Below are 72089 nucleotides of genomic sequence, written 5' to 3' on the forward strand. Positions count from 1 at the left end.
CACTTCTCTACAACATAAACTTTCAACTAAACAAGGCACAACACTCCTACTTTATTACACTTTTGTGTATATCTAGTCTTCGCTGCTTTTAAAACATAATATTATTTGTATTTCATAATATTACTATCAATAATTGTACAACTTTATTACCAAATTATACTTACTTCGTTATGATTATTGTGTCGAGCGCTGGTGTACTTTATTTATCGCCCAGGAGCGGTGAAGTCTTGCAATAATTGCACGTCATTCGAGCGATAGCTCACGTATATTATTACACTTGCATTAGCAATTAAGATATTTTACTACTCCTAGCAGTCTTAAACATGAATTATTCAATGTGTGTCAATAGAATACTCAAGTTTTTTATAGTAGATAATAATGCTAAGAATTTGAATTTTTAATTTGTAAGACTAAATGTAGCGTAGTTAAATAATGTTGTGTAATTACATGTACATATAACTTGCACAAATGTGCATCTTAAAGTCTTCTAACTATAACGTTATAATTGTTATTCATAGTAATTTTCGTTACCGTAATTTATTTGTCCACCCAAGAAAGCGAACATATAGGTATTATGAACGTAATATAAAGCTAATATATGTACGTAATATTATCGCTATAACGTAATATTATCGCTAAAAGAGAGATTTCTTACAAGCTATCTTTGATATGAACTCCATATATGTATGAAGTAGCAGAGATATTTATAATTCTAGAAATCAAAATGTCACTCATGTTTGCATTTTTGATTAATTTTAAAACTCTTGATTTTTACTGGCATTTAAATTTTTTTTTTTTTTTAATGTCACTAGGTCGGTAAACAAGCGTACGGCTCACCTGATGGTAAGCGATTACCGTAGCTTATAGACGCCTGCAACACCAGAGGCATCGCAAGCGCGTTGCCGACCCAATCCCCAACCCCCCCCCCCCCCCCCCAGGAGCTCTGGTCACCTTACTCACCAACAGGAACACAATACTGCTTGAAAACAGTATTATTTTGCTGTGATCTTCTGTAAGGTCGAGGTACTACCCCAGTCGGGCTGCTCCATATTTTGAGCAGGAAATTCCTGCTGAACTGAATTTAAAATATTATTTCAAAGTTTTTGTTCGACTTCGATCGACTTCGATTCAACCTGCAATATCCCACTGTTGGGCGTAGGCCTCTTTCTTCATGTAGGAGAAGGATCAGAGCTTAATCCACCACGCTGCTCCACTGCGAGTAGGCGGATATATTCCTTACTGACTAAAGATCGCTAACTGGTGTACATGATAACAACCGGGACCGACCGCGCTCTCCGAAATACGGTAAGGAGATCCACAAGGACAGACATCCAAACCGGAAATATATTTGTACAAATACCAATATCCACCCCGAGCGGGAATCGAACCCGCAAACCGATGTTTAGGCGCGTACATGGCGCATGCAACCACTACACCAGACCGGAAGATTGTTAGTTTTTCGTCATATTTTCATTACGTCAATCGTGAAAAATCATTTTGAAAATATTCGTATCTATAAAACCACTACTTAATTTTTTGTGATAATTATGTTTTATAAAATGTACCTGCATCGTATGTAGTTACTCGTATGTATGAATGTATGTACTAAAATCAAATGATCAATATAAATTAAACATCACCGTTATTCTGTTAAATTGCCGAGTCTTAAATCCTTGGAAGCAATTCATTCAATTCTAAATTGTAAACAAAGACGATCGTCCAAAGTCCAAATGAGTGATGCTGTGATGCAAAGTGTACCTATGTCAATATTTTATCGATATTTATTTAAGGTGGTGTTACAAATTATCGCGTGGCAAATTGTTTTGTATAGAATCATCATCATCACATCAGCCTATCGCAGTCCACTGCTGGACCTACGCTTCTCCAAGTTCGAGCCAAGCATCCCGGTTTTCCGCAATCCCCATCCAGCTTTAACCGGCTATATTACGTAGATCGTCGGTCTAGCGGGCTGGACGACATCCTACAATGCGTTTGCAGACGCGGTCTCAACTCCATAACACGTATTCTCACAGGTAACCAGCCCAGTGCCCCTTCAACTTGGTAAATTTTTCAGAGTTTTGTTATACCTAGTAACATTTTAACCGCTATGATGATAATCTATCTTGTCATCCATCGCCATGTCCATCGCCTTTGAGGCTTCTTATTAGAAAAAGAGTTTATCAAAGAGTGAGCTTCTTCACCTCGAGGAAGTTGACAAGCATAAATATATATATATATATATACATTCTTTATAGCACTTTAAAAAAAACATAATTACAAGTCATTTTCACAAAGGATGTTGGCAAGCATCTGCCCCCTGTGATTCCTACGCCCCAATCTGTGTGGTCCGATAATAGATTCGTCGCGTATAGAACAAGCATAACATATCTTTAACATTCAAATGTAACAAATAGTTTTTAAGGGTGACCGGAAAAAATCGACGATAGACAGTCCTTGTAACGACATTGATTTTTATTTGTCTACAAACTTTCTATTCATTTTTTTACATATTGTGATTTCAAAGATCAGCAAATATAAAGTCAGACACTCCTTTAACGAATAGGAAGATAACAAGTTTAATTGATTATCAATTTGTTTTTTGAAGTAAAAGTCGCTTGACTTGTGGAGTAAGCTGGTGAATGCGTGATGAGAGCGTTACGAAAATTGTGATCGGGCGAGGCGAACGGAAGTTGAGAGGTAGATATAAGTTAATGTAAATAGAAAGAGGGAGAGCTACATTTTGTATATTACTGTAGGGACAGCTAAAGAAGTTTGACTTCAGTCATCTGGTATAAAGTACACTCGTTTTTAATTATAAATAAGAACCAGTTTGTAATAATGAGTATAAAAATGTTTATTTGATTTCAAGGACTTTTTTATGTAATGTATTTGATCATTGGCAATTAGAAATCATGTCACTACCTCTCAAAACATAATATATAAGACAGAATTGCGTTTATCAATCTTTGTATAATATATTTATTTTGACTACGCTTATCTGTGTTTTTTTTTTAATTTTTTAATATGTATGTACTTGATATGATTATCTATTTTTATTAGTATAAGTTATTATTATTACACTTGTCTCTGTGATTTCAATTGTCATCACAATAATTGCACACTTCTTAACCATTACTACTTATTCTGTATCCAAAGTTTTTAGAAGGGATCACTTTTTTGTGTTTCTTTCTTTGTTACAAAGTTGCTACAGACAAAAATGTGTACAAAAGATCTCTTTTTTTCTTAGTATTGTTCACTTAAAACTTAAAAGTATTATGATGACTTATTGTTTGCCACGTTAACGTTAAGGTATGTGATTGACATGAAATCATGTACATTCAACACTTATCCATTAATAAAATGAAAAGTAATAACTATAATTTATGTTAAATTCAAACATATATAAGAAAATAATGTCAAATACAACTTACTTGTGTATTGTTCTACTAAAAAGTGCGCAAAGGCTTTATTCGTTTAACATCATTTAATATTTCAATGTTTAAAAAAATTATGTAAGTATGATTACAAATATTTGACCGTTTTAATTGTTTTACAGTTTACATTAAATAAATTTTATTTAAAATTCTAAGAAAATCACCACGACACATTCTATTGACGTATAAAAGCAATATCACACTCAATTAACGTGAAAGAAAACCGACTTCAATTACATCGACAAGTAATACAACGTAGGTAGACGAAAAAATAGTCAAGTAAATACGCGTTATCAAAGATTACTTAAAAAGGTGTAATCAGATCTCGATGACATTTACATGTGACCACATGGTAAGATCAGCCCAGTAAAAAGTTGTGCGGTATAATACAATGTAGGTCGACAAAAAAAATTGTCAAGTAAAAACGCATTATTAGATATAACTCGAAAAGTAGTTGTTAGATCTCAAATAAATTTAAATGAGAACAAATAACACGCATCACCTTTTGATTATTTTTTTTTATCGAAATCGGTCCACTCGGTCAAAAGTTCTGAAGTAACATACTATAAAAAAAATACAATCGAATTGAGAACCTCCTCCTTTTTTGGGCGTCGGTTAAAAACAATATATTTTTGGTCATTCCGTTTTATATCATTGTTTAATTATTGTCTGTCAATACAAACAATTGTTTTATTGCTGTCCCTTCCTATTATGTGACCTATGAGCAAAAAAATCAACACAATAGAGATTCAGCGGTGGAACGGACATCACTTCACATCACTATAACGTATAACCGCATACGCAGCTCGACACTAGCACTGCATACTCGTGTGAAGGACCGTACTGGTTGATCTATATAATTTCATTATTACATAGTAAATAAATATAAATTTTGAAATAAAATGTAATGTACTGTTAGTGCAGTGTAAGTTTTTTAAATACAGTGAGTTTAATATTGTCTAAAAATGTCTACAAATGTGATGGCTCGTCAATGCTTGTGAGTATTTATTATTTTTGTTTAAATATTTTTATTAATGTTATTTTATTTAAAACAAATATACTTTTGAATAACTTTAACATTTATGCAAAAGTTATTAATATAAAAAATTGGATACGGTTGTATACATTTTTTTATATTTTTCGATCTACCGTTTATTTTAAATTAAGTTTTTATTGTCTTTGTTAAGACAAACAAAACGTTTGTTTATGTCTTTGTATTAACAATTAGTATACATATTATTAATGTATGAGCGTAATAACATATTATTAATGAAATTATTTAAATTATTAAAAACAAATATTAATATTTTTTATGTTCGTTTCTAAGCAAATTTATTTATTTTAAAATGTAAACAGTACATATCAACTATTAAATTTAAAAGTACCTAGTTATGTGACGCATGCGCGACCAGTTATTTTGCGCGTGACCCGTACACGTTTCTTTCAATCAGAATAAATTTACATACATATCAAAGTCCATATTTACAAGTTGTATTAAATATCCCACGCGCTTGCGTTATATTTAATAAACAAATAGTAACAATAGTTCGTTTCGCAGTGGTGGCTTTATACATGAACTTCGCCTTTCAACTACATATACCTAAGTCTAATGTACAAACAACTAGTTCAATTGGCATTGTAAAATCTGAGATTAACTTAAAATTTAAACACACAAACAATACAAACCAACTTCATATCATGTGATCATGATTCGTTATTTATTTCATATGTTTACTATGCTCTATTTTTTAATTAACTTTTGACTTCTATAAGTTATCGATATTTTTTTATATAGTTTATAAATAAGTGTGAAGATAAATTTTTCTTTTACAAAAATATAAAATAACACACAACACGTAAGTATTTATTTATTGTACCTAGTGCGTAAATGTAGAAGAACTAAATAGAAAGTAATACGTAACTTAAATACATTTAATTTATTCATATCAAAAAAGTATGAGCGCGTTATTAAACTGGCGTCCTTCCGTTTAGGGTCATAAAAAGATTCATGGATACCATAACCGAAATTATAGGTGAAAAAAATTTAAGGAAAGTTAAAAATCTACAAATTAAAAAAATATATATTCAGAAGACACAAAAAAAAACATCAATTATATACTTATTTATTATTATAGTTAATAATAAAATAAGGTATTTAGTTACCGACCATGCGATCACCAACGCGACAACCCTTCCGTCCAACGACGCTTTTAACCGCGGTGCGATCTTACTAGGAAAACCCTACGACGAACATCCGATTTAAGCCCTAATGAGAGCTCTCAAAATTTTCACGTCTAGGTTTCACTCAATACTCGGTTCCCACAACAATGACGCTAAAAGTCCAAAAGAACCAACACTACACGTTTTGAAAAAAATTGCACAAAATTTTTGTCAAGTTTTAAATATCGAATCTGTGATGTGCATATCCGACAAGTCATTGAACTGTCAAATGTACTTTAGATTTTAAAGAACAATGTTCGAATATTACGGTTTATTTATATCAAAAATAAATTGAAGTGAAATAAAAACCGTTATTTTAACAATTCTTTTTCAAACAGTATTGCAAATAAACATTAAATTTCGAATAGAATGCGGAGGTTTAAGGTAACCTACATTGTTAGCAATAATAGTTTCTAAATATAAAACAAGTTTTAAAAACTTTATTATTATGATACATTCTTTTATTTAATATAGTAATTATTAAAGCATAAAGTGTATCTTTACTTAGTTAATTGAGTTACAGTAGCCAAGTTAGTCTTTCACAATTGGCAAACTTATAGCTTATTCTTAAACAGCAGATCTGGTAAACTTCCAATCACCATCTTTTTTATATATGTACATTTTTTTAATTTACTTTAATACAAACTTTGACCTAACAAAAAAGAACAGGAAATAAAATTATACTATATGGTGCCCTTTTGCAGAACTTATGCGTGTTATTACGATTAATTTTATTTATATACAGATTACATGGGCTGCAATATTATACTTCTTACAAAATAGTTTCAAAAATAGTCTAAAGAATAGCACCAAATTGATTACACAATAAAAAGCAATGGCAGTAATATCATTATGTAGACCTTTTAAGCAAATACTTTTATATTTTAATTCTAAAACTAAACTATTAAAAAGCCAGAATTTCTCGAGCTTTGTGGGACCTATTCGATTGTGAAAATTAGGTACTAAAAAGAAATAAAACATATGATTATGGGAGAGCGAGTCAGTCAAATAGAATTAAGTACTTGAGCGTGTCAGATATAAATAGTAGGTATATACGCTCTACATATTTCTTAAAAAATATTCATCTACCGGCTTACACACCTTACGAAGGTTAGAATTTTGTTTTTCAAAGCGTTGAGTTAAGGAATTTCTTCCACATAATTGTAAGATTTTGGGTCAGTATGGCGAGAACATCCAACCACAATAATCTGGTGCGCTTGGATTTTTTAAACAATCGATTTTTTTACTAATCTGATCGGCTGCTATCTAATTACTAATCGGATCTACTTTACAAGGTACTTGTGTCTACTCCCATTATTGTATTCTGACGCGCTCGAGTTAATCCCAAAATTCCCGGTCGGGCTCCCCTACCATTGTCTATAAAATGCAATAGAAACCGAAATAGAGTAAACTTAAAAGGAACACAAAAATCTGCACTGCAATTTTTGTAACAAAAACTAATTTTGCCGATATGTAATCTTATGTCAAGACTTTAATGTAACTTGTAGTTAATAACCTGACTAATAAAGTATATAATTTAATGCACATTATCTGACTTTTAATTGTTTTACTTATCCTTGAACTTGGCTGCATCAACTTCGTATCCAGTTAGCATTCATTCTGAACCGCATTCTACGTAGCGCATGTCTAAATATAACTCGCTGAACGAAATTCTACCTTATTTCATCATAATAAGTTTGTTATTGGTGGCATTATTTTATTCAACGTTGCGCTTTTAAATTGGCTTCCGAAATAAAAATTGCATAAAACTGGCTCCGAGAATAACGAGTCTTATTTATTAAAGTAAATATGTGCTTCAATTGCTTAATCGCAAATTGTATATAACGGTAATTATTTCTCGTCGAGATAATATTAGTATGAATGATTAGTATTTTTATTTTAGTTATGAGCGAGTGTCGAAAAGTTAGTTGTAAGCGACTTTAACTAACTACAGTAAATGCAAAAAGAAATTACTTGCTTTACAAATCAAGTAAAAGTAATAATACCATATGAATATTCGTACCTACTTATATTTCAATAGACCTTTATTTATTTGTCTTAATAATTTTGATAAGCAGTCCCCTCAAACAACTGGAGATAGAGGACCCAGTTTTGATAACACTAGTATTTCAGTCGCTTTGACTAAAAGATTGGCCATTTCTTTTCTTAGTAATCTGTAAAAATATCATCATCATTACAGCCTATACAGTCCACTGCTGGACAACTACTACTTTGTCGAATAATTTATAAAGCTATATAAACTACACCTTTAACTTCACAGCTGTACGTGTTATAAATTATAATTCTCATCACTCATTGGCCTTAATCCGTCTATTGCAGACGATTTAGACAGTGCCAGAAAGACACTGTGTTTCCTAGGACACTCTTCAGGAAAACGTGTAATAAATTATAATTACAAATACGAACATAAAACCTAGAAATACCACAATACAGTTGGTAAATTAAATCATAACTATTTCTCTTGTGTGTCTCTAACTGTTTCTTTACGTCTCCTACAGTCTTTCCCATCCATCGCGACGGCATCTCTCGACATCGTCAGTGAGGAGGACCGCAACCTCGCCGCAGCGCCGGAATGTCGCTGCTCCAGCAATCGCCGCTAACTACAAGAAATTCAGCGACATTCCTGGACCACTAGCTTTGCCTATTCTGCGACACCATGCTCATGTCCTACCGAGAATCGGTAAGTTGTATAAATAATACTCAATAGAAGTATTAATCAGTATGAAACGATTAAAATGACTTATTATTTCATGAAATACTCAAATCGAGTTTCGAACTAACTTATGTTCGTACTTACAACACTTATTTGAGTTTTAATTGCTGAAATTGAAAAAAATATAAAGAACAAAATATTTTTAATTAAATTATAAAATTAACGCCGAGTTGCACGAAACAAAATTAAAATTTAAGTAGAGATTAAACTAATTACTCACAAGAATTTCATACAATTCTTGCGACTAAATTAGTTTAATCATTACTTAAATTTTAATTTCTTTTCGTGCAACTCGACGTAAGTAACACAAAAATGGCTTTGACCCACAACATATTACGAATAGATACGGAAATTTAATTTAAGTACCAACATAGATATATTCATCACTAATTTCCATGTTACTAATTAAAATTTTAGTACTGATAAATAATAAATATTCTTGGTATTGTTCGTCGACAAACATACAATTAATAATATATCTAACTATACAAAACAAAACCAACAACTGTAATTAATTCTTAAACTACTGTAGTTGATCTAATGACTGCAATTAAGATGCATGTAGTTTGAAGCTAATTGGCATATATCGTCTTATATAATGCTATAAATAGCTTTACTGGAAGTCAAACAAAATGAATAAATGAATGAATAAAAGGTAAAAAAATGCATGAATGGAACTGCTTCGAAAAAATATATAATTTTAATATTGTACCTGTTGCAATACAGGATTATTCGACGAGTATTACTTATTAGTTCTAACATTATAAAAATATAAACTCTATTTTTACCTTAAAAAATTATAGCTAAGTTTAATTAGTTTTTTAACGTATGGTTAAACGGGTAAACGATAGAACATTAAAATATGCTTAAATCATTCGATTATGATTTATTAAATCACGATTAAACTAATCGAAATTGACGATTAAAACTTCGATTAATTTTATTAACATGCGTTTTATTAAATTAATCGAATAATGGTAACACTGTTTGAAACATATGCCTAATATGAATTTAAATAAATCCACTATACATAAATTGACAAATAAACTACAAACTGGTTAAAATTATTGCAATCAAAATATTAAATAAGCTAAAAGTTCATTTTGATTAAAAATTGAAATGAATCTTACTCATTGCCATTTAGTATTACGTTATTTCGATACAATTACGATTTTCGATTATTCCCGAAACAAGAATATAAAGACGCTGCTAAAGAAGTAAATAAATATACACACATATATATATTACCTGCATTCATAGCTTGAACAAAGTATTTTAGATCGTTTACTAGCATTAACTGTTCAATTTCGTTCATTTTGTGTAAAAACTGAATATAATAATGTGTATAAAGTGAGCCTAGAACAAACTATTTTGTCCTAAGGTTAATATACCAGTTTACGAAAGGTAGGATGGTACGGGCTCTGTGATAAAACGGTTTGTTCTAGGACAAATTAGTTTGCCCGAAACCAAATTTACCGGTAGCGTATACGCTTCAGCCTGTAATATCACACTACTCGGCATAGGCCTCTTTCCCCATGTAGGAGAAGGATCAGAGCTTAATCCACCACGCTGCTCCAATGCGGGTTGGCGGATATATACTATGAGTAACGATCGCTATCAGGTGTACATGATAACAACCGGCACCGACGGCTTAACGTGCTCTCCGAGGCACGGTGGGCGGAACCACATGACTGCACAAACACCCAGACCTCGACAAACATCTGTATGGCTAATACAAATGTTTGTCATGAGCGGGGATCGAACCCGCAACCGCCAACGCAACAGGTACAATCCATGGCTGTAACCGTTGCGCCAACGCGGCGCGGTAGCGTATAACTCATATATAATATATGTGTATATTAAAAGTAATATGCGAAAAAGAAAAAGCGACCCACAAATGCCTCGATTTATTTTCAACCTGATATTCTAATAATGAAGAAATACGAATAAATAGGCATACATTTTTATGATTAAAAAAATAATATCGCACGTAAATCTACAATTATTGCCATTTTAGAAATATCATTTTTTTGAGAATATGTTTAAATTAACTATTTTGTAATTATTCAGAACCTTTAACCCATTATATTAGAGTTGAAATTTTTATAATAAAAGTATATTAACACTAATTCTGTCATTATTGAAAAGCTATACTATTTTTTTTATATAAATAAAACATTATATCATAAGTTCGTAGTAGCGATACAGTAGCCTAAATAACAAATTAAATTTTGCATCCATTCAAATACGCTGTATTCAATACAAGATTTACTCTCTCGTAATCTAAAAATAGACTCGTAAACATGAGATTTAGAGAAAGTTGCGCACAATGATTAATATTCTAACTCCTAAAACTGGTTCCATATAGACTTCCTGTACTGTCTAGACACGATGGAGTTCTGTGAATTAAAAGCCGATCGCTATCTAAAAACTTTAAACTTCTAACCAATGATTGCTTTCAGTGAACATTGATTGTAGTTTTAAATGGTTTTTGGTTTATCGTACTAATCGTTAATTATTATTTTTTTAAGTTTGGAATGTAAAAAGAAGTTTTTAACTGTTTTGAATACATACGTACATATTGTTGTCTCAATCTATGTAAATTACGACTGTCAAACACATATACACATATTGTACTGTACCATCTCCAATAAAATATATTTCGAAGTAGGTAACTAACTTTATTACACATTATAAATATTCTATCAACGTTACAGTTTATTTTGCTTTGTATTATCAAAACAATGTACTCTCATATGTAGTTATTTGAAATCGTATTGTTTAAATGAAACATCGTATGAAACAAAGTCGACAACTGTGCAAAAAGGTAACTTATAATATTCTGACGGCTATCCTGAAATTACCATTCTTTATGCTGAAAATCGAAGGTATAAACTACGAGTATAAGTCTCAGTTATATTTGGTCGAACCTTAGCATCCTTGTGTCATTTGTCTACAACTGACTCATTTATAAAAGAGTATTACAAGTATCTGAAGATTATGAACTGTTGGATAACAAATACAGACTTCTCAAAATAAATTTCAAACAGGTTTTCGCACAATGTAATTATATGCACAATGCACATTACCAGAGCACCGACAGCAAAATCAATTTTATTACAATTCCCGTCGTTATCTCCAAGGTATGCTGCATTTTGGGATTTTCTGTTTTAACGTAATCGTTTACGGTTTTTGTTTCAATAGTACATTACAAAATTTTCCCTAAAACTGTATAAAAAGTATAAAGTTTTTAGATTTACATAACGCCAAATAAACGTACGTAAGGAACTTTAACACTTGTGCGTAGGCGCCAACTAGGTTTACCTACTGCCCTAATCCTACAGTTTTCCAGTTGTCGTATTAGGTATTCCTTGTAGACATTGAAATTAACCATGCGTTTTTGAAACCATATATTGTGGATCCACCAATTTTCAATCTGTTTTAAATGCTAAACAGTTTAGTATCACAATTTTTCGTCTATTCTCATAACAATCTTTCTCTTCAACCTTCATGAAAACATTTCAATGTATGGTACAATCACAAAGTATCGAAATATCCCTACAGAATATTCAATTGTTCATTATGCGAAGTTCTCGTATTAAGGTGGGTGCATGACGTCTTCCTACTGATTATTCAATCAAGCGCAACACGGATGAAAACCATTACACCATTATGTGAATATGGTTCCGACACGCATTTGGTTTTAAATTACATTTTACTATATTTATATTTCGAATTGCAGTTTATTTATCATTATAATAAATATATAATAATTATAAATATATAATTTATTTTATGTTCAATGTCGATTGTCAATCGACTACTGTGGAATTATTTTAAGGATCCAGTCAGTCAGTTATAGAATAACATCTATGATAAGTCTCACCACGAATTGATCGACCAACTGCTGTAGAATTGGAGTATTTATTATAAAATTTAATATTAAACGATTTTGCGTAAATGTCACAAATTTATTAAAAGAAATATTAGGTTAAGTTAAAATTGGTTAATATTTTTTTTATCGACTTGAACAACGAAAATGTGCTGTATACGAGATCACTTCGAACGTTTTTTTAAAGGAAATTTAAACACATTTCAAACTCACAAAATGATAAATTGCATATCAAACACATTAATATTATAAGTATATTGAAAGAGCGTGCCCGTCTGCTTTCATCGATTTCGCTCGTCAAAATGAATATTTATTTCGTGCTCTGAGGTTTAATTCAAGTTATTAATAGTAAATAAATAAAAATCTATAACAAACACTCTGTCGTCTGTTCCTAAGGTAAGGTAACTTAATTAGTGTGATACTTAACATAAATACATATTTTTTCTTAATAGTAACAAATTCGTATACAAATAATACATAGGTATATAAATAAATAAATATAACATCCAGGCTCAGGGTAGGAATCGAACCGACAACCCTCGAAACAAAAAGTAAGATCACTGCAAATCTATTGAAGCAGCAAATTAAATCAAAAATTACTCTATTCGAGTAGACTTTAAAAGCACTTTCGATTGTCATTTTACAAATTAAAATTAAATTTGTTTGATTGAATTAACAAGCAGGCGTGCTCAAGTTGTTGCCTATCTCAGGGTAATAATGAAATGAACACTGTGTACGTAAGAAATTCATAAAGTATCGTTGTCTAATTGTATCAATTTATACAATAAAATTCAGTTACATATTGTAAACTTGTTACTGTTTGTTGATATTTCAAGATTATAAATCAAGCATTTAATTTAAGGGTATTGTTATTTGCGTTTCCTGGTTTCTTGAGACTTGTTTTTAAATATTGCACACAGCTTTGGTTTCAGGGCAAAAAAAAATTACCTATTTAAACATCTCTAAAATTGTATCCAAATCAGCTTAATATCAGCAACAATAATTACTACAATAACACCGCAATAATATGATATTAGTGTTAACCATTTGGTAAAGCTTGCTAGAGTATGTGTTCATTTACATGTTAATACAAATTTATGTTTCAATAAATTAATTGCATTTACTCGTATTATCTAACAGATTATATTCTCACGTGTCATTTATTCCTGACTAGGAACTAAATATATTTGAATAAATAAACTTTAGAAACGTATGTGTATCAATGAATTTAAATAAAATGATTATTCAAATTCAAGTATTTTTGTTTTATCATACAGGCGGCACCTTAATACATTTATTATCATCACACGCTATCGTGATCAGACCAAATGCGCGTGCCTACCTAGCCAGTTTAAAAATTGCAACATATCTTTATATAAAGTTTATTCGCATAAACTTAATTTACATATGTTACAAAATATCATAACTAATTTGAAACTAAAAAAAAAAACGTTAGTAGTTAATTATGTATTAACCACGGTTCCATTCTTATTAATTTTGATGCTTATTTTATTGTGTGATGTTTATGGTTACTGCTAAATATCAGTGAGTCATAAAATGATACTTTTATTTCATACTACATAGTAAACAGGCTACTTAATGCAAAAAATAATCCTTCAAATTTGACTGAAATAATACGTAAGATAAGACCTTTTTGTTGTGTTAGGTCAAAATTTTGTTACATACAACATAATCTTAAGCTTTGTTATTTTTAGTAAGTATACGAATTGTATAAATTATTAAATTAAAGTAATGTTATACCAGTGTGTTTACTGGACAAATATTTGTCCAGGCCAGATGTCGGTCTTAGTTGTTTGTATTTGTGTTTTGTCTTACCAAAGCTTTGAGTGTATCGCAGCTGAAGATGTCGGGTGTTTAGAGCTATTATTATGAACTGTAAATTCAATATTGTTGAAGTATCTATTTCCAGAAGAAACACTTCTGAAACACTTACTGAAAAAAGGAGCATTCACCTGTATTCCTATTTGTTGTTTTGACGACGTGACAACGTTTAGAGTAACGTAAAAATCGCTATAATTACATGTTTTGTAATGATATTTTAAAGATGTTCTTCAACCTTTGAGTTACCATCATTTTTTAGCATTTCACGAAACACAGACATATTTCTCGATTGTATAAGCACATAGATAACACAAAATATAATTGACCTTAAAAGTCTATGTACAGTACAACTCAGAACTAATTTATCTACAGGATGTTTCCATCACACGGTGGGCCTGGGGCTGCTGGAAGGTCTGCGTGAACGCTACGGAGACCTGGTCCGCCTCGCTAAAGGCAACAGGTCTCGACCTGTCCTCTACGTCTTCGACCCCGAGCTAATACGAGAGGTATGGCAAATTCATTTATCAAAGCTTATTTAATATTCGCTTTTTTTTACAAGCAATTCGTTTTGCTCAATTTCGAACATGTATTTGTGAACTGAACGAGTAGTTTCATTAAATTTTTTAAATCGGTACACCCAGTAAAAAGTTATAACATAACGAACAATAAAAAAATACAGTTTGAGATCCTCCTCCTTTATAATGTCGGTTAAAGACCATATTCAGTAAAATTCAGTTGTACACTCTTTTATTTTATTATTATTAACAATGTTACAATAATACAATATTTACTTGAAAAACGTAACAAATTAATACGAAGTGAACGTAATAAGAAAGCGTGCGAATTAAAAATACCAAGTGACGTAAAATTAAAATAATTGCTTGAAAGAGACACTTATGCTTAACTTGAACAGCGTTGTAGTCATTGTATTTGCGGAATGGATTTTTTAAATAAAATAATTTTGTTCATTGCAGTGATAAAGAATTTCCATAATTTAAGAAATTTAGAAAAGAAAATTTCTCGAACGTACTCGCGTAAAATATATACACATTTTTTAACCGACTTCCAACAAACGAGGAGGTTCTCAATTCGACTGTATTTTTTTATTTTTATTTTTTATGTATGTCATCAGAACTTTTGACCGGGTGGACCGATTTCAACAATTTTTTTTTAAATCGAAAGCTGGTGTGTGTGTCAATTGGTCCCATTTAAATTTATTTGAGATCTAACAACTACTTTTCAAGTTATATCTAATAATGCGTTTTTACTTGACTATTTTTTCGTCGATCTACGTTGTATTACTCGTCGATGAAATTGAAGTCTGTTTTTTTTTCGTTTGTGAGCAAACACAATTATTTTGTGGTAACATTTATCTATTTAATGAAAATAAATTACGTTATTTAACAACCCTAGCGTAAATCACATAGCTGAGAGAAGATGAGCCAAATGTCACTAAATCTAACCGAATTAATTGGTCTTTCGTAAGAAGACACCGTTTAACCTCATGTTACTTTACCACGAAGTATTTTTCGTACACAGTTCTGGGTACTGTTTGAAATTCTAGTAATTAGAACTAGGACCAACAAAGTCTGGTCAGATTACCCGAGGTTTTTAGAGAATTTGGTTAATAGATAAAAGTACTTCATTGTAGGTATATGTCATAAATTATCTTTTACTAGCCTTTGCTTTCTACTCCGGAGTTTGTATAATAACTCACTGTTAACTAAAACTCGTATAAATTTGCCTATTTTGGAACAAACTACTACGTGTATGATAACACTTTAATGTGCTAGGGAACGCACCCATACTACGTGACCCGTTCAGTGTGGGTCTTTTCAAATACCTCGCTTCGCCACAGGGGCGGAGTGGTCTTAAGTTTTCGTCACGTAGTCAATAATCTCTAGAAAAATCTCACGCTTTTTCTAGCTATATTCAAATATGGCGCTTATTTGATATTAATAAAAACAAACGTGAGCCATAATATATTTTTTTAACTTTCTATTTGCAAAAAATTATTTAAACCATTCTTCTGAATTACTCCGTGAAAACTCGAGGGGGAGGGGGATCTTAGCAAATACTACGGGTGGTCACCAAGGGGGTTAGAAATTGTAAAAACGGATTACGTAGAATGTTTATGTTAACTTATATACATACTAAATGTTTTATATATTATGTACCATGCGACCTAGCTAGATAGATTATTATTTACTCGCGTAAACCCTCATATTGTATTTTTTTTTATTTCTTATCCCTATATATATCCTTATATATAGGAACTTTAATCGAAATTATTTAAATAGTTTTTGAGAACGTAATCATAAATAATATATTAAACATAGACTCGGCAGACGTTGTCCTGCCCGGAAAACAACTATCAAATTTGATTCCTTACATACCAATAGCAACGCCACCGACCGGGTCCAATTGAGATAAAAAACTACCCTATCTCTCATGTTAGACAAAATTACAGATGCTTACAAAATTTGATAAAAATTGATTCAGTAGTTTCGGAGTTACTTACCGATAGTAGCGCCACCTACCGGGACTTATTGAGATAAAAACTACCCTGTCTCCCAAGTCGGATCAAATTACAGATGTTTACAAAATTTGATAAAAATTGGTACAGTAATTTCGGAGTTACATACTGATAGCAGCGCCACCTGCAGAATCCAATTGTGATAAAAACTACCCTATCTCTCAAGTTGAACCAAATTAAAGATGCATACAAAATTGGATAAAAATTGGTTCAGTAATTTCGGAGTTACATACTGATAGCAGCGCGACCTGCCGGATCGAATTGAGATAAAAACTACCCTATCCCCCAAGTCGGACTAAATTAAAGATGCACACAAAATTTGATAAAAATTGGTTCAATAGTTTCCGAATTTATCGCCCAAGTATATCATGACACAATTTTTTTTTATATATAGATACATATAAATATTGTTCGTTCAATAAGACTTACAAAGTAATTTAAACATTTTGACATCTTCATTGTTTCAGTTAAACTTATTTTTTTCAACAAATGACAAAACGCTTTTCAAAATAATTCAGTTATACAAAAAAACAATTACCTAATAATAAAACACCAAGTCCAGTAGACGATAAAAAATTTGAATCAAAGAAATAAACGTAGCGTCTATACGAAATCTCATTTTAGAAAGTTATTCTAAGTGGGTAATGTTTAAAATTCGCAATATCGAGGTCATATTTGACTTACAATTTATACTTATTTTTTATGCAAATTTAAATAGAACTCGTACCAAACCGTAATAGTGTACTTGATTACCATAATCACCACTGGACAACTATCAATTTATCTACATATATTATATAATAGCTTTAGGTAGTGGCTTCACATTCATGGACTACACGATTTTGACATTATGGACATAATAAAAATATTGACTTGTTATTTTTTTTTTCTTAAATTAAGATGTGGTACAGATGTTTACGAATCTCTTAAATCGCGTGTAGGTGTTTTTGTATCTTAAAGATGCGGTACAGATGTTTACAAATCTTAAGTTGTTTAGGTATCGAATTTGACATGTAGATCTGAAATTTTGTATAAATTTGTCAATAATATTTGTACGGTTAACCGATAGTCATCGAATAATTATAAATTATCATATCGATACCTCCGAGGAATAATACGCCAGAAACATCGATAATTTGTTAATAAATCAATTCTAATAAATTTGACAGGTTATATTAACTCCTAGTAAAAGTAGAACAATATTATGATTTATTATTTCACCTTAAAAAGCAGAAAATACCTCAAATTCTCAGAAATGAAATGAGAAAGGTTATGTCAGACTCCTACTGACTAAAAAACCACCACGTGTGAGCAGTCGTCCACCTGGGTGGGGCGAGATGGGGTCGCGCTAGCATTCGCCACCTCGCCCCAGCGGTAGGCCCGGACGAAACCTCCGGGCCCGGCACAATTGTGGGAGTGGCCTCGCTCATAACAAGGCCACCCCTCAGGCATGTGGGGTCGTGTCGTCTGGCCGGCCGAAGTCCCCCGACCATCGGCCGGCGACCCCAACGGGAAGCGGTGGGCAAACCGTCTCCTCCTTGCCCCCGTACGTCTGCGCCGGAGTGGGTCAGCGGAGACGTCATTCTACCTGGCCCGCTCCGCGGCCTCCTTCTGCGTCATCACCTCTTCGCAGACTAAGTCAATATTAGTATTGTCCACAATGCCACTGAAATGTGTGAAATAGCTGGCCTAGCTACGTCATTTTATCTACCTGTCCTTTGTACAAAAGATACTGTTCACACTCAATGGCATACCCTGCTTCACTGCCAAAATTCGTATAAACTTAACATATTATCCGCCAACCCGCATTGGAGCAACGTGGTGAATTAAGCTCTAATTCTTCTCCCTACATAAGGAAAGAGGCCTATATCCAGCAATGGGATATTACAAGCTGAAGTGTAACATATTATTGTCATGAAAAATGATAAAATACGCACAACAGCCAATTACTGTGCACATTACGTCAATAAGCCGTTGTTTTCGAAGCCTTTGACCTAGGTATATGTATTAAGTATTAAGTTTGAAGTAATAAATAATAATCAAATGCCTAGTCGGTTATATGAAACAAAATAGTTACTAAGATCAAAAGCGTAAAAGACATGGATGCAAACTGCTCTAAGAAACGTTAAATAGATTAGACAGGGTAAATTAAAGTTATTTTTAGAAGCGTATTGAATTTCTACATGTATACTAGCGGACTCGGCAAACGTTGTCTTGCCGCTAAACCCTATTTAAAAATAGAGGTTGGTGGTAGAAGGGTGAAAATTTAGAGTTATATGTATTTTTCAACGCCAAATCATAATAAAGTAAAAAATAAATAAGTTATCTAAAAATTAAAAAAAAATGTTTGGGGTAACCCTTGACATTTAGGTGGGTGAAAAATAGATGTTGTTTGATTCTCAGACCTACCCAATACGCACACAAAACTTCATAAGAATCGGTCAAGCCGTTACGGAGGAGTTTAACTACAAACACCGCGATACGAGAAATATTTTTTTTTTTATAGCTTGTCAAAAAATTACAGATACAATATGACCATCACTTAATATTGATTAAAAAATAAATAGAACGCGTAAGAAATTTTTCATCGACACGAAAAAGTAATATAAATTCATCTATTTCTTATTGTCTTACGTATTTCGTTTTAATTAATATGCAAAACAGCTGAAAGTAACAATCAAGCTGATATATATTGTACATGATAATTAAAAAAAACTTAGTTAATGTATTGTTTTTATTAAACTTTTGCAATGAATATACCATGTCAAAATATTTTTTAAGAACGAAGTCCCTTAGTGCGAACTGTTTCTGCCTTGTCACGGCGGAAATTAAATTTTTTTGCCCTAATTTTTTTGTTTAAACATAGATTAGAAGTTAAATAATATCTTAAAAGTAATGTTAATAATTCTATATGTACATTTTTAGTGAAACAAAATTAAGTACCAGACGTATTCACTGTACCATCATGTTTTTTACATGACATACACATGATTATGAAGTCAGACACGACACGCAAATTGAATTTGAATTAATTTCGGTATATTTACGAGGCATTAGTACTTAATATATCCGGTTTAGAGGTTATTTAACTAAATGTTAATGTGTTCATTGAAATTTGATTCTTACGAACAAATCATAATTATGTAATTATTTTTAAATTAAAAAAAATGTTTAATTCAAATTTCGAATACAATTTCACAAATTAACGTAAAAAACTGTTACCAACTTTATTACTTTAGATATAACTGTGGATCTTAGAAAAATATTTTTTAATGAATTTTCTAGTCTTAACATAATTTCGCAAGTATCAAAATCGACTTGATTATTACGTAGAAGCAGCTGTGTTTTAGCCTCAAAGTTACAATATCAAGATTTTTATTTTCTCCTGCTTTTTCAGTTTAAAATTTCGTCTGCTAAATTATTTGATAATTTATAAATATCAGCGTTAATAAATAGAATATAGGTACCGTCTAAACAGTTGGAAGAAATAAACATTTAGTTCGTGAAACATCTTTTGTTAGCGAATATCTGTTCAAAGCCGTCATAATCAAAATAATAAAAAAATGAAGAATTCAACTGACAAAGCTCTGTTTGAAATTAAATATATATAACAGCGCTATGTCAAAGCTATAGAAATCATAAACAATAAATCATGGAACAAAATCAAACTTAATTGCTCCGAAATTCCTACACCATTGAAAAACACAAAACGGAATCATTAAGCGACTTCAAAAAAAGAAGATGTTCTCAATTCGACTGTATTTTTTTAACGTATGTTACATCACACATTTTTTAAATTTTACCGGGTGGACCGATGTTTTTTTTTTTAATCAAATGGTGGTGCGTGTCATGTAAGTAATTTTGAGTTTTCACTAATAATGCGTATTTACTTGACTATTTTTCATTAATCTACGTTTTATTATACATATATCATGGGTTGACAGGTTTCAATAATTCTTTTTTATCCGAAAGCAAGTGCTTGTCATGTGGTCCCATTTGAATTTGATCAAGACATGTTGAGTACTTTATGAGTAATCTTTGATAACGCGTATTTACTTGACTATTTTTAACCGACTTCCAAAAAAGGAGGAGGTTCTCAATTCGACTGTATTTTTTTTTATGTATGTTACATCAAAACTTTTGACCGGGTAGACCGATTTCGACAAATTTTGTTTTAATCGAAAGGTGGTCTGTGCCGATTGGTCCCATTTAAATTTATTTGAGATCTAACAACTACTTTTTGAGTTATATCTAATAATGCGTTTTTACTTGACGCTTTTTTCGTCGACCTACGTTGTATTATACCGCATAACTTTCTACTGGATGTATAATTCTTTATTTGTTGGAAAGGAAATATCCCTAGTTTGGTACCATGATAAGGAAACCAGGATCTGATGATGGAATCCCAGAGAAATCGAGGGAAACTTTCGAAAATCCACAATAACTTTTTACTGGGTGTACCGATTTTGATAACTTTTAATTTAATCGAAAGCTGATGTTTATCATGTGGTTACATATAAATTTTATCGAGATCTGATAACTACTTTTTGAGTAATCTTTGATAACGCGTAGTTGCTTGACTATTTTTTCGTCGATCTACGTTGTATTACTTGTCGATGTAATTGAAGTCGGTTTTTTTTTCGTTTGCGAGCAAACACAATTATTTCATCTACCTACGTTCTAGGAATTACTTCTAAGTAATTGAAGTCGGTTATTTTCGGTTACGAGAAACTTTAAAATCACAACAAATTTTCGTTAATCATTCTTGTTATTAAAATAAATGCCCTACATTAAGTTTTGCGACCAAGTTATTTTTTATCTAGTAAAAGATAAATGAATCATTATTGTACTGTTTTGCGTTATCATTACAACGTACTATCATTTTTATTTCATTAAATTTAAATAAACGTAACCGATTTTACTAGAACTTTACACTTCGGTTAGTAGGCCTGTCTGTTTGGTATAGGCATGTGTTTTTTTTTTTTTGAAAATATTGACGGACATCTATTGTCAAAATGGCCTACATGAAGCCTGATTTTCGGTTTTCAATTAGGTTGTATTTTTTATATGTCAATCGCATCATTTTATAATGGGTGCACGAATAGTTTTGAGATATCTCGAATATTAATAATGTGTGCTATAGAACACAATTACGTAAATAACTAAAAATTCAACGTACCTACCTTTTCAACAACTAATATATACAACTTGTTGAAAATGTATTATCGTTAGCCATAAAATTATTTGCCGAGTTTATATGTTATGGACTTTATTCTTGACAAACTTGTTTATCATAAATTGACGTAATGAGAGGTCATGTTTGTGTACAAAATATAAGATTGATTGTAATAACGGTCTATTAAAATGTATTTATTACTGTGAACTAATCAATAGCGACATTTAAATTTGATCGCCTAGTCCGATTTAATGACATTTTAATGAATGCGTATAAATAGTAAAGAAAAGAGGATTTGTTAAAAATATATATTTTATCGTTGTAGGAATGAATGAGCTTAGATAAATTTATATGCATAAACATGTACAGGTAGGTATATTACATATTTGTAACTTATTAATATTAGAAAAAACACTTTTTGTCTTTTTTTTTCAAAATAAAATGATAAAATTTTAGACTATTCTCAACATCTGCATTCCGAACGTAATCCGATTGTAATCTTAACCGATTAACATTTATTCTATTGTAAAATGACAATGGTTGTAATAATTATAATTATAATAATAATAAATATCTACTGAGGCAAAGACAGATATATAAATAAAGACAATATAAAAGTTATTGTTTACTTTGTGTGTAATTGTTGTTCGTCTGTTGATAAACAGACATTAGCTACAAATTAGTGATACTAAAACATTTACAATTCTAAAAATATCAGAATAGTAAAAGTTCGTCAACCTCATAACAAAAACAACAAACAAAGACGATATCAGTTTAAATAGTTAATGAAACAGTTACCTAATTTAAATATATTTACAAAGATATTGTAAACAATGTTAAAATCATAATACATCAACTGCTACGTGCTAATCGCTACCATCCTAATACTTAAGCTATCTCTCTGATTTACGTTCCATTGTTCGTCTAAAACTGTGATAATTTACACGTGACATACAGCAAATAATCATAGCATTTTTGTGGGATAAAATTCATTATTTAATTGGTTGAAATAGAATTATACATTGTACTGTTTTAATGTTGTTCCTACAATTATTTGGTATAACGGCTTTCAACGTTGACAACAGAATTCTCTATTTTCAACATTGACTACTTAATTATTTTAATTAAGCTTAGTACGAAATTTTATTTTAACCTATAAATATTATTTTTACTTTGACGGTAACATAAATTTAGACATACAAGTTGCACCTCGCGGTTTCACCCGCGTCTTTGATATCCCGTGATCCCGCTAAGAAGAAACCTATGAGTTGAGTTATCCTTTGTGTTATTACACTATCTAGAGCTATCGACGTACTATTTTTATTACAATTAATTTTGTATCTTTCGCGTAAATGTGTAACAAAAGTCCATCGGTCTATCCTCACAAACCGTCTCATTTATAATAGGTACTACCCGATTAGAAATTTTTTCGTCTTCCTTAGAAGGACCGGACCGGGCATGCCTGATCTAGACCGGATAAGGTATGTAACGCAGAAGATATGTCTGGACCTGATCAGGATGAGATTAGATTTCCTGATCGGGTCCAGATCAGGAAATCTCATATCATCCTGATCAGTCGGTTGTAACCGGTCCTTTTAAAAAACACGAATGTATTTTCTTGAAAAAATTGTTTAATAAAAAAAAAGCGAAGTGATATTATAAATATTGTTACGAATACGCAAGGAAACTAGCGCCATCTAGCGGCAACCATTGAAACCACACAAAGACAGCGATAGCATGAAACTCTCTACTCAATACTAGATGGCGTTAGAGGTACTACTGTGGAACTATATAGAAGTATAGTCTCGAAAACCGGGTACATGCGCGAACTTTCCAGAATGGTCTGGGCCTCGCGTCGGCCGATATAAATAGCCGCAGGTAGGCGAGCGAGTGCAGTTCAGTTTGAGCGATCTTCGAGGCGACTTCAAGAGTGAAAACTAGTGATCAAGAGTGGTACCAGTGAAACCTACGACATTGGCTACGACTGAGGACATCGTGAGTGCTTAGTGTTTGAACTTAGTGCTTAGTGTTTAAACCTAGTGCTTTGTGTTGGACCTAGTGCTAGTGAATAAAGTCTTGAAAAGAGTCAGCAGGTCTTTCTCTCCAAATCCTTCGAACCCTAACACGTAACAACTGGTGTCAGAAGTGGGATTTGGAGATGCCATTGACTCCGAGAGAAGACTTTAAGGACGTCAAGGGCGTCAGGACAAGGGCGCAACGAGCTGCGGAGGCCACACCTACTGGGGACCAAGCTCCGCCCACTGGATCCGCCCACCTTACCACGTCCACCAGCGACATCGTAACTTCTACAGACTCTCAAGTGGCTCTTCAATTAGGAAGTTTAATTAAATTAATGGAGCTGCAAAGGGCTGAAATTCGTGCTTTGCAAGAATCACAAGAGCAAACAAGTTTCAAATTGCAAGAATCACAAGAGCAACAAAAGGCTGAAATTCGTGGTGCTTTGCAAGAATTACAAGACCAACAAAAAGAGCTCCAAGAAAAAACGCTTTGGGCTGTAAAAGATGTTAGTGACGCGGTGACTAAGCTTCGAAAAGATGTCGACGTAGTGGAAGAACGAGTTACCGGGTTAGGATTGGATCTTGAAAATGTGAAAACCGGCCTCACTGAACTACAGAAGAGAGTAGTACGCCTTGAAACCATGGGAATCGTGATGTCTAGCGGAACTACCGTAGTGGCGCAAGGACCAAAGGTGAAAGTGCCTCCATACGACGGCACTACTTCGTGGAACGCTTATCGTCGACAATTCCAGGCTGTTGCTATTGCCAACGGATGGACGGAAGAACAATGCCTGACCGCTCTCACTGTTGCGCTCAGAGGGCAGGCTTTATCGGTTCTGGAAGCACTGCCACATACAGGAAACGGGTTCCAAGACTTGATGGAGGCACTTGAATCCCGATACGGGGAGCGACACCTGGAGCACGTATTCCGTGCCCAACTGCGTGACAGAGTCCAACGCTCAGGGGAAGGACTACAACAATGGGCGTTGGAAATTGAGAAACTCGTCAGAAAGGCATACCCAGGAGCAGACACCAAGATGGTAGACACGAATATTGTTCAAGCATTTGTCGACGGAATCAAAGACCTGGAGGTCAGAGCTGCAGTGAGGCTTCGTCACCACACCTCGTTAAAGGAAGCATTGGCGCATGCTTTAGAGGTCGAGGCTGTTCGCCATGACATACGGCAGACCCATAAGATCCGCGAGGTTTCTGAGGAAGTCAAAGAGGCGAAGGCTCCCACGAAGAAAAGCTATGGAGTCATGTGCTACAAGTGCGGCGAGAGGGGCCATCTTCAGCTCAACTGTCCGCAGAAGAAGACCCAGATAGCAAGGATGAAGAGGATCGAGGAACAAATAGAGGAGCTGAAGAAGCAAGGGGCTTCGCCCCCTGCCCGGGATCAGGAGTATGACTTCAAGACGAAACACCACAGTGGAAAGATGCATGAGAATGCTGACGCACTCTCACGAAGGCCGTGTTCGGAAGACTGCAAACACTGTGTTAAGCAAGAATCTAATGAAGTAACATTAAAGCTAACTAGAACAAGTCCTTTGGGTATCTGGGAGAGTGATGCTATGAGGGAAGCTCAAGAAAGAGATGACGACCTTCGGCACATCATCACATGGAAGAAACGGGGTGACGTAAAACCAATCTGGAGTGCGGTTGCACCCACTGGCGCTGTCACTAAGGCGTACTGGGCTCAATGGGACAGTCTGATACTTCAAAACGGAATACTCTACCGGAAATGGGAGAAGACTAACGGCAGAGAGTTCCACCTTCAGATAATTGTCCCAAGAACGAGAGTACCAGATGTTCTCCGTGAAATACATGATGGCGTATCAGGAGGTCATCTAGGTGTCAAGAGGACGTTAACAAAAGTGCGAGAACGATTCTACTGGTTGCATTGTCGAGATGATGTACAGGATTGGTGCCGCAAATGTACTACTTGCGCTGCTGTAAAAGGACCACAGACCAGGAGCTGTGGGAATCTGCGATTGTATAACGTCGGTGCACCGTGGGAACGAATTGCAGTTGACGTAGCGGGGCCATTTCCTGTAACGGAATCGGGAAACAAGTATTTTATGGTCGTCATGGACTACTTCACCAAATGGCCCGAAGTGTTCGCCATACCAAACCAAGAAGCTACAACAGTTGCTTCTAAGTTAGTCGAAGAAGTGATATGTCGCTTTGGCGTGCCTCTAGAAATCCATTCCGATCAGGGCAGGAACTTCGAATCGCAAGTATTCCAGGAAGTGTGCAGAATTTTGGGCATGCATAAGACGAGGACCACCGCGTACCGTCCACAGTCTGATGGAATGGTTGAGAGATTTAACCAAACCCTTGAGAGGCATTTAGCGAAATTGGTAGACGACAAACAAAAAGATTGGGACAAGTATATACCGCTCTTCCTTCTGTCGTACCGAACCGCCGAGCATGAGAGCATAAAAGCTACCCCGGCGTATGTCAATTACGGTAGAGACTTACGAATACCAGTAGACCTATTGACTGGAGGGTCACCGGAGGAACCAAATACCGTACAAGACTATGTCAGTCATTTAAGGGAAAAAATGCGCTATATACACGCCTTGGTTCGGGAAAATGGTTTACAGTCAAGCGAGAACATGAAAACCAGATACGACCGGAAATCGAACACGGGCGGCTTCAAGGAAGGGTCACTGGTGTGGCTGCATAACCCAACCCGCCGGAAAGGGAAATCGCCAAAGCTGCAGACCAAGTGGGACGGTCAACACGGATACAAAGTGGTTACCCGACTGAATGATGTGACTTACAGGATTCAAAAGCAACCAAGAGGGACATTCAAAGTGGTACACATAGACCGTCTGGCGCGTTACCATGGCAGTAACAACGATGCTCGGGACGAGCATCTCTAAGAGGGGAGTAGTGTTACGAATACGCAAGGAAACTAGCGCCATCTAGCGGCAACCATTGAAACCACACAAAGACAGCGATAGCATGAAACTCTCTACTCAATACTAGATGGCGTTAGAGGTACTACTGTGGAACTATATAGAAGTATAGTCTCGAAAACCGGGTACATGCGCGAACTTTCCAGAATGGTCTGGGCCTCGCGTCGGCCGATATAAATAGCCGCAGGTAGGCGAGCGAGTGCAGTTCAGTTTGAGCGATCTTCGAGGCGACTTCAAGAGTGAAAACTAGTGATCAAGAGTGGTACCAGTGAAACCTACGACATTGGCTACGACTGAGGACATCGTGAGTGCTTAGTGTTTGAACTTAGTGCTTAGTGTTTAAACCTAGTGCTTTGTGTTGGACCTAGTGCTAGTGAATAAAGTCTTGAAAAGAGTCAGCAGGTCTTTCTCTCCAAATCCTTCGAACCCTAACACGTAACAATATGTTACTTAACATTATTTATTTCCGTTTATTTTTGCCAATGTATTATGTATTTATGTTTTTACTTTAAATGTCAACTATTTTTATTTATTTTTATACTATTAATTAACTATTCTTATTAATTATATTTTATTTATAAACTTCTAATAATTAACTACTTCTTACTACTTACGACTGCTCCACTGTGTTGAAATGGACTCCCTGCTAGACTGTCCTGATAACTGTATATACTAAGTGCGCTTAAAAACATTGATAGCGCGATTCAGGCTCAGTTCACGTATTTCTTTCAGGTTATCCTGATCTGGACCGGACCGGGTCCTGATCCAGTATGCCTTACCATACTTGATAATATTTTACATCAGGCTATCCTGATCTGGATCGAACCGGGTCCTGATCCAGTATGTCTTACCATACTTGATAATATTGTACATCAGGCTACCCTAATCTGGATCGGACCGGGTCCTGATCCAGTATACCTTACCATACTTGATTATATTTTACATCACGCTGTCCTTATCTGGACCGGACCGGGTCCTGATCCAGTATGCCTTACCATACTCGATTATATTTTACATCAGGCTGTCCTTATCTGGACCAGACCTGGTTCTGATAGAGCTTGCCGGATCTGGCATGCCTCATTCTATTCTGATCCGGTCCAGATACATGATCTGGTTGAGCTTGACCTTTTTTCTAGTGTGGTAAATAGTTTAGTACATAAAAATCATGCGGTTTTTCATTCAATGTCTGTAGAAATATTCTACTAACTAGCCGTGCCCACGACTTCGTCCGCGTGGAATAGTGACTTCGGACAGCATTTTGGTTTATTTTAGATTATAAACAACGTGATTCTTTAAATTGGCATAACTTTTTTTATTTATAAACCAATAGACATGAAACAAATACTAAATGTTAAGTGAAGCTTACCACAATATATCAGAGAAAACCACATCTAAATCGGATAAGCCGTTTATCGAATTAGCGTGCGCAAACGCAGAGACAAACAGACGAAAAGACAAAAATTCTAAAAATCATTGTTTTGTGTGCTATTTGCGTTGATAAAGGTCCCAATAATATATTTTCTCATATAATATATATTTTCTCATATATCTTCCATGTACAAACAGCGACCCGATATATTTTTATTATATGTATTGATATGAATAATCCAACTGCTTTTTTAATTACATTTGACTTTGTTTAAATAATTTCTTGTTATAGTAATCAAGTTATATATTTTTATCGTATTGTCCACAGGTATATGAAAGTAACACAACTGAGCCTCCACAATGGTTAGGATCACCTTTAACTGAACAAAGGAAGACTGCAGGGACACGATGTCCTATGGAAAGGTAAACATTAAAGTGTCTAAAAATATTACTCAGCAAGATTTATTTGTATAGGGTTAATTTGAAAGTTATTTAGGAAGGTGCGTAGTGTATAATAAAAGAAGATAAAATATTTATATACTCTGTTCGAAAAACCTAAGCCTTAAAATCAGACATTAATATGTTTGTCTAAGTAAGGCTATGACTAACGTCAAGACATATCGATTACCTTGAATTTGATATCCACGTCAACACATACTATAATTGATCATCGATGCGTAACATTATGTCCCTTATAAATGAATATAGAGGCATATACGTGAGTATAATAAATAAATATTTTCACAGTCACGAAACCAAAGCAATTTGGGCGGGTATAAAGACACTGCTACAAGATGGAGCTCTTCTGCGAAGCTATGACAAGGCCTTCGATGATATTGCTACTGATGCAACACTGAGGTGAGCATACAGCTACAATAATTACGATATCATATATTTAGACATATTATAATTTTTATCACTTATTTTCTTTATTTCAATTTAATTGCAAAAATCTGCAACATATTAGTAATTTAAGAAAAAATTAAATTAAATCTAAAATTGAATTAAAATCGTGAATACTTTACAGCTAATTTTAAATAAAGATAATAAATTCTGCGGTTAGTATAAACTAATGAAAAAAGTTTCCACACCCTTAAGTTGTCTGAAAGAAATCGCTACTAATTAGGTATAAGCGATAAGACTGTCTTATTATGCTTCTATTGTATATAATTAAGATTCTCTTTACGTAATAAAGTTTTGTATTTTTCGCATTTTGTATTTATGCGCAATAAAGATTTTTTACTATTAATCTAATATATAAAATTCTCGTGTCGCGGTGTTTAGGTATAGTTAAACTCCTCCGAAACGGCTTGACCGAATCTCATGAAATTTTGTGTGCATATTGGGTAGATCTGAAAATCGAACAACATCTATTTTTCATCCCCCTAAATGTTAAGGGTAGTCCACCCCTAAATATATTTTTTTTATTTTTAGATAAATTATTTATTTTTATTTTATTACGATTTAGCATTGAAAAATACATACAACCTTAAATGTTCACCCTTCTACCACCAACCCCTATTTTTAAATAGCGTTTAGCGGCAAGATAATGTTTGCCGAGTCAGCTAGTAGTAAATAAAAACTAAATTATTTCTATTACCTAAGGTTATCTACGAGAAGTTGCTTAAAGTAATAAGACCGCCTTTGCATGTTGTCTGTGCGTGCCTTTCTTTTTTGTGTGTAAATAATGCGTATCTGATTGTATACAATATCCTAATTAAATAAATTAATACGAATAATTTTTTTTTTAGACTCGGTGAACTGAGGCACGTTGAAAACGCCCTGAACGAAGAGTTTGGAACAGAGATATATCGTTGGGCGATAGAAACCATCGGATGTATGATGTTTGGCATTCGTTTGGGTTGTCTAGATGGTCAAGTGCATGTTCCCACCGAAGAGAATAGGTAAGAATTAAATATAATTTACCTTTATATAAATCGATTACAATTTTTTTTATTCATATATGATTGTTAAACATAAATTATACGAATAGTAGTAGTAACATTACTCGAAAATAACTGTGTTTGCTCGCATCGACAAGTAATGCAACGTACGTCGACAAAAAAATTGTTAAGTAAATACGCGTTATCAGATTACTCAAAATGAAGCAATCGTTTCTCGATCAATTTTAACGAGATCATAAGATAACCATCAGCTTTCGATTAAAATAAGAATCATCAAAATCGGTCTACCCAGTATAAAGTTATGAGATATACAACGTAGGTCGATGAAAAAGTAGTCAAGTAAATACGCATTATTAGATGTAACTTGAAAAGTATCTACTTGTCAGATCTCAATGAAATGAAAATGGGACTACATGACAAGTACCTTTCGACTAAGATAAAATCATCGAAATCACTCAAATTTTCTAAGGTGACGTGCATTAAAAAAATGTCGAATTGAAATCTTTCTTTTTTTGAAATCGGTTGATAAAAGAAAATTTAAAGAAAAACAATCCTTATTTGAAATGACGATAGCGTAACAGTAAAAGACGTAAGCTGTAATATACAAGTGTATGCAACATATTATAGCGATTAGTAATTTATCAATTCAAATGCAACCCTGTGTTTGTTTCAATGTCGTAATATCGACAGACACTAATCTTTATAAACTTTAAATTTTTTTAAAGAATAAATCGCTAAATTGCTACCAATTTAAAAATAAATTTGTAAACAACTAGCACTGTACATTGAACTTAAACATAGTTTTAGTTTTACTTGTATTTTTTGGTTATGAAATAAATAGTTTAACTAAGACACATTAAATTATTTCGTAAATCAAAATCACTTAATACGAATTATTTCGTAAATCAAAATCACTTAATACGACAACGTAAAAAAGTTTAGAGTTATCATTCAAAGATAAATAAAAACCATTTAATATCAATCCATCAATCAATCATTGCATCTTAAGTTAGAATTTCCAAGAGCTGAATACTCTTTGGAATTCCTGAGGGTGTGCTGTAAAATCGATTACCGTAAAGCGTAGAAGAGCAAATTTCTGTACATATGTACGAGTATATTGATGGTTGCGTCCTGGTCACTGTGTGCTATTCGTATATCCATTAAGGCCATAAGGATAAAAATAAGTAATATTTATGCTCAAGTAGTAGGCTGTAAAGTTCCACGCTGTGATCGAAACAGTTATCATAAATGTTGACAATTAACTAAATCTATATTACATTTTAACCGACTTCAAAAAAGGAGGTTTTCAATTTGATTGTGTTTTTTATATTGTTCATTCGTTATGTAATGATAATTCATGATAATAAAATGTAATAATTGTACGTGTTGTTTCTTTCCGATATAATTATATATTATTTTCATTGTAGAACACCAGAAAGGACATCAATGGACGATGAAATTCAAGATCTCTGTTCCCTCTCCAAGCGTTGTCTCACAGAACTGACGCCTGCTGAAAAATTTGTGAGATGTTCGCTTGAAATAGCAAACGAGAGCTACTTGGTACGGAGCGAACGCACCTTGAAACCCGAGTCGAAACCCTTTAACGATGCCTTGAAAGCTATCGATAGGCATTATAGGTGAGTTCTAGTAACGTACAACTAAACGAACAAGTATTTTTAATTTTTTTTAAATTAGCAGATGTATAAAAACTTGCTGCAAACAACGTAAGGTGACAATAATTTAAAAGGGATAATGAAAAAAAAGTCTACTTGTGTAAACATTGTACATGAATATTCTAGAATAAATCGAAAAACGTATAGCTAATAAAGCGCAAAACTCGTAAAAGGCGAACCGATTCTGTTTTTAATTTTTTAATTTTTGTAATACTTTGTCATCACTTTGGCCTATCACAGTCCACTGCTGGACATAGGCCTCCACAAGTTCGCGCCAAAAATGGCGTGAATTCATATGTGTTGCCCATAGTCACCACGCTGGGCAGGCGAGTTGGTGACCGCAGGGCTGGCTTTGTCGCACCGAAGACGCTGCTGCCCATCTTCAGCCTGTGTATTTCAAAAGCCAGCAATTGAATAGATATCCCGCCATCGGTCGGCTTTATAAGTTCCAAGGTGGTACTGAAACCTTGTTATCCCTTAGTCGCCTCTTACGACACCCACGGGAAGAGAGGCTGTGGCTATATTATTTACTGCTGTAATCACACAGCTTTAAATAATTTGTATACGGTTCCTATTGAAAAAAAATACACAGCAACATTGGAAAATTTCAAAAAACTTTACGATTATTTAAACTTTAAGTTTTTACAATTCGCAAGACAGGAATTATTTTGAATTGTTGTTTGTTGATTCAGTTAGTTAGTAATTAATATCAATTTCTACAACCGTACCCCCGATAATACATATGTAATTGTCTGCGGTAATCAACAGTTTACAGATAAACACATATGACATCTGTTCGACTCGAGTTGCATGATTATTACCAGTTATATGTGCGCTAACCACAACTGCATATCATATTTTATTATATAAAATCAATTTATAATATTAATACATAATAATTTAGCAATACAATACAATCATTGCTTAGAATTCTCACACATAGCATTAGCTATGCTAATGTTATGTGTCCAGCTATGCTGTCTGTCCAAGAAATTTTTTATATATGTATTTGAGAAACAATTTTTGTATTACACATATCTAATTGTAGATGTTCAAAATTAGATAAAATAACGAACACCATACAAAATAAAAAGTCCTTAGAACAAAGATATTTTTTATTCAGCCGAAGTATAATATAAAAATAATTTTTAACTTACTTCTTAAAAAAATTACTATCCCTACAGTTTATTTAAATCACAGGCAAAGCAAAAAAATCAGACCATGTTTAAATCAACTTTTTTCAGTTTGACCGACGATTTCCTTCTCAAAGCGTTGAATGAACTTAACAACGACCAGCTAAGGCCTGAACAAGAACTTCTAGATAAACTGAGGCTATTGGAGAGGCGGATTCTGCCTCTAGCTGCTGATGTATTCCTGGCTGGAGTAGAACCTGTAAGTTATAAGGATAATACAACTAATTTTAATTTAACCCAAAAAAGTGCCTTTTCGTTCAGCATAATCAATTTTCTGTAAATCGGAACTGAAGATCTGTATGTGTTTGTCTGTAGTAAATAAGAACCTCAAAGAAGCCCAAGTCAACAAAAAGACGACCCAGGAGCGTGTTGTCTGGAGGCACATGATACGGAGGGCCGACCCCAAATAAAATGGGAAAGAGCCAGGCAAAGAAGAAATTCGTTATTTTTCTTCTCGAAAAAAAAAATATTTTATCGATTAACAATAACTTTAAAAACATACATCTTGTAAAATAAGTATCTGTACCTCTAATTTGATTAAAGTAGGGTAAATTATGCAAAACAAGTTTAAAATTGAAGGTATTATAAATAAATTAAGCATAACTGAAATGCTAGTCATAAATACGATAAAATGACTAGCTGTGACCTGCCGTTTCGCACGCATTAATTTAAGGAAAAAACGTACTGAAATAAATATACACCCTATTATATATTTTTCAATTTGAGCCTGTACTTCCTGAGATAAGCATGTTCAAACAAACAAGCATATTATAAGGCTAACTGTAATAGAATTATCATTACCTTATTATCTTCCTATTATTTTTTATAAAATTATACTCTACACCTACACCGTCAATATACCATCTCCTTTGCCCTAAGGTTGCCTGGAAGAGATTGCTCTTAAGCAATAAGGCCGCCTTTTGTACATTTTTTTTTCTACAAATTATTGCGAATGTTGCTAGCTTATTTTATTTGTTTTTGTGTACAATAAAGTGTTAAATAAATAAGTAAATAAATACCTTTCCAGCTAGCCCAAACAGCCGTAAGCATGTTCTACCAGCTCTCATTACACGCGGCTCGCCAACAAAAAGCTCATGATGAAGTGGTCTGGGCTAAAGCCTCTAGAGATGAGGGTCTGGATATACAAGAATTACCTTACATATCTTCGTGCGCAAGAGAGGCAATGAGACTGTACCCAGCCACTGGAGGTGTTGTTAGAAGGAGTACAGAAGAATTGGTCGTTGGTGGTTATGAAGTTCCTGCTGGTGTGAGTATATTTTGTATATAATATTATTTTTAATTTCGGTTTAGAAACAAACAAAATTTAATATTGTTTTGTGCTACAGCCAAGCTATTTTCTTCTAGTAGGTACCAAAACTTAGTATTTGTATTCTTCTTTTATCACCTTTTTAAATATGACTGCCCAGTTTCTAATTTTTCATTCTTACAAACTTTCACTTGACTAAAAGGGATTGAATTATGCCTACCTATTGTAAAATTTAATGATTTATTTTACAATCAATAAATAAAGTTATCCGCCAACCCGCACTTATATGGAGAAAGAGGCCAATGCCCATCAGAGGCATGTTACAGGTTGAATCGTGAGATAAATAGTTTTGTCGTATCATACTGTTCTGTTTTTTTTTGCACAACGCGTTTGCGCAATGGTAACAGCACCGCTTTGTGACTGTTGCGCTGGCGGTTGTGGGTTCGATCCCCGCACGTGGTAAACGTTTGTATTGGCAATACAGATGTTTGTCGTGGTCTGGGCGTTTGTGATTGTTTACTGTGTGTGTTTCCGGACCTCCAACACAGGGAATAATCCTACTGGGGGCCGTTGAGTGTGAAATGTTTATTTATTTATTTATTTGTCCTAATCTAGACTCATAAATTATATTTAACTGTCTTAAATAATTACAGTTGCTTAATTTATTTCACAGGTAGACATAGTCCTTGCACACGGCGTGACCAGCAAATTAGAAAATGAATGGGGTCGTGCCAAGTCTTTTATACCAGATCGCTGGTGTAGTCAGGCTTGGGAGCCTCTCAGAGCCTCAAGGGCTCACCCAAATGCCTCGATGCCCTTCGGACAGACCTGCCCAGCCACTGGCATTGTCGGTAAAATGCTTTCCAGCTTGGCCACTAGGATTCTAGACAAGTATAGGCTAGAATGGCATGGACCAAGCCCAAATATTGTTACGACAGGAGTTAACAAACTACAACCGCCATACTATTTTGTACTACAAAACGCGGCTTAGTTTAAGCTCTTGGAATAGTTCCAGTTCCGCCAGTAACTGGTATATTTGATGTTAGCTTTGACAGCTACAAAGATACAGCTCAAAAGTTTTTTCGTAAATTACCTTTATAATTAAATGTTACCAAAAATACTTAAATGTATATTTAAAGAGAATGTTTAACTCTACAAAAGAAAATACCAATAAATGTATCCAGCCCGCTTAGTTCACAAACAAGAATTTTTTGAAACCTTTTTTTCGCTCTCCTGTAATATGATGATTTTCGACTTATATCGCTTGTCACAGGAGGCAAGGAATAATGACTTTGCTCTTTTCTGATCTATTCTTAAACTTATACTTTAAAAAATGGTAGCTTATAGTTTTAAAAAATGCCAGATACTGTAGCAGCCAAGCTTGTCAATTGTGCCAAATCTGGCATAAGTAGTTGAACAATCAATAAAGTGTTGTTTTGATAAATGTGTGATATATGTGAACAATATGTGATATATACCAGATAATTGTGCGTTTGTTCGATTTTTTTTTATTTGTACGATGACTAAAATATAATTAGAATAAATTAATATTGATACAATTATTATAAAAAATCACGTAAAAAAGTTTAATTTAGAAATAAATTTTTAGAATATTTTTTTAATTTCATTCTTATATAATGAAATAAGTAATTCAATAACAACAGATATTGATTTTTGTATCAAATAATTATTCAAATATCACAATATTATTAAGTTACTCAAAATAAAAAAGAAACAGTATTTTAAAAAAAGAATTGGCTAAAATCTAGTCTCATGTATCATAATTTAAATATAGAAGTTTATTAAGATTTTGTTATAATAAAAGTAAAAAGTAAAAATTGTTTTATTAAAAAAATTTAGTGTCCATTTGTAAACTTCAATAATGTAGTGTAAGAAATTGTATAATCATTCCATTGTTTCATTTCATTATTTTATATTGAAATAAACGATAATTTTAATATTTTTGGTACTTTTCATTTATCTCATATTAAATAGAGATTACCCTTCATTAAGTATAAAATTATATTTTAGCAGATACACCGTTTCTTAGACGGGTGAGAGGTCTGAAAATATTTCTAAATAAATGAATCTATAAAAAAAAAACAAGACTACTACTACTTACTAGAGTTAGTTATATATATTAGTTTTATGCTGAAAATATATAACTTTTATAACCACTTCACCACTTCAGCCTATCGCAGTCCACTGCTGGACATAGGCCTCCCCAAGTTCGCGCCACACATCCCGGTCTTCCGCAATCCTCATCCAGCCTACACCGGCAATCTTACGTAGATCGTCGGTCCAACGGGCCGGAGGACGTCCCACACTGCGTTTGCCAAGACGCGGTCTCCACTCTAGGACCCGTCTACTCCAACGGCCATCGGTCCTGCGACACAGATGACCAGCCCACTGCCACTTCAACTTGCTAATTCTGTGGGCTATGTCGGTTACTTTCGTTCTCCCGCGGATAGTCTCATTTCTAATCCTGTCTTTGAGAGAGACCCCAAGCATAGCCCGTTCCATTGCACGTTGAGCGACTTTAAACTTGTGGACCAGTCCTTTGGTCAGTGTCCACGTCTCGGCTCCGTATGTTAACACAGGCAGGACGCATTGCTCGAAAACTTTTGTCTTTAAGCATTGCGGAATCTTCGAAGTGAAGACTCGACGGAGTCTGCCAAACGCCGCCCAGCCCAACCGAATCCTCCTATCGGCCTCCTTCTCGAAGTTGTTGCGGCCTAGTTGGATAGTATGGCCTAGGTAAATATAATCCTGAACAACTTCGAGAAGGGTACCATCGACCGATACCGGTATCGGTATGACTTGGTTGTTAAACATAACTTTCGTCTTATCCAAGTTCATACAGAGACCGACACGTCGGGAGGACTCGTTTAGGCCGGCCAGCATTTGGCCTAACTCATCCAGCGTCTCCGCAAAGATGACAATATCGTCGGCGAAACGAAGGTGAGAGATGAATTCACCGTTGACGTTGATGCCCCGTTCCCCCCAATCCAAGGTCTTAAAAACATCCTCTAGCGCAGTGGTAAACAGTTTCGGTGATATTACATCCCCCTGTCTTACCCCGCGCCGGAGGGAAATAGGTCTTGTTCTTTGGTCATTGACATGAACGGTCATCGTCGCCGCGTCGTACATAGATTTTAGTACTTCGATATATCGCCAGTCGATATGACATCTCTGCAGAGAGTCCAGGACAGCCCAGGTCTCGACGGAGTCGAAGGCTTTCTCGTAGTCCACAAATGCCATACACAGCGGTTGATTATATTCTTCCGTCTTTTGGATAATCTGCCGAACAGTATGGATGTGGTCCACGGTGCTGTAGCCATTTCGAAACCCAGCCTGCTCTGGTGGTTGGAATTCGTCGAGTCTTCTGGCGAGACGATTCGTAACAACCCTCGAAAACAGCTTATAGACGTGGCTCAGAAGTGAGATCGGTCTGTAATTCTTTAACAGAGACTTATCGCCTCTCTTAAAGAACAGCACCACCACACTCCCGGACCACGCCTCCGGCGTGGTACCTCGGTGGATGACGGCGTTAAATAGTCTTGCCAAGGCTTTCAGGACAGGTCGCCCTGCGGCTTTAAGGAGTTCAGTGGTAACTCCGTCATCCCCCGGGGCCCTTCCGTTTTTAAGCTGCCCGAGCGCTGCACCAATCTCATCCTCTTCGAAGTCCGGGATACACTCCGAATAATGGCGCAACAATGGTGCCCGTGGATCTTCGGTGTCCCAAGTCGCAGGCTTGCGTGCGCTCGACGAGTACAGCTGTCCATAAAAATTCTCAACCTCTTCTCGGACCTGAGGGCGAGAGCAGACGGTTCTGCCATCTGCTGTTTTAAGCTTCGCAAGAAGGCTTCTCCCCAATGGTCTTTGGAAAACTTTGGACCCCCTATTCTGCTCAATCAGAGTAGCAACCTCTCTCGTATTTGAGCAGCGGAGGTCTCGGCGAATAATTTTCCGTACCCTCTTGGAAAGAGCCCTCTGTTCTGGCGAAGCAGCCGGCAACTCGCGCCTCTGCCGCATCAGCTCCAAGGCTTCGGGAGAAAGTTTGGACTGCTTCGTTGGCTTTGTTGGTGGAAAGTGCCTGCGACCCAGTGTACACACCGTCTTCACCACGTTGTCGGTTATCTCGTCCACGTCGCTAGTAGTTTCCAGCGAATCGAATCGGTTTTGGAGTTCCAACTGAAACTGCTCGGAGCCACATAGTATTTGGGGCAGCGTAGGTCGGAGAGTAGATTTCATCAAGCGGGTCCGCTCCTTTCGGAGACATATATTCAGAGTGCCCCGTACTAGCCGGTGGTCGCTGCCGGTGTTAAACCTGTTAACCACTGAGACATCTCTGAATATATGCCTTTTATCCGCTATGATGAAATCTATCTCGTTCCTCGTCACAGTATCGGGGCTTTGCCATGTCCACCTCCTTTGGGGCTTCTTCTCAAAAAATGAGTTCATCAAGAAGAGCCCCTCCGATTCGAGGAAGTTGACAAGCGTCTGCCCCCTGTGATTCCTGTGCCCCAATCCGTGTGGTCCGATGCTCGATCCGTCGCGGCCTTGTACTCCCACTTTAGCGTTGAAGTCTCCCATAACAACGCTGTAGAAGGTCGAAGTAGTGCCATGTATGGCCCTTGTGATATCTTCATACAAGGCTTCGACTTCATCGTCAGAGTGTGCCGAGGTCGGCGCATATACCTGTATCACTTTCAGGGAGTACCTGTCGGTGAGCTTAAGTACAAGGTACGCTACCCGGGTCGACACACTACTGACTTCCACAACGTTGTTAGTGAGAGTCTTGTGAACCAGAAAACCGACGCCACCTTGGGAAAGCCCATCACCTTCACGGAAGTAGAACAAGTGCCCGGAGTCCAGGATCATCGTGTCCTCTCCCTCTCTTCGGACTTCAGACAACCCCAGTATGCTCCACTTAATGTGACTAAGTTCTACCTCAAGTTCGGTGAGGTGATGGTCCAACCGTAGCGTGCGTCCATTATACGTAGCCAGGAATATTTTTCTATGGCAGCCTCCCGTACCCCGGTGATTCTTAGCACCCTCTACCCCACCGTTACCACGGCCGCTGCCGTAGCCGGGAATAGTGGGGCTGCCGGGAACTGAGGGCCTTATTTTTAGGTTCGAACTCATGGGGGTTTTTGCCCATAGTCACCACGCTGGGCAGGCGGGTTGGTGACCGCAGGGCTGACTTTGTCGCACCGAAGACGCTGCTGCCCGTCTTCGGTCTGTGCATTTAAAAAGCCAGCAGTTGGATGGCTATCCCGCCATCGGTCGGCCTTTTAAGTTCCAAGGTGGTAGTGGAACTGTGCTATCCCTTAGTCGCCTCTTACGACACCCACGGGAAGAGATGGGGTGGCTAAATTCTTTAGTGCCGAAACCACACAGCACAACTTTTATAACACTGAAGGGTAATTATCTAAATTTAATTGAAACAGACTGTGAATGCCCCAATACTGAGTAAAATCTCTTACTTCTATATACATACTACTATGCACTATTGCAGTTTAGGAGTGTATGCTACCTCAAATTGCTTATTTTCCACTCGGCAGGATGTCCATATCTTCCAAACTACTGAATATTTAAATTTCAAATTTATCTATGGTAAAGTTCAGAACATAAACTATCTTTCATATGTTTCGAAAACACGATTCCATAAAATTTTCTCGATACAAAAAAATCGCAAGGTTACCTCTATTTTTGTATTAAAACCTTAATATCTCAGTAAATATAGACGCTATGGACTTGAGATTAAGCATGGTAACTGAAATAAGTATATTAAAGAACATTTTATATGTTTCGTTTTTAAAAAAATAACTATTGGTAATGTTTGTGGGGAGAAAATACATATAATTCGCGCGATGAACAACCAAGCGCTCTCAATTCTCATGTGTTTTTAGTACGGGTTCAATCTGAATTCGAGCTGAGGTAGTGTAGCCCCTTAACGAACAAATTTCCTACTCGGTGGTAAGGACGAACATACAGACCAGAAAGAGACGATCAAGATAACCTGCGTATTTACAACCACGTTGAAGTATGCGGTTACTCTAAGTGTTCTAAAGATTACCAATAAAATATCTGGGTAAAACAGAAAAGTAGACTATAAACTTTTATCATCATTCATTCATCATCATTTTCGTCAGGTAAATTTTTCAGCAACAACTGAAACAGGTTACTTCTAGGTAAGCGTGCTCCATCTTAGACCGCATTTTCACTTATCATCGGGTGAAATAGTGGTCAAACACAAGCCTATCATTGTATTAAAAAAAAAGGTCCAAAAGCTTTTTAACATTACAGCATTAATAGCGCATTCCCAGCTATACCACAGAAGGTCCTGAGAATAATGAGAATAAAGAGTTCATATATCCTAAGAAACAACCCAATAATTAAAGCATAATTTGTAGACATTAAATGGTATCATAACAAAACGTCATCGTTCTCGAGGGTCGAGCACAAATAATCGTTAATGTACCGAAAACGATCTGCACCGGTCGTTACAGCGCTTCCTTATGAGGTCTTCCTCTTTCGAGGCGATGTATCCGTACCTTTGTAAAAAGAAGTGTTTTTATCTTTACAAGCTTAAGAAATGTTGCTAACTTAGATTATTTAGAAGAAAACTTGTTTCTATAAATAATTTGCATTTGTGGCAGAACCGTTGTGACAATCTTCGTAACATTTATAACGACGATAGTTTAGACCTGTGATGGTTAGATTGTAACCTAATAGTCTAGACTGTTGTATAACACATGGTTATCTGTTACTATATTAAGCAACTTAATGCTTGTGTTGTGTAACGGCCGACTGTTATAGCTAAATTTTTTCTTGATAAATATACATAGAAATAATACATATATAAATATATATACACATATTACACCCAGGCTCAGGCGGGAATCGAACCCGCAACTCGCGGAATAGAAAGCAGGACCACTACAAACTGCGCCAACAGGCTAATTAATATTGAGAAAATGTCTTAAAAAAACCCCTGAATATTGTTAGGATTATTCTGAGACTAACGCCAATCCACTGCAGAATTACGTAGCGGATTAAGTTTTGATTTATCCTTGTAATATTTTGGACATCATCGTTTCATAATCCACACCTCAATTTTTCTTAAATTATTAGCTTACCATTACTGCTGAACAAAATAGATGGATTGAGTAAGTTATCCTTAAACTTTAAAAAGCGCGCCAGATGAAAATATCTAACACACTAACCACCCACTAAGTACCTAATAGTAAATCAATCGATAAATATAAATATAAATAATAATCATGATATACCTTTTTAAAATCCTGTGCCCTTCAATTTGATACCCATATTGTAGTATTCGAGAAAAAAAATTTTTTTTCATTAACTACAATGGCTTCGCGCAGCCGCCATGTTTGATTTTTTTTAATGTCACCTATCTAAGAACACTTGGGCAGCTAAGACGAACCTAACGATACCTCAATTATGTAAATCCGTTCAGTGGTTCGGGAAATATGAGGTAGTAAAGAATATTACATACAAACATACATACATATATACATACAAGATACGCGCGAAAAACATAACCCTTCCTTGGCAGTCGGGTAAAAAACGCTTTATTCTCAAAATTCCTGAAAAGGTGGCATGTTAATACTGTATCGGGAGTCCGGAAATACACACAACCGAAACACAAACACCCAGGCCACGACAAACATTTACATGGCCTATACAAATATTTGTCATGTGCGAAGATCGAAACTGCGACCATTAGCACATTGGCCAGGATCACCAATAAATAAATTTCTGTATAAAACAGACTAAAAAAAATTAATTCCAAAACTTTTACGTTTTTTGATTGATTTGATTGCTACGTCGCCGAAGTATAGGAAACAAAATGACAGTCGCAGTAAATTCCGTACACTTAAAAGTGTTGATAGCGACCGTAACTTTAAAAAATTATAAAAAAATGCTAAGAAAAGTACGAAGACAAATAACACAACCTATATATATATATATATATAGACATACAGAATAGTACTATTAACTAATACTTAAATGTATTCTTAAATGAATAATAAAACACATTTCACGTACCAATAATGCGCAATGCCTTGTAATTTAAGCACCTATTCATACAGCATTATTCATAATGGGAAGCAGAGCAATGCTAATCACGTCCGCTGGATGTTCAGCCTTGATTGTAGATGATGAACAAGCAAGGTTCTTTTTTTGTATTAGTCGTTACGTAGTAGATTAGATTATTATTTTAGTAAAACAATATTTTTAATTTGACATTATAATGAAACAACTTTTTCGGATTTTATCGCGGTTTTTTATTTTTTTTAGATTTCCGATCGTTTTCCCCGATTTTCCCGACGTTTCGGATACTTTACAGCAACCACAGTCACCAAGCACCATGAGAAAGTTGTTTAAAAAACAATATTTTTTATGTTTTGTTACTTTACAAGTATTCGTTTATTATTATTATAAACTAATATTGCAAAATTTTATTAAATAATAATAATACACAGATACAATCAAAATATCGTAATTAGTAACTTACTAATTGTTCAAAAATCAATAAAATATTTTACGGAAAAAGTGTGAAAACTTCGAAAAATGACTAAAAATATATAATATACCCGTTTCGAGCTGATGACCGTTAGTGTTAGACTGTTATGAAAAAAAAAATAGTCATAAAAATTACTTACTATAAACTGCGCTACTATTAAACTTCTAAAGCACAGCTTTCACTTAACTAGGTGCTTAGCTATTATACTAAATAAATATGCTGTTATTATTTTGTAGAACTGCGAAGCAAAGTTTGCTACTTAAACGCGTGTGTAGAGACGATAAAACTGTAGTTCGTAAAAAATAAAATACGGCTAAAGAAACTCACACACAATGTAACTGAACTTTTGTTAAAACTTTACAGTTAAAATTAAAATATGATACATAAATATTCAACCCACCCACGCCTCTGGCACAGTTATTGTTGTACTTAAAATAATGGCTCAAATTACTTATGATAGAGATAAATTTAGTGTCGATATTAAAGACTTTTTTGTAATATAGTTTACAAGAGATATCTAAGAACAGAGATGTTCCCATGGATATAAGAAGTGGGCCCAAGACAACGGATCGTAGAACGTAGATTATATACGGCCAAACGCAACTAAATTATTTCATAGTTTAATATTTTTATCTGCTGGGTGATAGAGGGCGGAACATAGCCGAACATATAACACATTTCTTAGGAAATTTCTGTCACATCTTCAAGAGCATTGGCAAACGCAGAAACACAGCTAAACAATATATTACAGTATACAATACAATATAGTATATTATGGATTCTTGCAATATAGAAGATTTAGCTCCAGTCTATTACAATATAGGATTGCCTCTATAATGGTTTTTCTCGTTGCGCTGTTTGCACAAGTAAATTAAGCAATCAAGCGTCCAGACCTTACTGTAGGTACTCGTTTGAAAAACTTTTAAAACTATAAAGTTTTAAAAGTTTTTCAAACGAGTATATAGAGTACGAGCGCATATTTTTTAAGTAACTAGCAGTGCCCGCGACTTCGTCCGCGTGGAATTTAACAAAAAAGTTTTTGTTCAGTTCGCAGAGTTATAAAATAACTAATTTTTAAAAATAAAGTAGCCTAAGTTACTCCTTATTACATCAGCTATCTACCAGTATAAGAATCATGTAACTCGGTTCAGCCGTTTCAGAGATTAGCTGGAACAAACAGACAAACAAATTTTTTTAATAAAATGTTATTTTGGTTTATATACCGTGTATACATATGTATTTAATAAAAAGCGGTTATTTTAATATTACAAACAGATACTCCAATTTTATTTATTTTTATAGATAAATAGTAATAAAAGTAACGTTATTTTTTTTATTTAGTTTATTTTAAAAAAAACTTGTATACTGCTTATTTCTTATTTTATCACTCATGCGCTAGTACCTATGCCTAAAATTTGTCATAAATAATAGACAAATAAATATTAACTTTAAAAGTAAATATACAAAAAAGGAGACCCGTGCCCAGCAGTGGGATATTACAGGCTAAATGCGAATGCGAAGCGAAGTATTATAAAATATACTTGAAACACTGATTACTATAGACGCCATAACTGAATACTCGTACCTTTTTTACTTGATCTATGACATACATATAATTCACAAGAGTAGCTCAGTAGAGTAATCAGAACTTTTTAAAGGGTTGACTGATTTCGATGATTCTTTTTAATCCAAAAGTGGTGCATGTCATGTGGTCCTATTTAAATTTAATTACGATCTGAGAAGCACCTTTTGTGTTATCTGTAATTTGACTATTTTTGTATTATTATTATACTGGTCGATATAATTGAACTCGGTTTTTTTTTCATTTGCTAGCAAAAACATTTATATAACCACTATTGTCGTAAACATACGTGCGGCCCGCCGAATGGTAAGCAGTTTTTTTTTTATTCAGATTTTTTAATCATTTATATTGTTCCCTATGGATGCCACTAATGCCAGAAAGATGTTTCAGGTGGATTCATTTTAAGTTCAGTTATTTAAAATAATTTCAAGTGACTTCAATTATATTAATATTTAGATGCGCTTGTGATCAACTGTAAATTTTTCATTACAAAAGTCTAAAACATTTTATAATTGTCTGATTCAGGGATATTTTAAACCTTTTGGAAAAAAATATCGCTGCATGAACATACTTCCCACTCATCTGCCATGATCTATGAAGATTTTCTGAATTTTGACGTAATGTATCTTTCACAAAAATGTTTGATGTGGCATATCATCCCGTTGTAACGTATGAAGGGACACATTAGTCCAACAAATGAACCCTTGATACTCTTAGAATTAATGGCACTTGTGTGGGTTCAAGAATACAAATGGGCATTATTTAGAGCTTATTTATTACGTCTTCAAAGAATAAGTGGACTAATTACGTGAAGTAGGTGGTTTGTGGTCTTGACCGTTACTTTATTTGTGTGTATTTAATGTAGTAAGAATTATTAATCAACTAAAAGATGCAAGGATGAGTTTAACAAAAATGATGTTCAACTTAATTCTTTGTTGTATGGCTTTAGTCATATCTATTAATTTATTTCACCACTGTCATATTGGATGGAAAAGAAACAGTAGAGATTTTTCAACGTGATAAATTGTTTTCGAAACAAAAGAGGTTTGTTTCTTATTTGACTTTAATAAACGCTGTCAAATCTATGCCTATGTTCAAATGAATGCATTCTAAGCGATGCGTTTTCTTCTTTTTTTTATTATGTTATAGGCTTACTTTTGACCTCAGTCTAGCCCTAGAGCACAGACGAGGTCGAAGATGGAGCGAGTTCGCCCAGAAGAAGCCTGTTCACTCGCGCTTTAAACATGTTCGGGTTGTATGAACTCGGAAATACAGACGCCGGTAGGGAATTCCATTCCTTGGCTGTGCGCATTAAAAAAGATGGTTTGAAGCGCTTTGTACGTATGAAAGGTATATCAATTAGGTAGGGATGAAAGCCTGCGGTACGTCTGAAAGTCCGATGGAAGAAAGGAGATGGGGGTATGAGCTCGTGCAGCTCCAGGGCACACTCCCCAAAGTACAACCTGTAAAAGACCGTTAGACTGGCAACCTTTCTTCGGTGAGCCAGAGTGTGAAGAGATTTCACCAAACTGGCATTACCGATTAGCCGCTTAGCTCTGCGTTCCACTGAGTCCACTGTGGCGAGTTGATATTTAGCTGAGCCATCCCACAAGTGACTGCAGTATTCCATGCACGATCGGACCTGAGCTTTGTACAGCGTAAGAAGCTGTTCAGGCGTGAAATATCGCTTAACCTTATTTAAGATGCCAAGCTTTCTGGCCGCAGCTTGCGCTTTGGACTCAATGTAATTGCCAAAGTTGAGGTTAGAATTCAACTCTATGCCAAGGAGGTCGAGGGTATCGGACACAGGGTCAGGTGTACCACGGAAAGTAGGAGTCAAGTTGAAAGGACTCCGTTTGGCGGAGAACAAACAAGCCTGAGTTTTGGCGGCGTTAAACATGACTAGGTTGCAATCACCCCATTGGGATACTTGCCCCAGTATTGAATTTGTTCGTTCTACCATGGCCTCTCTCTGAGAACGTATTACGTCCCTGCTGTCTCTTGCGCTGGACAAATATCTCTCAACAATCGTACTGTCATCTGCGTATCCAACAATGCCTGGTCGTAGCATGTCAAAAAATTTAGAGACCATTCGAAAGTATAATATCAATAAAAAGCTGAACAAATAAAACTTTGTAAAAATTAAGATTTGACAACAGATTCAACTAAAATATCAATGAGAAATTTTTGCACTAATATAATATTGAAATAGAGGTGAGGTTGCTTTCATAAATCGATCAGATTTTAACTTTTAACAATATATTTATAAATATTATTTTACTCATCAATTCGCCGCAAAAAAGTCTTAACCTCAACACAGATTAACAACTTTTAAAAGTTTTCGATAACAATCCCAACTACTTGGTTTACACAATTTTAAAACTACCACCCACTAAAACTCTTAACAACTTGAACGTGACCACTGCTCCGACGCGTTGTCATAAAATGTTTCAATGTAATTTTTTATTCTTAGTTATAAGTTACAAGCGCTATTAATATATGGCCTAATTTAGGTGAGAAAAACCACTTTCCTTTTTTTCTAAATTGTTTGTTGCGGACCAAAAATATCCAAAGGTCCAAAACCTATCCAGCCTTTCTTGAGTGATATTCTCACCAAGAGCGCAGCACTTAATTTTGTTTCATATATCACATACTTGATAAACGATGTACTTATGGACTTAAGATTCAATCACATTTCTTTTTACGATTGCATAAAAAGTAGTACTTAAGGGATTTTATTGTGATTGTGATGAGAGTAAGCTTTAAGCGTAAACTGGCATTAACTTAGATTCAATCAACGTCATCTTAAAGTATCTTACTTTAAACGGACAAAAAATATTGGAATACTCTCTCTTCAGGCAGCAGATAAAATTTGACTTTTTTAAGTAGCACGGAAGTTATGTAAAAATACAAAAAAATATAACCCTGCCGTTTGGTATCAAATTGTATATATAAAATTAGTTAACCAAGTCCTGAATCCAATCAACTTATTCGTAAACCAACATGGTATGGTTGTGGAATTGGTGGTATGAATCCAAATAAATTGCTTAAACTCTCAAAGCGTGTGTGTATGATACACCAATTTATACAAATATGACAAAGATTGTAATTAACTCTCAACCTCATCTCTTCTGTGGCGTAGTGATATCCTTCATTGTTATATTTCAACAACCTTGAATGAACTAAATTTACAGACATTTCTAGATTTCCCAGGGGTCTGGGGTCGTAGCCGTGAATTGGAGACAATGTAAGATACGAATATTTCGTTTTACTAACAAAACTACTCGTACAGAATGAAGTCTACAGCCATCAGTTCAATTTTTTTACGCGTATGTAATAAGACAATTGTTTTTTACGTGTACTGTGGTCCTTTAAACATGTCAACTCTTAATTGTCTGTGCTTTTTTTCAGTCAGTCAGTCTTCACACATTATTTTCTTACTACGGGTAATGATTAGATATATGACAACGGGTCAATAACTACAACGAATAAAGCTAGGTCATGTCCCGACACCGACGATGCAGTTTATCTGTTGCGATTTCTTTTTCCTAGATCTTTTTTCTTCTAATTTTATTAGCAGCAGAATGCCGTAATCTGGGAATATAAATGGGAAAAAGTTGTCTGAAAAATTAATTCCCAAATATAATGTTACTGACGTGACGAGGTGGTATAAATATTACGTGACAAATTTTATGGTTGGCCCGCAAGTATGAACTGACTTCACTCACAATTACGCTCGAATAAAAAACCTACATAGCAAGGATAAAAAATATAGAAAAAAAAAACAAATTTTTCGAGTCAGTATCTTTCCTCGTGTTTATTATTTATAAAATTTTTACTATGAATTATAGAAAATGTTTCTATTTTTACTAAATATCACTCCTAAATTAATTAAAATGTATCCTCAATGTAAAGATAAGATACCTTTTTAAAAAGCATGACATTCTCTACAAATGATATTCAAAACATTTTTTTTAATTACATTATTAATTTTTTTTTTAAACAAAAAACAAACGAAGAGAACTTAAATTTTTCTTACTTGAAGATTGCACCCGAGATTCAACTATATTACTATAACATTTACAAACTCTCACTTCACAGACGTTTTCATATTTCCCAAGGGACGACGCATAACCATGAATTGGTGACAATATTCTATTCCAAAAACGTTTGTTTTCCTGATATCCTTATGAAAATTCTTACCTATGTTTTCGCATTCACTTCGTCTGCTTAGCTTTTTAAATGATTAATTTTTTAATACAAAATAATGGTTGCTTTTTAATTACACAAAAAGCGAAGCTGTGTAAGGCAGTGTTCGACAGAGCGCTTTCAAACAACGATACTGTCAAACACAAATATACACTACTCGACACTCGAAAAATAACGAGTGTGCTTTAGACCACACGACTGAATTAAAACTTTTCTAGCAATAGACCTGCACTGTGTCTTAGATATACGAAACGTAACTGGCTATGAGAGAAGGAGAGAAGAAAATGTTTGCTCGCACCTCTTTCTCTTGCTCCGTTCATCTCGCCCGATCACACTTTTTGTAACGCTCTGGTTACATTTACCAGCTTACTCCCCAAGTCAAGCGCAAGTTATAGAACTTTTATTTTAAAAGTCGTATTAGCCAATGTTTTACCAAATACTTAAAAATTTCGTTACAGTAATTGAAATACTTCTTCGATAAAACGTCTACTGTGTAGTAAATATATTCGGTTCAGCAAGTTAATGTTTATATTTGATTAATTTAATAATACTTACTTTAAATTATGGTTGGTTGAAGTAATTATGTATTATTAATCAAAATTAGTATTGTTATAAAATAATTATTTATTTCTCTGCAAATTGTAAAAGTAGGTACTAAAACTTATTGAAAAGTTATGTTTATAAATTAAATAAATATTAATTTATTAAAACCGATAAAAAATCCCTCTAGTGTTGTTTTCAGGCACTTACTGTTTCATATTTTAACGCTCAGTATTTTGCGCAGTGTAACGCAGAGGCCCTCTGTATTAGTAAATGGATAGGGGGTAACCATTCATTACGTGAGCTATTCTTCGGTCAGTTTAAGCCCCCCCACCCTCCCTAGGTAAGATTTATGTGATGTATTATTGTCGACAGTTTAAAATTACATAAATAATTTTAAAAAAATAATAATATTAATATTTTAGTTTTACAAACGTCATAATATACAGTCGTGTGACTGATATTACGTCACTTCCGTTATATATTTTTCTTACGGTTTTAGTCTCACATTTTTCTCAGTTCGGTCGCCCAGCCAAATGTCAAGCCTGCCGTAAGGAACTTCGTTCCAATAAAATTCAAAGCAAATATTAAACGATTTTAATAGCCATAAGTAGCCATAGTACTGTGTGGCTACGGTACTAAAGAATATAGCCACCCCCTCTCTTCCCGTAGGTGTCGTAAGAGGCGACTAAGGGATAACACAGTTCCACTACCACCTTGGAACTTAAAAAGTCGACCGGTGGCGGGATAACCATCCAACTGCTGGCTTTGAAATACACAGGCCGAAGACGGGCAGCAGCGTCTTCGGTGCAACAAAGCCAGCCCTGCGGTCGCCAACCCGCCTGCCCAGCGTGGTGACTATGGGCACAGCACATGAGTTCACGTTATTTTTGGCGTAAACTTGTGGAGGCCTATGTCCAGCAGTGGACTGTATAGGCTGTAATGATGAATAGCCATAAGACCATATATATATTTTTTTTAATTTCTGTAACATTTTATATTTTTTGAAATTGCCTACTTAAGGTTTTCGATTATTACCCCTCGGTTTAATGAGATTTGTTGAGATTTCATTGGATCCCTCCCCCCCCTATTCTGAGCTCACGTAATTAATGGATGTCCCCAAAGCAACCAATAACTAGTAAAAATTGACATTTTATGATACTAGACAACGCACAAGATTTTAATAACTGTATCGTGATTAATGCAAAAATAATTTACAATTCGAAAACTATTACATTTAATTAGTCAACAAGCTTAAATAAAAAAAGATAATTTTTTGTACTAACCTGCCAGGAAAGTGCCTGTATTGCCGTTAACTCTATTTGAAGATGACGGTATCCAAAGGATATCCAAAGGATAAAATTATATGATATATTTTGCAAAATTCTTTTGTTGTAGTTTTAGAATTGAGACGAAACAGGTTCTTATACCCTTTTCAACCTCTTGCTGTTAGTCTATTAGTAACTTATGTGCAGCATAAACTTTAGGTACCTGCAATCAGTGAGACAGGTCTTAAGTCGCTAAAACAAATCTTTGATATTCTTGAAATAAATAAATCCTTATTGTAATTATTGCGTTCAACCACGGAGTAGTTCGTATTTCTGTGGTCTGTGCGTTCAACGAAGATCACTTTAATTTGATATTAACGAAACGGCATGCAAAGAAATATAGGTACCTACTTGGCTAATGCTTACAGTATAAAAGTAGTTCTAAACACTTTTAGACCTGTTTCAGCAGTTGTGGATAACGTCATTTGACGGATGACGATATCCGACAGTTAAAAGTTTTTGATTCATCATTCTTTTTCACAACGTTGGCGGGATTGTCGAAGTGCTATAGCGTCCCCGCGATACCGCCATAAGCACGAACGCCCCAGGGTTTTTATTCGGTGCGTGGGCTATGTCTGACACATAGCCCACGGTTCCCCCGGGCCGTGGTCTATCCATAAGGGATTTCCCCCGAGTCCAAAAAAGCCATATAAACATGTATGTATATCTACAATATTATGATATATATGTATTTGTTAGGACCTATAGGATTATAATTCTACTGGTATTAATTTGATTAAGTTTGATCTAATATATCAAGATGAAATTACTCCAAGTCGAACAACCGACCTACAACTAGTATGGTAATTTGTCGGGCAATTAATTGCAAGTCGAGCTACTGGTCCAACAACTAGTCTACAGACTAGTCAGGCAAACTGATGAGTAACCACTCGGGGAACTAATCGAACACTTATCGTTAGTCGAACGAATGCATAACTAAACCAAATATAGATAAATTACTTGCATAAGCAGCTTCTCGACTCGACGATAACACAGTTGTTTGACCAGCTGTTCAACTACTAACTCAAATATTTATTATTAGTTGATCAATTGATGGAGTTGTTGCTAAATTACTTGTTAAAATAAATTTATTGACTAATAAGTTACTGATTATCCATTCCCCCATTTATGACTACTCGATTACTCACTTAATTAGTACCTTGACTACTAGCTGCTATTGGCTTTGCTATTGATTTATTTTACGTAGTCTTATTTAGATAGTAGGTTGTTGTTTTTTTTTTTAATTAAAATATGTAGTTAAACTTAATTTATAAAGCTGCACGATAATCAGTTCGGTTTTCGCCCTCAGCTGTCTACAGAGAATACTACACAAATCGAAAGACACCTGTGTATGCGTGCTTCCTCGATTTATCTAAAGCTTTTGATCTGGTGGTATATGATTTACTTTGGAAGAAACTCGAGCGAGTTGGGTTTCCGAAGGGAATTATAAATATATTTCGATATTGGTACGCGAACCAGACCAATAGCGTTCGATGGGCGGGTGCAATGTTCGATCCATATCGGCTCGGATGTGAAGTCAGGCAGGGGAGGTTAACATCTCCAACTATTTTTAACCTCTACATGGATGATCTGATCGTCGCGCTCAGCAGACAGCATATCGGTTGTCATGTTGATAGAGTATGCGTAAATAATATAAGTTATGCGGACGACATGCTGAGTGCGTCAATCAGTGGAATAAGACAGCTGGTACAGACATGTGAGGATTACGCTTGTTATCATGGCTTAAAATATAATGTTTTAAAAAGCCAATGCATGGTCTTTGAGGCTATCGGAACAAAATGCCCCCAGAATATCCCACCCGTACTCCTCTCTGGTGTACTCTTAAAAATGATGGAGCAATTCAAGTATTCAGGGCATATAGTTACCACTTGTCTCAGGGATGATGCAGATATTGAGAGGGAGCGGAGGGCACTGTCCGTTAGAGCGAACTTGTTGGCTCGAAGGTTTGCTCGTTGCTCAGCGCAAGTAAAGATAACACTTTTAGAGCATACTACACCTCGTTTTATACGTGTAGCTTTTGGGCCGACTATACAAAGAAAAGATACAGTGACCTCCCTGTCCTCTACAATAATACATTTAGGATATTGTTGGGGCTGCCCCGATGCTGCAGCGCCTCAGGCATGTTGACAGACGCAAGAACCGACTGCTTCCATACCACCATGTGTTCCAAACCACCATGAGTTCCATACCACCATGTGTTCCATACCACCATGTGTTCCATACCACCATGTGTTCCATACCACCATGTGTTCCATACCACCATGTGTTCCATACCACCATGTGTTCCATACCGCAAGCGATGCGCATCTTTTGTTCGTAAAGTAAGGAGCAGCCAAAACAGTGTGCTGAAGATGATCGCGGAACGTTTTGACTGCTTCTACCTCCGGCATTGCTGCGATAGACACCTTGCGATACAAATGCTGGAGCGAAAGCTTTAAATATCCATTATTATTTTTATTCATATTCGACATTGTGTTATTGTAATTAGTGGTTTTAGTTTTAATATAATAAAATTATTGTTAAAATCATTTATTTGTATTTGATATTATTTATTATTAATGTGATTTTATTATTGTTGTTGGTTTATAGTTGTATTTGCGTTAGAAGAATTGTTTAAGAAGAATTGTTTTATGGGTCAATTTTTACCTGAAATAAAGATAATTATATTATTATTATTTATAAAAAAAACTTAAACGAAACTACGTCTTTATATAAATTTTTGTTTGCAATATTGTCAATTATTGTATAATTTTATTTAAATGCAATTTAATAATTAATTGCAAATATAAAACTCCATAAGCACATATATATTTCGGGTATGGAATAACACACTCAACATACTATAGTATGTATATTTTCATTTAATATAAAAATTATAGATATCCTATGTATTTACAGGTAAGTAAATGGCAAACAACGTGAAAGATTCAACAGAATTAAAAGTTATATCACAGTTTACGAAAATCCATTCAAGTTCGTATTCTGTGTTACATTTTTGTATGAATAAAATCTATACAAGTTAATACTGTGAAGCGAAACATGAAGACTGGACAATTTACGGAAGCACTCGATAACTTTGTCTACACTAGCCACCGTGATACTTTTTTTTCTATTTTACTCTTTGGTAGTTGTTAATTCTGACAAATAATTCACACTTTTTATTTTAATTTAATTTCTGAAAAAAAAAAAAATTGAGTGGGGTGGACTAGTCATCAACAAGTTATAGTAATTCAGACTTGAAAGTTGAATTGATTCCTATCACAGACTAGACAAATAAGTTTAGAATAAAAAAAAATGTAATGTAATGGGGAAAATTCAGTTTTAATTATTTATTTATTTTTTTTTTTTGAGATAGATGAAAAATAAACTGACCATTTTATTTAAATATGTATAAATTATAATACATTGTATACAAAAACTAATTTAAGCCAAATGTTAACAATTGTTAAATATATTTGAAGAATCTTGTATTCACCATTTTGAAAATCTGTGGTATATAAGTGTTAGATGTACATAAAACCATTAAATATAATTTAAGTCAGATCTATAATAATAAAAAAATATTGAATTTTGATTGCACATTCCTTAATTCAGAAAACCCACCACAAAGCAGGATAAAATCAAAATCAATTTACTTACAAAGCTAATTCGAAGAGGCCATTTAAATAAAATAAACTATCAAACTTAAATGCGTATAATGACCGATATTTTAACGTACCAACGAAAATTGTATTCATTTCGTTTGTGCAATCTTTTTATACAAGCGTCACCAGTTCCTGGAGATTGTACAGTTAATTACAAAAAACGCTTCCGGAGCCATTACAAAAATCCATGATATGTACAATAGATTACACTAGTACCTTACCTCAAATACTCTTACACTACACTAATTTACACAGGATTCTACTGTCTTTTTACACACCGATCGCTCGCGACATTAAATGCTCTAAATTTTAGAGCATTCGCCTAAATCGAACTATATTACACTAGGCTCGTTTCATCCGTTTATTCTCAGTTATTGCCATGAAATAAGTAGATAGTACTCTCTCAACTAAGCTAAGACGATCTACTACGAATCAGATAAAAATAACAAAAATTAAGGCTCTATTGTAAGGCTGTCGACTGACGTCTATTAAATAAAGCTCTCCGATCTATTGGTTTGGAATCTAATTTAGGCTTAGAACGATTTAATATTAAATCTAGTATCGCCAGTCTATACTTAAGATTGGCTCACGATATTGGACCTTTTGTTTCGCTACGTCGAGTAGGAAACCAGGGAATTTAAACAATATGATTAGCAATTAACCGATTCGTCTGTCGAGTCCTGGAACTAAAGTCCGGCTCTATATCGAAAACGATTCGTTTTGCCAACGAACCGTTTATTTATACTACTATTCGATAACTTCACATCATTTCATACATTTTTACAAATTCGATAATCGGTAAACCCACACACCCTAAACGTTACGGACGATTGGTCAACTTTCCTCATAGGTGAACGAAACTACGTTATAGTCTTTGAATAAATTATTTCTTGAGCCAGGCGAGCACGTCGTCTGGGTCCTTGGCTCAGTCAAGTTGCTGCACTTGTACTACAGACGAAGGAGGCGGGATGGAGATCTCGTACTTTATGAGCCCCGTGCCCCGCCCCGTTGATAGCATCAAACCGCTGACTTCTTTTAAGTCGCCACTGAAATAGAATATATTTACATTACAATTGTGAAGCTTAATTAATTTCTGTAAACATATCTCGGTTTCTGGTTATTTTTTACGTTTGTAAATTTATTGAATAACACTTTTTGGCGTGTGGTACGTTAAGGTCCAGTTAGTTGGGTTCGGGTGTGTCTACGTACGTGTCGCTTGTGCGTGTGTCTACGTACAAGTATCGCTTGTGCGTGTGTCTACGTACACGTGTCGCTTGTGCGTGAGGCTACGTACACGTATCGCTTGTGCGTGAGGCTACGTACACGTGTCGCTTGTGCGTGAGGCTACGTACACGTGTCGCTTGTGCGTGTGTCTACGTACAAGTATCGCTTGTGCGTGTGTCTACGTACACGTGTCGCTTGTGCGTGAGGCTACGTACACGTATCGCTTGTGCGTGAGGCTACGTACACGTGTCGCTTGTGCGTGAGGCTACGTACACGTGTCGCTTGTGCGTGAGGCTACGTACACGTGTCGCTTGTGCGTGAGGCTACGTACACGTGTCGCTTGTGCGTGAGGCTACGTACACGTGTCGCTTGTGCGTGAGGCTACGTACACGTGTCGCTTGTGCGTGTGTCTACGTACACGTGTCGCTTGTGCGTGTGTCTACGTACACGTGTCGCTTGTGCGTGAGGCTACGTACACGTGTCGCTTGTGCGTGAGGCTACGTACACGTGTCGCTTGTGCGTGAGGCTACGTACACGTGTCGCTTGTGCGTGAGGCTACGTACACGTGTCGCTTGTGCGTGAGGCTACGTACACGTGTCGCTTGTGCGTGAGGCTACGTACACGTGTCGCTTGTGCGTGTGTCTACGTACACGTGTCGCTTGTGCGTGAGGCTACGTACACGTGTCGCTTGTGCGTGTGTCTACGTACACGTGTCGCTTGTGCGTAAGGCTACGTACACGTGTCGCTTGTGCGTGAGGCTACGTACACGTGTCGCTTGTGCGTGAGGCTACGTACACGTGTCGCTTGTGCGTGTGTCTACGTACACGTGTCGCTTGTGCGTGAGGCTACGTACACGTGTCGCTTGTGCGTGAGGCTACGTACACGTGTCGCTTGTGCGTGTGTCTACGTACACATGTCGCTTGTGCGTAAGGCTACGTACACGTGTCGCTTGTGCGTGAGGCTACGTACACGTGTCGCTTGTGCGTGAGGCTACGTACACGTGTCGCTTGTGCGTGAGGCTACGTACACGTGTCGCTTGTGCGTGAGGCTACGTACACGTGTCGCTTGTGCGTGAGGCTACGTACACGTGTCGCTTGTGCGTGAGGCTACGTACACGTGTCGCTTGTGCGTGAGGCTACGTACACGTGTCGCTTGTGCGTGAGGCTACGTACACGTGTCGCTTGTGCGTGAGCTGCGCGGCGAGCGGCTTGCCGTCGCGCGACACGAGCAGCGGCGAGCTCAGCAGCGTGCGCCGCCCCGCCACCGTGCCCACCACTATCTGGTTGCCGATCACCTGCCCCGACCTGTTCGTGACCTGGGGAACAAGAAAAGGAGAGTCAAATATCATTCATGTTTATTAGGTTTTTTTATATTAAAATGACTCTGTTTGCAGATCACATGTGCCGACCTATTAAACAGAAGAGAGATTTGTCATAATATGTCATTCATGTTCACTAGGTTTATTATAAGACTAAAGTGGCAAAGTGTATATATGGCCCACCTGATTGTATATGGTTACTATTGATTTTAGACGCCTACAATGCCGGGAAGATTGAAAGCATGACTACGAGTAGACACAGAAAGAACATAATAGTTCTTGAAAGCAGTACTATTTGGCTGTTATCTCCTGTAAGGTTGAATTAAGCATTATAAACGCATTGCCGACCCTCCCCAGGAACTTGGGCTACCTCATTCACCACAGCATCAGAGCACTACTTGAGAGCAGTATTATTTGGCTGTGATTAGTACTTGTTGTGTGTGGCTACGGCATTAAAGAATATAGCCACCCCTGTTCCCATGGGTGTCGTAAGAGGCGACTGAGGGATAACACAGTTCCACTACCACCTTGGAAGTTAAAAAGCCGATCGGTGGCGGGATAACCATCCAACTGCTGGCTTTGAAATACACAGGCCGAAGACGGGCAGCAGCGTCTTCGTTGCGACGAAGCCAGCCCTACGGTCACCAACCCGCTTGCCCAGCGTGGTGACTATGGCCAGCACGCATGAGTTCACGCCATTTTTGATGCAAGCTTGTGGAGGCCTATGTCCAGCAGTGAACTGCAATAGGCTGAAGTGATGATGAGTGAAGTGATGATTAATACTTCCCCGGTCGGGCTGGTCCAAATTTTGAGCAAGCTGGTCGCTTAATAACTGTTATTTTGTGCTTATATTCTTTATATTCTCAGTATTATAGAAATTAAGCTAACCACTTGTATGTGTGTCGGTTGCTGATGATCTTGCTGATCCAATTCTAGACTATTCTGGTGCTGAACTTGCTGATGCTGCTGTTGTTGTTGCTGTTGTTGTTGTTGCTGTTGTTGTTGCACTTGTTGCTGCGCTTGCTGCGCGACCTGCTGCGCTGCTTGTTGTGCTGCTTGCTGTGCAGCCTGTTGTTGCGCTTGAGTCGCTTGTTGCTGCGCTTGCGACTAGAAGAATTGTGGTATTGTAGATTACTAAACTATATTTTTTTAGTGTTAGTTAGAATTATGATTCTATAAATTTAAAAATGAATCGTCGAAATGTATGCCGAAATGTGTGTAAATGGGACGTTTGTCGATGAGCTTATTGTGTTACTTGTTGCTGTGCTTGTGATTAGAAGTAGGAATGCTTAATTAACGATATATTCATTTTTAGTAGTATTATTAATCTATATAAAAAAAAGAAAAAATAATATGTAAATGTATGTTATATGTGCATAAATTGTGAACTATCTCAATAAATTGGGTGATTATTTTTTCAATGTGTTCAATATTCTCAGGACAGTGTAAAAATAACAATAAGTTAAAAATCAAAGAAATATTAACAAAAAAAAATTATAACAGTAACTAGTTCGCCAGGCCACTCACACAGGCTCTACTTGTTTATATATTTTCATAGGAAATAAAAATATTTACATTTCTGGGAGGCAGATCCATGTGTTGTCGTTGATGTAACATTAAGTGATTTTTCTGGAAGAATGCTTTTCCGCATTGATCGCAAACATGCGTTCTTAATGTACAAGCACCTTCTGGATGTCTGAAAAAATCATTTTATTGTAAGAATCAGATTCATTATATTGAAATATAATTATTTGAAAATCATTGATATTATTCTTATACCTCCTATGATGTGCTAATAAACCGTGTTTCGCCGCAAATCCTTTTCCACAGTCGACACAAAAGTGTAACTTAGGCCGGGGAGTAGATATGTGATTCTGCAAACAGTAAATAAAATTTTACTTTCTATATAATTAATTATAAATCATACACCACAATTACAAAAAAATATCGATTTTTACCAATATTGCCATATTGTTATTATAATTATGTTAGTAGTTATGTTATAAAAATATTGGAATGATCTAATTCCCTTTTTCGATAAAAACTCACCGTTGCAATTACCTGTGTATGAACAACATTGTTTGGATTCGATGATATAATTTGAATAGGTTGGTCTGAAACAAAAACAAAAATTTATATTAATAAAAAAATATTTATATGCCAAATTACGTGACACAAAAAATGAGATTTTCATGTTTCATACGTTATATAATTGTGTTTTACATGCAAACGAAAAAAAACCGACTTCAATTACATCACAAGTAATACAACGTAGGTAGACGTTATAATAGTCAAGCAAAGATTACTCAAAAAATAGTCATCAAATCTTGATCAAATTAAAAAGCCTCAGATCAAACGAGACCAGAGGACAAGCATCACACACTTAAAAAGTGCAATTTGCTTATCAACAACATTTTTGTATTTTTTTTTTTTTTTTGACAAATGTGTCTGATTGTTAAGATTTGTATGAAATCTTAGTTAAAGACTTAGAAGGTTGCGGATCATTCCCACAACAAGTATCTTCGATAACTTTTGATTGGGAAGACTCAGTCTAACTTATATTGTAATCAGATTTCATGAATAAAGATATACTATAGATATAGCTTTTAAATAAAAAATGAATCATCAAAATCGGTCAACACAGAAAAAATATATGAGGTATATATAATAAATACAGTGAGTGACAGGTATCAGATCTCAATAAACGCTTAAAAAACACTCGAATTGAGAACCTCCTTTATTAGAAGTCGGTTAAAAACACAGTAACATAACATGTTCAATTAGTTTAGATAATAATAACCAATCTTAAAAGAACTAATATAACATTGTATTAAGGTGCGGAGCAATATTTTATATCTTAACATACAGATCCGTCACGCACGTGCGGTCGTGCAGCGGTACACTCCTGTACTGTACTGTACTGTGCTGTACAGCAGACAACAGTCACCAGTACTCACTGTGCGAGGCGTGCGTGGCGTGCTGCGCGGCGGCCACGAGGCCGGGCTGCAGCGCGGCGGTGAGCGCGCACAGGTCCGTCACGCACGTGCGGTCGTGCAGCGGTACACTCCTGTACTGTACTGTACTGTACAGCAGACAACAGTCACCAGTACTCACTGTGCGAGGCGTGCGTGGCGTGCTGCGCGGCGGCCACGAGGCCGGGCTGCAGCGCGGCGGTGAGCGCGCACAGGTCCGTCACGCACGTGCGGTCGTGCAGCGGTACACTCCTGTACTGTACTGTACTGTACAGCAGACAACAGTCACCAGTACTCACTGTGCGAGGCGTGCGTGGCGTGCTGCGCGGCGGCCACGAGGCCGGGCTGCAGCGCGGCGGTGAGCGCGCACAGGTCCGTCACGCACGTGCGGTCGCCTGCATGAAGACGCACGTGCAGCGAAAGCGCCTCCTGGAGACCGACAAACTGAATTAGAGGCGGAATCTTGTAACTTTTAAAGGCTTTTGCGCGATGCTCAGCTACAACAAAAGCCCGGCGGGCCGCAGTTTGAGTATATCGGCTTTAGACTGTTGAATAAGTTATAGGATGGCAGATCAAGGATACAAGCCATTAGACAATGAACAAGCATGAATGGCCTCAAAGGCGACATGAACCTGTTAATCAAAACAAAATTAGTACATACCTTTGTATTAAAACAGGAACCACATTCTGGGCAAATATATCCAGGTGTTGCTTTCTCTGATAAAATTTGACCATCAGCACCAATGACCTGTAAAAAATTCATTTTATTAATTACCTTAATCTACATTATTATACTATACACATTAACATGTTGAACGCCAGACCAAAAACCATGTTTAGTCCAGTGGGCCGCGACGGACACCATGTGACTGCCATTATATTGGGTCCAAGAGGCCGCGTCAGACACCGTGTGTCCGCATGCCCTCGATCACTTCAGAAGCCTCTAGGGAGCCGACGGATAGTGTTTCGACTGTTTTTACTAAGGCAAGTGACCCGCACGGCCTCACAGTGCAATAAGGCCACATAGCACAAAAAAAAAAATCGAAAACACTTTGAATTTATAGGCTTTTTAACAAGTTGTTTCCAAAAATGTTATAGCTGGTGTCTGCCACTTGAGATCTTGGAAAATAATGGGTAAATAACTGTTTCCGTCAGTCGCCCATTATTTTTGAGGTTTTCGCTGACAATATTTGCAGAAAAACACCTTAACAATTTTTTGACGATTCTCGATTTATTGGTGTGGCCCCAGGCGAAAGTATGCTGTCGGACATATGGTGTCCGTCATGGCATCCAACGTGTTAAAAAAACAGTACTATATTGGTACTAAGTGAGTTTCTGGCAATCTTATTAGCTTTAGTTAATTTATAAGAAATACTCACTTGCACTATTTGTGGCTTAAAGTCATCCTGTTTTATGACAGTAGTTTGTTGCTGTTGTTGTTGCTGCTGCTGCTGCTGCTGCTGTTGTTGTTGTTGTTGTTGCTGTTGCTGCTGTTGTTGCTGCTGCTGCTGCTGCTGCTGTTGTTGCTGTTGCTGTTGCTGCTGCTGCTGCTGCTGCTGTTGTTGTTGCTGTTGTTGCTGCTGCTGCTGTTGAGCCTGTTGTTGCTGTTGACTTTGTTGATTTTGTGAAGTACTAAGACAATGCCTCGTCATTTTACAATGCTCCTGTAATTCCGTCTTACATTTGAATGCATCCCCGCACTCTATACATGCTACCACACCTTCTCCAGTGTGAATTCTAGTAACAAAAAAAAATTAATTAAATATTCTTATTCTATTAAGTTAACTTACAATTATTGTAAGCCAAAGTTTTCATAAATTATATGTTAACAATCACATCAAGGCAACTCACTTCATATGGGCTACAAGTGTTCTTTTCTGCAAGAACTCTTTGCCACACACTGGACATGCGTGTGGTACTCGACCATGCACTCTTCCGTGATTCACGAGTTGAAACTTTCTAGCGAATGCTACACCGCAGTCAGGACATACAAATGGGGAAAGCGAACCATGAAATCGACTATGCATGACGAGATGTTCCTGTAATAGACAAATTGTTATATTTAATATTTTGAGTTCTTAAATAGTTGATTTTGAATTCTTATACTAAGGGGTAGACAATTTGTCCACGCTATATAGATATATACGCTTAAGATTCTAAATCTTTCTTTTTGATTTTCATTTGGTGTAAAAATTTACCTATACCTATACCCTACCCCATATATACCTATATCCCAATAACCTTGAAACTGAAGCTGTCATATTATGGTAGCTTTCGTTTTCTTTTATTTCTTTAGCTTTTCCTTTTCTTACATTAACTCAACTATGAACTTGATGTACGTAATTTTTCTTAATTAGGATATATCCTGTGTTAGGTTTATTACAAATGGAATGAGGTTACTGGAATTTATTATTCAGATTCTTTTTCAAATAGAACTATGTCTATTGAATCCAGTAGTATAATACTTAATGTAGCATTACTTAAAATAATGTACAAACATTCTAATCAAACTCGTCATCGTCATTTTTAAATTAAAATTACTTTTATATATATGTTTATCTGAATACCTTTTGTGCAAAGCTTTCTCCACAATCAGTGCAAACATAGGGCCGCTCGCCAGCATGGTACTTGCTGTGTGTCACAAGATGCCTCTTGAGGGGGAAACCACGGCCACACTCACCACAGACAAAAGGACGGTCACGACTGTGCACCTGGTCGAATTATAGATATTAATATGTATATCAGTAGTTTATATTGACTATAAGCTATAATGCAAAAAAAAAAAAATCATTAAATATCACAAGGAGGGGGATGTAATAAGACATTATGTGTACTGTTCGTAATTTAGTCTGTAGGGTGTTTAAGTTTTTTTTGAGAATGAGGTAATGATTATAGCTTTGAAATTTCTAGCAACTTTTTAGTAATTATTGATTTTTTAGACTTTCAGTTTGAACTACTTACTCTTGAATGTGTTACAAGATGGTGTTTGAGTGTGAATGCCATCTTACACTCATGACACCTGTAGGGTCGAGCAGCTGAATGAAGCAGTAAGTGAGTGTTCAAACAATGTTTTCTTGCAAATGCTTTGCCACAATGTCCACACACATGAGGTCTTTCACCTGGAAATTGAAAAAATTATAAAAAATATTATTACATTGTGTAACTTATTGCTTAAAACGAGCTAATCTCAGGAACTACTAGTTCAAATAAAAATAGATTTGTGTTTGATAGTCCATTTACCAAGGAAGGCTATAAGCTATACAATATATAGACTATATAATATTTTAGTAAGTTTTTATTACTCAAATTAGCATGTGTTAAGCCTCGGAGCATAGCTGCTCCATGTATGTAAAGTACTTTTTATGTTCATTCAGGCTATTAGTTACCTAAACACAAACATTATAGAAGTTTTAACATAATATAGCAGTGAAAGCATACATACTTATAAACTAATATCTTAAGAATAAACTTGGAATAGCATATGGATGTTCACAATGACAGTAATAGTGACAAATGTTCTATTAAAGCTTTTGGCTATGCATAAATTACGTCACACGAATTTTACGATTTTGACCCCTCTCTCGTCCTTTTCACAGATGGTCACATTTATAAGACCCTAGTAAGTGGGGACTTAGTATGATGTCACATTTTGTGCAACTTCACACACAAATTTTTATTTATAACTATGCCGGCACACAGAGGTATGATTCACCTGATGGTGAGTTATTACCGTAGTATTAGAAACTTTCCCACGACCCGACGCCTTTACGGAGCGACGTCATAAGATGGAACGCAAAGTAAATTATAGATATTTGCAACACATAAAGCATCACAAGCGCATCACTGATCCTATCCACAATTCCCCCGAGGAGCTCTGGTCACCTTACTCACCAACAAGAACACAATACTATTATTTAGCTGTGATCTTCTATGAGGTTAAGGTACTTCCCCAGTCAGGTTGCTCCATATTTTTTTACAATCCAGTTTATTATTACTTATTTTTTGAAATGTAATGTCACAACATTGTTGAACCCTCCCCACCACTTGTCATACAATATCACACTTTTTTGACCCCTACACTCCCTTAATGTGTGACATAATTTATGAAATTTTTTTTTTTTTTTCCTTTATTTTAGGCCTGCGATCAGTCGCCTAGACTATAATCAGGTGTGTTGCAAGAGATTAGTGTTTCGAGAGATAGAGCCACTGCTCCATCTCCCCTTAGTAAAGCAGCACATCGGCTCTCTTGAGTCTTCTAATTGGATTTGGTTGCAGAAGCATACTGGATAACGGGTTAGGATGAGTTGTCAAGCGGTTCTTGTAATTGGCTGAATATCGTTTTGCTTCATCCAAGATGGTTGGGGTTTCTAGATACTCGTGAATTTCCGAGTTGCGAGCATACCAGGGCGCCGAGGAAAGTACCCTTAGAATATTGTTTTGGGCTCTCTGCAGGCACATAACGTTGGATTTGCTGGCTGTCGACCACAGTTGGATTCCATATGTCCAAATCGGTTTTATTATGGAACAATATACCCTGAGCTTGTTGGATAAGGATAAGGCAGACTGTCTACCGAGGAGCCAGAGCAAATCTTAGATTGATTTCATTGCGCTTCGTTTTTATATGATCTTTCCATGTCATCCTCCGGTCCAGGTGAAACCCTAGGTATTTGACGCAGGTTGATTGCGGCAATGTGTCTGGGCCTAGGTTGACCGGGGGGCATGTTTCACGTCTTAGGGTAAATGTGATGTGGTGAGACTTTGGAGCGCTTGCTTTTATGCGCCACTTAGTCAACCAAGCATTGGTGGCATTGAGCTGGCTTTGCAACAATCTGCTCGCTTCGTTTGGATCACGATCACAACTGAGGAAGGCCGCATCATCGGCAAAAGTTGCAACAGCTATGTCAGATGACTGGGGTAAGTCACTAGTAAATATGTTGTAAAGGATCGGACCAAGTACAGATCCCTGGGGTACACCGGCTGTGCAGCTATGAAGGGAAGATCTTGCGTCTCGGAGCTTGACTTGGAACTTTCTGTCGCTGAGATAAGATTCCATCAGCAGGTAGTAGGAATGTGGAAGGTACTTTTTAATTTTATAGAGAAGTCCTTTATGCCAAACCCGATCAAAGGCCTGTTGTACGTCGAGAAAGGCAGCCGAGCAGTACTCTCTCCTTTCCAGACATTGTCTTATTGTAGAATAGACTCTATGTACCTGCTCTATTGTTGAGTGGTGTTTCCGAAAACCAAATTGGTGGTTAGGTTAGCATCACAAGCGCATCACAGCGCGTTACATGTTCCATATCTAGGCAAGGAGATAATCGTGCAAGGACGATCCTTTCCCACAATTTTGACAGCACAGGCGTAAGGCTAATAGGCCGATAAGAGGAGACTTCACTAGGCGGCTTACCAGGCTTATGAATCATAACGATTTGAGATGTTTTCCAGAGTGCAGGAGCATGTGAAATTCTCAGTGTGGCATTGACAAGCATGGTCAAAAAGACAATGCACTTCTTAAGGAGCTCTTTCAGTAGCCTAGGGGTAATCAGATCAAATCCAGGTGCTTTATAGGGGTCCATTTTGGCTATTTCTCTAGTAATTTCCCTTGGTGAGGTAGGGCTTAACGGTAGGCATAGCTGCAGATCTTGCTTAAGGACTTGGTCTATTTCTGGATCTTCAGGGCCATCTGAATGGTTGGGTCTGAAGACCCCGGCTAGGTATGTAGCAAAGGCCTGAGACTTTTCTTGGTCAGTTCGAGCCCATGTATTACTAGATCTAATAGGTGGAGAACACTGTTGTGGCTGCGGGAGGAACTTTGTAGCCATAATTTATGAAATGCTCCTATTTTTATACATTTTTATTTACTACTTGATAATACTTCTAAATATTTCTTTCAATTATAAAAATTATTCTATATATTATTACCCTTTGTCCAATATTTAGATATTTACAGACCTTTTCAGTTTCATATTTCAATCAGCCCAAAAATATATATATATATATTTAACATATATCTGATACTCACCGATAATTAATTACAGGTTTGAAAAAATACTTTAATCACAAAATACCTGTATGTACTCTTGCATGCGTGGTAAGGTGGTGTTTCAACAAGAATGACTTGCCACATTCATCACATGAATATGGCCTCTCTTTCATAGGAGGTACCACTGCTGTCATCACTGTGTTGGTCATCATGTCAGTTTGGGAATAAACGGTCTGCTAAAATAATTAATAAGAAAATTGATTTAACAAAAGTATTTTTAAGTATAAATATTAGAAACAAAAGCAATTTAATTGAGACTAAAACTACTTATATTTTAAAATACTTGTAAAACCACTTAACGTCTTTGATCTAAATATTATAACTGACATCTGAATAGAGACATTTTAAGACAATTCATTGATTTTTTTTTTTTTGTTTTTTTTTAATTATTGATTTTTTATTCTTATTATTTAGCATGGGACGTTCTCCGACCCATTGGACCGACAATCTACGTAAGATTCCAGGTGTAGGCTGGATGAGGATCGCAGAAAACCGGGATGTCTGGCGCGAACCTGTAGAGGCCTATGTTCAGCAGTGGACTGTAATAGACTGAACTGACTGACTGATTGACTGACATTGATTTACAATAGTGTATTTTAAATTAAGATTAAAATTCTTCTAGACCAAAGACAAAGACTGCTACTATTGACAATACTATTATTACAGTTTGAACGACACGTTGGCGCAGCGGTCATAACACTGACTGTTGCGCTGGCAGTCGCGGGTTCGATTCCCGCTCACGACAGACATTTGTATCGGCCATATAGATGTTTGTCGGGGTCTGGCGTTGTGCTTGTGTATTGTGTGTTACCAGACCTCCGACACAGGAGAAAATCCTACTGGGGGCCGTTGAGTGCGAAGCGTTTATTATTATTACTAACTGACTCGGCAAACGTTGTCTTGCCGCTAAACGCTATTTAAAAATAGGGGTTGGTGGTAGAAGGGTGAAAATTTAGGCTTGTATGTATTTTTCAACGCCAAATCATAATAAAATAAAAAATAAATAATTTATCAAAAAATTGAAAAAAAAAAATTGGGGTGAACAACCCTTAACATTTAGGGGGATGAAAAGTAGATGTTGTTCGATTCTCAGACCTACCCAATATGCACAAAAAATTCCATGAGAATTGGTCAAGCCATTTCAGAAGAGTTTAACTACAAACACCGCAACATGAGAATTTTATATATTAGATTATTATTCGGGTTTCTGTGCTATGTGATAAATTAAACTTAAAATATTTATTATGAGCTACTACTATTTCCAATGTTCTTTTATAACTTTGATAAAACAAACTTCCACTTATAGTTACTATACTAAAGATGAACTAAATAAAAAGTTCAATAGAAACATAGGAATCAGATACACATATAAATTATTCTGTAGATTTTTTTTGTAATCTCATAAAATGGTGATTAACATGACAAAACACACAACTTTTTCAGTTTTATGGTATTGGTACACAATAATCAATCTCTACTATATAATACTGTAGATTTTATTTGGTTGAAGGCCTTAAGTTCAGGAACTACTAGTTCAAATTGAAAAATTCATTTTCATCTTCGACATCACCAATAGGAAAAGAGCATCAAAAATGAAAACTTTTGTAAAAATGGATATACTTAAAAAAAATAATACTAAATTTTTATGTAAATCTATGTAACACTTACTTTAGGTGAATTATTTGCTGTGCCTGGTTCCTGTTTAGTGTGTAACAGGTGGTGTTGATGAACTGTGGTCGTCGGTATTGTATCAGCTTGTGACTGTGCCGTTGCTTCAGCAAGGCTCTTTAGACTACCGTTCAGTAGAGTATGATTTAACTGTGAAGCATCAATCACTGGTGTTGTGATTCCCTGAGCTTGCAAGGCACGTTTCATTAATATTTCGTTACATTCCTCCGCAGTCAGCTGTATGGGTCCAATTGGTGTCATGAATGGTTTTGATGCTAAATTTGCTGCTGTAAGAACAAATAAAAAAATTAAAATTATAATGTATTTATTTAACTTTGTATTAAAATATATACACTTTACATGAAATGCTTATACAAAATTCTATTTTTTAAAATGGTCAATGCTAATTTTAAAAAATTTAAGTCAATCAAATGATAAATATTTTATATCAAAAAATCATTTAAATAGTTATTATAAGATATGTACAAAGTTTTACTGAACAAGTTGTAAAACTTATTACATCATCATATAAATATATTTCGTATTATAACTATAGATTACGGTACTATTCCACACACATAAAAAAGTGTGTGAATGCAATTAACACACTGCAGAAGTGAAACTTCTGAAAAGAAGCGTGTGAATAATTTTTCACAGAGAATATAAAATACTGCTTTATGTAGTTTATCTCATTTTCTCCTCTACATTTATATGTTTGTTTTTTTATCATGACGTATTTTTGTTTCATCCAGTCTCAAATCAGAACAATTCTAAAGAAGTTTGACTTCATATATAAAAAGACACTAAAATACACTGTTAAAAAAGTTATAAGTTTAATCATATTTTACTATTTGTGTATATAATTCTTTATAAAAACAATTTTAATAATAGTTACATTTGTATAATTTAAGTTATTAACTGTTTTTTTTTTTTTTGTACTCACTCTGTATTGTCGCAGTTTGGTTTTGTTGCGACACCCTATTTATCGTGTGCGTGGGTGCTTCATTTAAAACAAACATAGCTCTACGTCCCCCAACTGGGGTGCCAGCAGTCACAACCCTTGTTACTTGAGTCGCTGCGTTTGTTACAGCCACTGCCACTGTTCCTACTTTATCTTGAGCTTGTGGTGTCTTATTAGACATCACAGTTAATGTTGTTTCTGGTGAGACCTATAAATTAAAATTACATATGGTATTAAAAATCTGTATCTGCGTTAAATAATTTCTGTTTACTTTTTGAATTAATTATTTACAACAAAAATTAATGTAGATAAATATATACTAAAGAAAAATATAAATAATTAAAAAAAATAGTTATCAGTAAAAATATTTACCGTATTTCCTAAGGTATAACTCAAACTGCTTGGGGTTTCAACTTCACACTTGGTAAGATCCGCGGTGCTGGTAAAACCCCACGAATACCCGAAGCCCGAGACATTATTCGGCGTTGGCATACACATTTTCACTTATAATTATTTACTACATTAATTACTAAGCCAAATAACACACATGCAGTGTTTGAATAGTAAACACTCATGACAGCTTTGCCATTACGAACATGTACGTACGCTTTCACAACCACTAACACAAGTCACACAACGCACCCATCAATCATAGCGCCGAAACAACTTTGTTAATTTTAAATTAGACATTGCCATAGAGAATTATTGGATATTTACGAAATTAACCTACGCACCGATACACCAAAACTTGTAAAATAAAGTCATCAACTCCAAGAAAAAGGCGGCACTGGACGCTAAAGGCTAGATTGACACACACGTAATCCGAGGTTAATGACGCTTAAAACAGTCCTTTTGTTATTGTACTAAACTATGCAATCATATTTTCTACCAAAAAATCAAATTAAAAAAGCAATTATCCATTATATTTTTTGATTTCATGAAAACAATAATTTCATAGCACACACAAAAAACCGAACGCCATTTTATTGTTTATGGCCGATATATTTTTTAATGCCTCATGTAGCAATGATATCACAATTTTCAGCCCATAATAAAAAAAAAAATTAGAATACAGGAAAAAATTGTTTGAAAGAAATTAACTAAAACCAGTAACCTACCTGGTACCAGTAACTAAAATAAAACCTAAGTTGGATAAAAGTGTTTCCTATTAATTAATTATTTAACAGGGTAAGACATTTAATATTTCACTTTATCGACGTTTTTTAGGGCTAAGAAGTACAGTGCCAGAGTAGCTCATAAATTAAGACAAAGTAAAATTTAAAAAAGGACTAGGAATTTTTGAAGTTATACTAAAAATGACAAAAGTAAATTTTTACGATGCGTGCGCACACCGTCACGAAAAAACCGACACGTTAAAGTTAGCTAGTCAACAAAAAATGAGTTAGCAGCGTTAAGTTAGAATCCTCCAGAATTCACCATTTGACATTTTTAAACCGATTTATATATATTAATGTATGTTTGGGGATAACTCCGTCGTTTATGAGCCGATTTTGATAATTCTTTTTTCTTTTTGGATCCCAGAGAAATCGAGGGAAAATCTGGAAAATCCGCATAACTTTTTACTGGGTGTACCGATTTAGATGATTTTTAATTTAATCGAAAGCCGATGTTTATCATGTGGTTACATTTAAATTTCATCGAGATCTGATAATAAATTTTGGAGTAATCTTTAAAAATGCGTATTTACTTGACTATTTTTTCGTCTACCAACGTTGTATTACTTGTCAATGTATTTGAAGTCGGTTTTTCTTCGTTTGCCTGGAAACAAAATTATTTACTTACGAAATACATTGTTTATTTGTTTTTAATATATCCACCACCACCATTTCAGCCAATCGCAGTCCACTGCTGGACATAGCTCTCCGTAAGTGGCAGGTGGGTTAGTGACCGTAGGGCTGGCTTTATCGCACCGAAGAAGCTGCTGCCCGTCTTCAGCCTGTGTATTTCAAAACCAGCAGTTGGATGATTATCCTGCCATCGGTCGGTTTTTTAAGTTCCAAGGTGGTAGTGGAACTATGTTATCCCGTCCCGCCTCTTACGACACCCACGGGAAGAGAGTTTTAAATAGGTATATGTAATCATCCCATTATTTAGGTATTTTAAAGGTTCATTCATAGTACTTCATATTTTCATTTCATAGGCAATACGTATTACGTAGAAAAAAAACGCTTAGTCTATTAACGTAGAGACAGTGTCAAAGAGTAAAATAACTTGCTTAATGCTTTCTTATGACAGTGTTTTGTATTTGTAATCTGTGTCTATCAATTAATAAAGTTTAAAAGTCAACATACTATCTTATTTTTACTGACATAATCAATTACTTCAACAAAGAAAAAAGTATTAAAAATTAAACATTGTTCTAGTAGTAATAATAGAATTTAATTACAAATCTTATTAGTACGTAATAGTCTATTAACCCAGTCGCCATGAATCCCATGTCAATGGACAGAGAAGAACTCTCATCTCTTTCATCGTTTTCTACAAATCACCCTCTAGAACAGTTTGTTTTACTTGCTAAAGGTGCTAAAGGACAAGCGTGCGCAGAACTTATAAAACAAGTTCTAGAAGCACCAGGCGTTCATGTATTCGGCGAGTTACTTGAAATGCCTAACATTAAAGAGGTTGGTTAATTTTTACCATTATTAGTAATTATTACTCAAATCATAGCCGGTAGATACAATAAATTATACAGTAAATTGACTAAATTTTACATAATTTAATTTTAAGTATCTAAATAAGTATACCTAAATAAATATATAAGAAAAATACATATTAAATAATTACCAAAAAATAAATTATTATTAATCATATGAACACAACACAAATCCAATATAAAGTACAAAACTAGATTTTAATAATATTGAATTTTATATAATTACAGTTAGAGACCGGACCCTACGCTACACATTTTAAAACGCTCAATTTATTTGCATATGGCACCTATAAAGAATATTTAGAAAATAAATCTGAATACTTAGATCTCACACCTGCACAGTGTAAGAAATTACAACACTTGACAATAGCTACTCTAGCGACACAGGAGAAGTGCATACCTTACAGTGTTCTATTAAAAGAATTGGATATTAAAAATGTTAGAGATTTAGAAGATTTGATCATTGAAGCCATTTATGCAGGTGATATACCTTTTTTAATCCATAATTAACATATTTAAGAATTAAAACCAATAACTAGATGCTCAGCAGGAATTTCCTGCTCAAAATATGGAGTAGCCCGACTGGGGTAGTACCTCGATCTTACAGAAGATCACAGCAAAATAATACTGTTTTCAAGCAATATTGTTTTCCTGTTGGTGAGTAAGGTGACCAGAGCTCCTGGGGGGATTGGGGATTGGGTTGGCAACGCGCTTGCGATGCTTCTGGTGTTGGAGGTGTCTATAAGCTACGGTAATCGCTTACCATCAGGTGAGCCGTAAGCTTGTTTGCCGACCTAGTGACATAAAAAAAAAAAAATACCATGCTTTTCCAATACGGATTGGTGGATATCAGATATAAATGAGAAAAATTGTATAATTGGATTCTATAAAAATTAAAATTGTACTTTATTCAGGTAGTTTTTAAAAGAATTACAAGCTATGATTTCTGTTGAATCAAATTCAATACATTTTTCAGATATAATTCATGGTAAACTCGACCAGGAATGTAAGCGTGTAGAAGTCGATGTAGCACTCGGTCGCGATGCTAGATTAGAAGATGCATCAACCATCGCAGACGTCCTAGCTGATTGGTGCAATGCCTGCGAAGCAGTACTTAACTCAGTCGACAGACACATACAGAGAGCCAACCATCACAAACAACGTGCGATT

The 72089-nt window shown here is 35.5% G+C and overlaps 4 protein-coding genes across 4 annotated transcripts in view; 3 read left to right on the top strand and 1 right to left on the bottom strand.

Annotated features, from left to right (window-relative positions):
• Positions 1 to 4183: 4183 nt before the first annotated feature.
• LOC123656412 (probable cytochrome P450 49a1) lies at positions 4184 to 35675 on the top strand. The gene is made up of 10 exons (XM_045592101.1): positions 4184 to 4431; positions 8174 to 8355; positions 14495 to 14628; positions 28473 to 28567; positions 28892 to 29002; positions 29896 to 30048; positions 31476 to 31685; positions 32966 to 33113; positions 33942 to 34181; positions 34855 to 35675. The coding sequence occupies exons 1-10, from the start codon at positions 4400 to 4402 to the stop codon at positions 35170 to 35172; spliced, it is 1623 nt and encodes a 540-aa protein (XP_045448057.1). The 5' UTR covers positions 4184 to 4399; the 3' UTR covers positions 35173 to 35675.
• A 16228-nt stretch (positions 35676 to 51903) lies between these two features.
• LOC123656159 lies at positions 51904 to 52545 on the top strand. The gene has a single exon (XM_045591866.1). The coding sequence runs from the start codon at positions 51904 to 51906 to the stop codon at positions 52543 to 52545; it is 642 nt and encodes a 213-aa protein (XP_045447822.1).
• A 2442-nt stretch (positions 52546 to 54987) lies between these two features.
• Positions 54988 to 69242, bottom strand: LOC123656161 (zinc finger protein 420). The gene is made up of 18 exons (XM_045591867.1): positions 68618 to 69242; positions 68204 to 68453; positions 67285 to 67571; positions 65642 to 65792; positions 62538 to 62695; positions 62144 to 62287; positions 61428 to 61615; positions 60956 to 61313; positions 60238 to 60324; positions 59876 to 60020; positions 59719 to 59838; positions 59562 to 59681; positions 58666 to 58718; positions 58384 to 58478; positions 58180 to 58300; positions 57493 to 57711; positions 56459 to 56601; positions 54988 to 55108 (listed from the first exon to the last, which is right to left on the bottom strand). Exons 1-18 carry the CDS (start codon positions 68741 to 68743, stop codon positions 54988 to 54990), a joined length of 2886 nt encoding a protein of 961 aa, XP_045447823.1. The 5' UTR covers positions 68744 to 69242.
• A 1260-nt stretch (positions 69243 to 70502) lies between these two features.
• Positions 70503 to 72089, top strand: part of LOC123656266 (COP9 signalosome complex subunit 7a) — a 2796-nt gene continuing 1209 nt past the window's right edge. Inside the window, exons 1-3 of the mRNA XM_045591973.1 lie at positions 70503 to 70887; positions 71148 to 71400; positions 71896 to 72089. The exon at positions 71896 to 72089 is cut by the window's right edge and continues 27 nt beyond it. Of these exons, the coding sequence (XP_045447929.1) occupies positions 70693 to 70887; positions 71148 to 71400; positions 71896 to 72089 (642 nt within the window). The 5' untranslated portion in view covers positions 70503 to 70692. The remainder of the gene's footprint in view (positions 70888 to 71147; positions 71401 to 71895) is intronic.

This window comes from Melitaea cinxia, chromosome 9 (genome assembly GCF_905220565.1).
Source record: "Melitaea cinxia chromosome 9, ilMelCinx1.1, whole genome shotgun sequence".
Classification (NCBI taxonomy): domain Eukaryota; kingdom Metazoa; phylum Arthropoda; class Insecta; order Lepidoptera; family Nymphalidae; genus Melitaea; species Melitaea cinxia.

Excerpts from the sequence above, each read along its gene's own strand:
- LOC123656412 (XM_045592101.1), top strand. The coding sequence starts at position 4,400 with ATGTCTACAAATGTGATGGCTCGTCAATGCTT. Across the intron at positions 4,432-8,173 it reads GTGATGGCTCGTCAATGCTT|TCTTTCCCATCCATCGCGAC; the intron begins GTGAGTATTTAT and ends CGTCTCCTACAG. Across the intron at positions 34,182-34,854 it reads GTTATGAAGTTCCTGCTGGT|GTAGACATAGTCCTTGCACA; the intron begins GTGAGTATATTT and ends TTTATTTCACAG.
- LOC123656159 (XM_045591866.1), top strand. The coding sequence starts at position 51,904 with ATGTTCGATCCATATCGGCTCGGATGTGAAGTCAGGCAGGGGAGGTTA.
- LOC123656161 (XM_045591867.1), bottom strand. The coding sequence starts at position 68,743 with ATGTGTATGCCAACGCCGAATAATGTCTCGGGCTTCGGGTATTCGTGG. Across the intron at positions 67,572-68,203 it reads GTACAAAAAAAAAAAAAACA|CAGCAAATTTAGCATCAAAA; the intron begins GTTAATAACTTA and ends TTGTTCTTACAG. Across the intron at positions 56,602-57,492 it reads AACCGACACACATACAAGTG|GTCACGAACAGGTCGGGGCA; the intron begins GTTAGCTTAATT and ends CTTGTTCCCCAG.